The sequence below is a fragment of the Gigantopelta aegis genome, chromosome 12, assembly GCF_016097555.1.
Source record: "Gigantopelta aegis isolate Gae_Host chromosome 12, Gae_host_genome, whole genome shotgun sequence".
Classification (NCBI taxonomy): Eukaryota; Metazoa; Mollusca; class Gastropoda; order Neomphalida; family Peltospiridae; genus Gigantopelta; species Gigantopelta aegis.
The window spans coordinates 12586616-12658704 of record NC_054710.1 but is presented as its reverse complement, the minus strand read 5'-3'; the positions used below and the strand labels follow the sequence as shown (position 1 = coordinate 12658704).

At 38.2% G+C, this 72089-nt stretch overlaps 3 protein-coding genes across 5 annotated transcripts in view; 1 reads left to right on the top strand and 2 right to left on the bottom strand.

The window, feature by feature from the left end:
- LOC121385832 (proteoglycan 4-like) overlaps positions 1–5573 on the top strand; it is a 94484-nt gene extending 88911 nt beyond the window's left edge. The window contains exon 46 of the mRNA XM_041516620.1: positions 2374–5573. Coding sequence (XP_041372554.1) covers positions 2374–3493 — 1120 coding nt within the window. The 3' untranslated portion in view covers positions 3494–5573. The remainder of the gene's footprint in view (positions 1–2373) is intronic.
- Positions 5574–16858: 11285 nt separating this feature from the next.
- LOC121385746 (B-cell receptor CD22-like) lies at positions 16859–61275 on the bottom strand. Of its 2 annotated transcripts, XM_041516515.1 has the most exons (15): positions 61113–61275; positions 57759–57948; positions 56363–56668; positions 54231–54524; positions 50546–50866; positions 46401–46697; positions 44072–44176; positions 39877–39945; positions 33755–33817; positions 29719–29781; positions 29092–29148; positions 23243–23305; positions 20821–20880; positions 18401–18431; positions 16859–17379 (listed from the first exon to the last, which is right to left on the bottom strand). In XM_041516515.1, exons 2-14 carry the CDS (start codon positions 57838–57840, stop codon positions 18421–18423), a joined length of 1791 nt encoding a protein of 596 aa, XP_041372449.1. In that variant the 5' UTR covers positions 57841–57948; positions 61113–61275; the 3' UTR covers positions 16859–17379; positions 18401–18420. The 2 variants fall into 2 exon arrangements, with proteins under 2 accessions (XP_041372449.1, XP_041372450.1); XM_041516516.1 differs by lacking the exon at positions 33755–33817.
- A 4000-nt stretch (positions 61276–65275) lies between these two features.
- Positions 65276–72089, bottom strand: part of LOC121386907 — a 12824-nt gene continuing 6010 nt past the window's right edge. For both annotated transcript variants that reach the window (XR_005959731.1, XM_041517949.1), the window contains exons 4-5: positions 69805–69912; positions 65276–66365 (exon numbers count right to left, since the gene is read on the bottom strand). Coding sequence is in view for 1 of the 2 variants with exons in the window: in XM_041517949.1 (XP_041373883.1) it covers positions 69894–69912 (19 nt within the window). In the remaining variant the exon portion in view is untranslated. The remainder of the gene's footprint in view (positions 66366–69804; positions 69913–72089) is intronic.

Below are 72089 nucleotides of genomic sequence, written 5' to 3'. Positions count from 1 at the left end.
AACCGTTTAACTGTAGTCAGGGTACATGGTGTCAACCGTTTAACTGTAGTCAGGGTACGTAGTGCCAGGGTACATTGGTGTTAACAGTTTAACTGTAGTCACTGTACGTAGTGCCAGGGTACATTGGTGTCAACAGTTTAACTGTAGCTAGGGTACATTGGTGTCAACAGTTTAACTGTAGCCAGGGTACATTGGTGTCAACAGTTTAACTGTAGTCAGGTTACAGGGTGTCAACAGTTTAACTGTAGTCAGGGATATGTGGTGTTAACAGGTTAACTGTAGCCAGGGTACGTGGTGTCAACAGTTTAACTGTAGCCAGGATACATGTTGTCAACAGTTTAACTGTAGCCAGGGTATGTGGTGTCAACAGTTTAACTGTAGCCAGGGTATGTGGTGTCAACAGTTTAACTGTAGTCAGGATATGTGGTCTCAACCTTTTAACTGTAGTCAGGGTACATGGTGTCATCAGTTTAACTGTAGTCAGGATACGTGGTGTCATCAGTTTAACTATAGTCAGGATACGTGGTGTCAACAGTTTAACTGTAGTCGGGGTACGTGGTTTCATCAGTTTAACTGTAGTCAGGATACGTGGTGTCAACAGTTTAACTGTAGTCGAAGTACGTGGTGTCATCAGTTTAACTGTAGTCAGGGTACATGGTGTCATCAGTTTAACTGTAGCCAGGATACGTGGTGTCATCAGTTTAACTGTAGCCAGGGTGCGTGGTGTCATCAGTTTAACTGTAGTCAGGATACGTGGTGTCATCAGTTTAACTGTAGTCAGGGTACGTGGTGTCATCAGTTTAACTACATCCAGGGTACAGGGTGTCAACAGTTTAACTGTAGTCAGGGTACATGGTGTCATCAGTTTAACTGTAGCCAGGATACGTGGTGTCATCAGTTTAACTGTAGCCAGGGTGCGTGGTGTCATCAGTTTAACTGTAGTCAGGATACGTGGTGTCATCAGTTTAACTGTAGTCAGGGTACGTGGTGTCATCAGTTTAACTACATCCAGGGTACAGGGTGTCAACAGTTTAACTGTAGTCAGGGTACATGGTGTCATCAGTTTAACTGTAGCCAGGATACGTGGTGTCATCAGTTTAACTGTAGCCAGGGTGCGTGGTGTCATCAGTTTAACTGTAGTCAGGATACGTGGTGTCATCAGTTTAACTGTAGTCAGGGTACGTGGTGTCATCAGTTTAACTACATCCAGGGTACAGGGTGTCAACAGTTTAACTGTAGTCGGGGTACGTGGTGTCAACAGTTTAACTGTAGTCGGGGTATGTGGTGTCATCAGTTTAACTACAGCCAGGGTACAGGGTGTCAACAGTTTAACTGTAGTCGGGGTACGTGGTGTCATCAGTTTAACTACAACCAGGTTACAGGGTGTCAACAGTTTAACTGTAGTCGGGGTACGTGGTGTCATCAGTTTAACTACAGCCAGGATACGTGGTGTCATCAGTTTAACTGTAGCCAGGGTACATGGTGTCAACAGTTTAACTGTAGCCAGGGTACATGTACGTGGTGTCAACAGTTTAACTGTAGCCAGGGTATGTTTGTGTCAACAGTTTAACTGTAGACAGGGTACGTGGTGTCAACAGTTTAGCTGTAGACAGGGTACGTGGTGTCAACAGTTTAACTGTAGCCAGGGTACGTGGTGTCAACAGTTTAACTGTAGCCAGGGTACGTTTGTGTCAACAGTTTAACTGTAGCCAGGGTACATGTACGTGGTGTCAACAGTTTAACTGTAGCCAGGGTACATGTACGTGGTGTCAACAGTTTAACTGTAGCCAGGGTACATGTACATTTGTGTCAACAGTTTAACTGTAGCCAGGGTACGTGGTGTCGACAGTTTAACTGTAGCCAGGGTACGTGGTGTCAGCAGTTTAGTCATTCACACCAGTCCATATTTTTCATTATTACCATTTGTTATCAAAAAAACAAAACACCCTGACTTGACTTCATTTTCATTCATTCATTTATTTATTTAGCTGCTGGTTTGTTTGTTTCTTGTTTTGTTTTTTCTTATTATTATTTGGGTCAGTAGGGTTTTTTAAATTACAAAATTTAATTTTGAGAAGTTTCAATATAAACTTGGCCATATACATGTACATCCATAATCATTCTCTGGTAGTAATATGTTAACACAATGAATGAATCATGCACTTTGGGGGGGGGGGGGGGGGGGGGGGGGGTGTGTGTTGGCGAGAAATACATTTTTAGCTACCAGAAATACCAAAATGTTAAAATTCATAATTTACCAAAGTTGTTTTACATAATGTTTTTTTTCTAAAGCTGTAATAGGCAGAAATATATTCTACATTACATTGTGTTTATTAATTCTGATGTTTCTTGTTTTCATTGACATTCGTCTAGAGATCATTCTAAGGCGCCTACACCTAAGACTTTGGAGCCAAGTTCACAGCCAGATTTAGAACATTCTCGTATTCCTATGGCTAAAGTGTTGGAGCCACCTTCACAACAGTCTTTAAAACATTCTAATGTGCCTTTGCCAAAGGCTTCAGATCCAAGTTCCCAGCATGTTGTACCTACACCTAGTTCAAAGCAATCTTTAAAACAAGTGCCTACTTCTAAATATCTTCACCCAAGTTCCGCGAAATCTTTAAAACAAGTGCCTACTTCGCAATCTTTAAAACAAGTGCCTACTTCTAAAACTTTGGAGCCAAGTTCAGAGAAGTCTTTAAAACAAGTGCCTACTTCTAAAACTTTGGAGCCAAGTTCGGAGCAATCTTTAAAACAAGTGCCTACTTCTAAAACTTTGGAGCCAAGTTCAGAGAAGTCTTTAAAACAAGTGCCTACTTCTAAAACTTTGGAGCCAAGTTCGGAGCAATCTTTAAAACAAGTGCCTACTTCTAAAACTTTGGAGCCAAGATCAGAGCAATCTTTAAAACAAGTGCCTACTTCTAAAACTTTGGAGCCAAGATCAGAGCAATCTTTAAAACAAGTGCCTACTTCTAAAACTTTGAACCCAAGTTCAGAGCAATCTTTAAAAAAAGTGCCTACTTCTAAAACTTTGGAGCCAAGTTCAGAGAAGTCTTTAAAACAAGTGCCTACTTCTAAAACTTTGGAGCCAAGTTCGGAGCAGTCTTTAAAACAAGTGCCTACTTCTGAAACTTTGGACCCAAGTTCAGAGCAATCTTTAAAACAAGTGCCTACTTCTAAAACTTTGGACCCAAGTTCAGAGCAATCTTTAAAACAAGTGCCTACTTCTAAAACTTTGGACCCAAGTTCAAAGCAATCTTTAAAACAAGTGCCTACTTCTAAAACTTTGGACCCAAGTTCAGAGCAATCTTTAAAACAAGTGCCTACTTCTAAAACTTTGGACCCAAGTTCAGAGCAATCTTTGGTGCCAAGATCAGAGCACTCTTTAAGACATGTGCTTACTTCTAAATCTTTGGAGCTAACTTCAGAGCAGTCTTTGGAGTTGAGTTCAGAGCAATCTTTAAAACAAGTGCCTACTCCTAAAACTTCCTAGCAGTCTTGACAACATTTTAATATGCCTACTCCTAAAACTTTGGAGCCTAGTTCCTAGCAGTCTTTACAACATTCTAATATGCCTACTCCAAAAACTTTGTAGCCAAGTTGAGCCTCAGTCATTAAAACATCCTAATGTATCTATGCCTAAGACTTTGGACCCAAATTTGCAAGAATCTTTTGAACATACTAATGTGCCTACGCCTGAAACTTTGGGAGTCAAGTTCGCAGCAATCTTCAAGGTCAAGCTAGCAATACACACACAAACACACACACACACATCTATACACATACACACACACAACTATACACATACACACACACACAACTGTACACATAAACACACACACACACACACACACACACATACTGTAGTGAATTTTGAGAGATGTTGGATTTCCCCAACAAAGCCAGTGTGATAAGCGATGCAGACACTTATCCAAGGGGTTTCTGAAACTTTGGAGTCAAGTTCACAGCAATATTAAAGGTCGAGCTAGTAATACACACACACACACAGACACACACACACACAGACACAACTACACACACACACACAGACACACACACAACAATGCAGACATTTATCTGAGGGGACAGACTGCTCGTAGTTGAACATCAAAGTTCTCTGAAACTCCAGTGATTAAAGGATGAATACAATGGATTTATTTCTTTGAGTGAAGGAGATGTATTATTTAGGACGTGAAGAGTGTTTCTGGAGGAAGAGTGCCGAATATTGTCTACAGACAGAAGTAGGAATCAATGTTGCTTGACATCCAACATGTGCATGCAGGATGTATCATCCTGGGAGTGACAATCCTATAGAGAAAACACTGACAGTCATTCATGGGCATTGTCATGACTTGAAAAATATCATTTTGACTGGAGAAACAAGTATGTGATTTGGATTAAGATTTGGTCTAATTGGTAGCAGGCATGTGTAAGAGATTCGAGTAAGTGACAAACAGCTGCAAATTATTTCTGCAAAAGATACTACATCAGGAATTGTTGGATAACCAAGGTTTGCCTGACATTTGAATGATGCCGATCTTCAGAAACATGCATTCCTATGATCATCTTCAGAAACATCCACTCCTATGAACATCTTCAGGAACATCCACTCCTGTGATCATCTTCAGAAACATCCACTCCTATGATCATCTTCTGAAACATGCATTCCTATGATCATCTTAAGAAACATCCACTCCTATGATCAGCTTCAGAAACATGCATTCCTATGATCAGCTTCAAAAAGATGCACTCCTATGATCATCTTCAGAAACATGCACTCCTATTGTCATCTTCAGAAACACGCACTCCTGTGATCATCTTCTGGAACATCCACTCCTATGATCATCTTCAGAAACATGCACTCCTATGATCATCTTCAGGAACATCCACTCCTATGATCATCTTTAGAAACATGCACTCCTATGATCGACTCAAGTTCTTTGTCTGTGATGTCCACAAGGTTGCCAGACGTTTGTAATAGTATGCTATATTTATGTTATATTCATTTGCAGTCAGCACCAGCTTATCATGTCTGTTGACATAATTGTTTTCTAACTACTGTAGCAGTGTTTTCAGATCATTATAGATGAGTGTGCAGCAATCACATCATCAGTAACTGTCTTATCATCAGTAACTCCGGTAACATTTGGAGTGAAGGTTCCGTGACACCAGTTCAGCAACCTGGGCCCCGTTCCACAAAGTAATCATAGCCCTAAGATCACCTTAAGTGCATAGCTACCTTATGCACTAAGGTGATCTTAGTGCTAAGATCGCTTCGTGGAACGGGGCCCCGACCTGTAGTTGGCTGGGGATTATTAACAAATGTGGCAAGTGGTTCATCATCACTATCCCTAAAACCATCTTCAGATTGCTTCTTGCCACGGTCCTCATTGGGGTCAGAGTCATCAGCACAGATGTTACTCGTTCTGGAGATGTGATGTCGTCATCACACGATTCACGTGAACAAATCATTTACTGTCGTGTATCCTTTTATTTATTGTTGGCTTGTTCAGTGGGTGTGGGGAAAAAGAAGTTTAATTTATGTTTTAATTAAATAAAGAATACATGTAAAAGTTAGTTGTTCACCGTGTCATATATATTTAGATAGGCATCAGAAGATCCCTGGCAGCTACTGTAAGGGTGGAGCTATATTTTGAGTTGCCCTTCAAGTGGGATGGATGAATGCAGTTGGGTTTCTTTGGATGGGGAGGTGGAGGATAAGGCGCAAAGTATAGCACCTTTTTCTTTTTCACATATACATGTATTAAATTGAGCTGTACAACAAACACCAATCGAATTAAAATTAGCTCCACTGGTTAATTACTATTACCTGTGGATCTAACAGCACCCTGTTGGAACTAGTGTCCAGTTGACCTTTCATTCGAACAATCAAAACTTTACTTGCAAAATCATGCCAGTGATTTGAAAACATTCGCTATTATGCCGAGAGTATACGAATGATTCGGGTGAATTTCGAAGTGCCGGAAACTAATTCCAATATAAAATTTTATATAAAATTTGTTTCAAGACGTGATGGTATAGCCAAAAAATCTAGTTATACTAGTATACAATCCAGAGTTTATTACTGCACTTTTCCCCTAGTTTTTTAATGTTGAAATAGACCAACAAGTTCGCCTATTGCATAAATAGTATGAATTTGTATGCTCCCGAATAACGCTATAAAAGGCGAAGTGTAATTGGTCGATATTTAAATTGTTATTTATAGATGAAATGTCACCTGGACATGGGAGTCCACACAATGCTATTAGATCTACTGGTAGACTAGTAGAGCTAATTTTAATCAGATTGATTTATTGTATGTAACATTCCATATTTCGAACAGCATGAACACAATGACAGTTTTGTTTTTGTTCAGACCGAAAAGAAAATATTAATACTTTAAGACTGATGGCGATGGGAGTCCACACAATGCTATTAGATCTACTGGTAGACCAGTAGAGCTAATTTTAATCAGATTGATTTTATTGTATGTAACATTCCACATTTCGAACAGCATCAACACAATGACAGTTTTGTTTTTGTTCAGACCGAAAAGAAAATGTTAATACTTTAAGACTGATGGCGTAACGAGTGTGTCTTTATATGAAATATTTCTTTTCTTCTTTGTTTGTCTCTTTCATAAATAATAATAGTAATAATAATAAAACAGACAAAACCCACTCGAATGTGATGCTCTGCATAACGTAGGCTACAAATTACTCTAATACATGACTAGAGAAAAGCAGTCTGGTCTTTAGATGAACCCCTGAAGGAGAAACTATTTGGCCCCTTGGAGAACCTACGGAATACAGCAGCTTTTGTTCGAGCCAGTGGGGTCCCTGTGAGCGTATGACGACGACGAAGAAGAAGGCCTAGTAAAGTTAAGGAGCAGCAAACCACTAAAACAATAGGGAAGGCTCATTAAGCTATTTTGTGCCCCACCACTGATAGACTACAAATGGTTAAATAAATAATTTATTCTTTCTTTCAAAGGGAGGTTTCTACACCCCGAGTTTTAGGGGGGGGGGGGGGGGGGCTCCCTCCCTCCGAGAATTCACTTTTTTCTCTCTCTCTCTCTCTCTTTTGTGTTTTACTCCAGAAAATAGCATACACATCTCGGGGTTTCATTTGTATAGTGTTTCATTTGTTTATAAAAAGTAGTCCCCTTTCCCCCCCCCCCCCCCCCCCCCCACACTAGGGTTTTGATCAGGGTATGGCCCTGCTATCTCGATGTAGCCATATGCATGGTGATAGTGGATTGTGTTACAACTTAAACATTATAAGGTTAATGTACATTTGATCATCACGCTCCTCCCTTCGTGTACAGACATGCATCGATATTTCATGCTGAAGAGCACGTTGGATAGAATTGGGAGCTTGGATTCCATATATTGCACACCATTAACTAAATTTAATTTTGAGACATTCAATTAATATCGTCACAGCCAGTGCACCATGACTGGTATATCAAAGGCCGTGGTATGTGTTATCCTGTCTGTGGGATGGTGCATATAAAAGATCCCTTGCTACTAATGGAAATATTTAGCGGATTTCCTCTATGACTGTCAAAAATGACCATATGTTTGACATCCAATAGCCGATGATTAATAAATCAATGTGCTCTAGTGGTGTCGTTAAACAAAACAAACAAACTTCAAGAAATAAGTAATTTAACGACGCACTCAACACATTTTATTTACGGTTATATGGTTAAGGACCACACAGATATTGAGAGAGGAAACCTGCTGTCGCCACTTCATGGGCTACTTTTTTCGATTAGCAGTAAGGGATCTTATATGCACCATCCCACACAGGATAGTACATACCACGGCCTTCTGTTGCACCAGTTGTGGAGCACTGGCTGGCTCGTGAAATAGGCCCACCGACGAGGATCGATCGCGCATTAAGCAAGCGCTGTACCACTAAGCTACGTCCCGCCCTTGTATTTCGTAGTACACACATTTCTTTATTTTTGTAACACAATGGAGGGTGTACACTGTCGGCGAATCCCACCCTTCACCCCCACCCCTTGTATACTCTTACATTATGCCCAAACCCCACTTCCCTCCGGGCGTACATAATTTATGGATGACCCATTAGAAATCTTCCTACGCATGGTCAAAATTAAGCTGTATCCTAACCGGACGCGTGCGACGCAAGCGACGCGACAATATTTCTATCCTAACCAGACCCGACCATAAGGACAGTCTTCTTTTTAAAATTGTTATCAACAGTTGAAACCGGCAAGTATTAGTTGTTTGATTATAATAATAAAAAAAAAAAAGAGTAGTGTCGGAAATGTACATCAATTAGAGCTCAAACAAGTAAATGCTAAATTAGGTAGTCATGGGCGTCGATCGGCGCGTCCCCCTCACTTTTCAACGCCGGGGGACAATCTATATAGGTGTCTCTCCCCCCCCCCCCCCCCCCCCCACACACACACACACACTTTTTCGTTTAGCAAAAGCAATAATAACACCACCACCAACAAACAACAGCAACAACAAAAACCAAACAAATATTAAAAATTTAACCACTAATGTGTAGCTTTATGATTTTCATTGACATTCTTTTATCACACGCGCGCGCACACACAAACACTAACACGTCGTGTCTCCCCACCCCCAGACAGACACACTTTTAAATCCGGATTGACGCCCATGAGTAGAGTATCATTAAAAAGATACTTACAAAATATTTACCAGTCAGTTTAATATGAAAGAAATAATCAACGAAAATCAATTTTATTCTATTTCCGACACTACTTTAGTTAATATAATGTTTGTCGTTCGTGTCGCGTGACAAAAAATAGAAACAATTCCTATCGATATTGTGTCGCGCGCTCGACTACATGAATCTATCGCGTCGCACGCATGCGTTTAGGATGCCAGCCTGGCAGGGCCGTACCTTCCGGGGGGGGGGGGGGGGGGGGGGCAGCTGCCAGTAATAGCATAGAAATGTTTAATCTTTATAGTATGTTAAAAATTATTTATAAAATTTAGTGCCCCCCCATGGATTTTGGTCAGGGTACGGCCCTGGATGCGGCAATTGAAATCAATTATTTCTAAAATAATCGCTCGCGGCCGGTTAGGATACAGCTTTAAACGTGCCTCTTTTTCTTTCTTTTTTTTTCTTTCTTTTTTTCTTTTTTTAATTTTTTTTTATAAAATCGTAGATCAGCCCATGGATTGAATACGACAACGATTCCAAAGTGAGAGACTGTCCCAAAATGCAATGTCTTACCTCTATTTCCTGTGGTCGATGCTTTGAAATATACATGCGTGGACCCATGGGCGTACGACCTGGGGGGGGGGGGGGGGGGGGAAGAGACAATTGCCCCCCCCCCCCCAAATTCGGGCAAAACAGTGGGAAAAATTCGGGCATTTTTTATCTGGGTAAAATTTCTGGCAAATCAACCCCTCCAGCCCCCCTAAATCAAAGAGTCTCCATACGCCCATGCGTGGACCCTTCCCCGCTCAGGAATAAAGCAAATTAACTTTAAAACGACCACCTTATTCTAAAGTGTGAGATTGTATCCTATAGTGGAATGAGGTATTTTCCGTTAGCAGCTCTGCTTAGGAATACGACAAATTAGTTTGGAAATAAACACAACTGCAAAGGAATACGACAAATTAGGTTGGAAATAAACACAACTGCAAAGGAATACGACAAATTAGGTTGGAAATAAACAACTGCAAAGGAATACGACAAATTAGGTTGGAAATAAACAACTGCAAAGCTGGACACGGAGTCTCGTAGCGGACAATAGTTGAAAACGTTTCCCCGATAAGGAATAAAGCAACTTAGTTTGAACATATACTATTCCAAGTGGGCAACAGTCCCATACTCGAATTAGGGTCTCCACGAGTCCAAATTATTGGACTCGAGTACTCAAGGGTCAATTTTGACTCGGACCCGAGTACCCGAGTACCCTACACTTACACTAGATGATAATGAGACTAAGGAATACAGTAAAATAGCATTATGTGTCTTAATTCCAGCGCTGAACATGGATGCCAAATCATGCTATTGATAATACATGTACTGTATTCCACGCATTCAACTTTTGTTTCCCTTCATGTCTCATAGACCTATAATATAACCGGCGACAAGCATGATAAAATTACATTTAAAAAATATGATTAAATGAAAGTTCTCTTCCTTGCACGGGTACTCGAGTCCTGTGAACTGACTCTTAGTCTTGCTAGACTCGCCTGTATTCGAGTACCCGTGAAGACCCCAACTGGAATGTTATATTACCTGTGGACAATGTCTGCAAATATACTCATTTTGATCCTTCCAGGTTTAGGAATGTAGCATATTAGGTTAAAAACGGCCATGATTCTTAAGTGGCACAGGGCATCCCGTTATGCAATAATTTATTTCCTGTGGACAATGTTCACAAATAAATGTTTACACACCTTGACTGTTCCCTTTTCGCAAATTTGGTTGAAAAAAAAATCCACGATTACAAAGTGTAACACAGAATTAAATATTTTCTGTGTCAAATATTATATTCAAATAAAAGACTGAGTCTTCTCCGTTTAAAATTTGAAAATTTGTTTGTATGTTTTTAACACCACATTAATTAATTAATCATCGACTATTGGAAGTCAAACATTTGGTAATTCTGACACGTAGTCATCAGAGGAAACCTGCTAGTTTTTCTAATGCAGCAAGGGATCTTTTATATGCACTTTCCCACAGACAGGCAAGCACATACCACGGCCATTGACCAGTTGTGGTGTGCTGGTTGGAATGAGAGAAAAAACCCAATAAGTTGAATGGATCTACCGAGGTGGTTCAATCTCGCGACGCATGCACCTCAAACAAGCAAAAAGTAAAGTTTGTTTGTTTTATTTAACGACGCCACTAGAGCACATTGATTTTTTTATCTTATCATCGGCTATTGGACGTCAAACATATGGTCATTTTGACACTGTTTTGAAGAGGAAACCCGCTGTCGCCACATAGGCTACTCTTTTTTCGACAGGCAGCAAGGGATCTTTTATTTGCGCTTCCCACAGGCAGGATAGCACAAACCATGGCCTTTGTTGAACCAGTTATGGATCACTGGTCGGTGCAAGTGGTTTAAAACCTACCCATTAAGCCTTGCGGAGCACTCACTCAGGGTTTGGAGTCGGTATCTGGATTAAAAATCCCATGCCTCGACTGGGATCCGAACCCAGTACCTACCAGCCTGTAGTCCGATGGCTTAACCACTGCGCCACCGAGGCCGGTCTCAAACAAGCAATCAACAGAGCTAAAGCCTGCCCCCATCTCCGTTTGAGAGTAAAGCAAATTAGCTTTATTCTAAAGTGGGACAGTGTGTGTCATAGTCTATAGAATGAGCTACGTTTTGTGGGTATGTTTAAGAACACGGTAAATTAATTTAGGTTGAAAACGACCATGATTTCAAAGTGAAACATCTAGTCACGTAAGGAAATGAGTTATTTCATGCAGACAGTTTACAAACATACTCACTTTAATCCTTCTTATTTTAGGAATAAAACAAATGTTGAAAACTATCACGATTCCAAAATGGGACACTGACCCACAGTAGAATGAGAAAGAATGAAATGTTTTATTTAATGACGCACTCAACGCATTTTATTTACGGTCATATGGCGTCAGATACATGGTGAAGGACCACACAGATTTTGAGAGGAAACCCGCTGTCGCCACTACATGAGCTAATCTTTCGGATTAGCAGCAAGGGATCTTTTATTTGCGCTTCCCACAGGCAGGATAGCACAAACCATGGCCTTTGTTGAACCAGTTATGGATCACTGGTCGGTGCAAGTGGTTTACACCTACCCACTGAGCCTTGCGGAGCATTCACTCAGGTTTTGGAGTCGGTATCTGGATTAAAAATCCCATGCCTCGACTGGAATCCGAACCCAGTACCTACTAGCCTGTAGACCGATGACCTACCACGACGCCACCGAGGCCGGTACACGGGAGGGAGCACACACAAATCTAGACTCGCGGTGTATACATGACGAGACTGACCCACGGACGATACACGATGGAACTCCCACATACACACGAGAGGGAGCACACACATACATCTAAACCTGTGGTGTATACACGACGAGACTGACCCACGGACGATACACAGTGGACTCCCACATACACACGGGAGGGAGCACACACATCTAGACCCGCGGTGTATACACGACTACACTGACCCACGGACGATACACGATGGGACACACACACACACACACACACATCTAGATCCGCGGTGTATACACGACGAGACTGACCCACGGACGATACATGATGGAACTTCCATATAGACACGAGAGGGAGCACACATCTAAACCAGTGGTGTATACACGACGAAATTCGTCCACAGACGATGTTAGATGAGACCCCATCGGATACGAGCCGAAACAAATCGGAGAAAACTGTTCAGTATAGCTACTAGTTTGTAATACACATTGTTTAATAAACCACTATGCGATCCACATGACTTAGTACTACAGTGAAACCCCTCAAAACCGCACAGCCATGGGACCAAGAAAAAGTCCGTTATTGAGGGATATCCGGTTTACAGAGGTTTCAGTATTGAGGTAAACCATTGGTTGGTTGGTTGGTGTTCTCTACTGATATAGTAACTAATAAAACTGCAATAAATAAATAATAAAATTTGTACATTTATTTTTAAATGTAGATGGGTAAAAAATTATATATCAACCCCCTCCCCCTCCCCTACCCACAGCTATTATTCACAATGTTTCACTTTGAAATCGTGGTTGCTTAACCTATGTTGTTTTATATTTAAACGGGTAACGATGAAAGTGTGTATATTTTCAACTATTGTCCACAAAATGTATCTCATTTCACTTTCAAATTATAATAATTTTCAACATAGTTTGCTTTATTCCTAAACGGGAAAGGGTCAGAGTGGGTATATTTGCATACATTTCTAATGTGACCGGCCTCGGTGGCGTCGTGGCAGGCCATCGGTCTACAGGCCGGTAGGTACTGGGTTCGGATCCCAGTCGAGGCATGGGATTTTTAATCCAGATACCGACTCCAAACCCTGAGCGAGTGCTCCGCAAGGCTCAATGGGTAGGTGTAAAATTTATAACTAAAGAAGCAACTGTATGTAGCTCGATGCCACCAGACCTAGACTGAAAGGGATGTCATAACGTTTCAACCTTCAGGTTTTGAGCACTCAGTAAGATCACGTTTTTGCCACAAAACACAGAATCGTATCCATAAATACATGTATGAGAAAATTGTATATTGGACTGTTAAAATTAAAATAAACTGAAAGCGTACAATTGCCATGATGTTAAACAAATTAAATAAAGTTATGTCAACAACATTCCACGATTTCAATTTTCTTGCAAATTGCAAATTAGTTTAAAACAACCATTATTTCAAACTGGGAGATTGTGTCTCATCGAGTCTCCTTTGGGCAAACTCAAAGGCCGTGGTATGTGCTATTCTGTCTGTGGGATGGTGCATATAAAAGATCGATTAGTAGCCCATGACGCGGGGACAGCAGGTTTTCTCTCTCAATATCTGTGTGGTCCTTAACCATATGTCCGATGCCATATAACCGTGCGTCGTTAAATAAAACATTTCCTTTGGGCAAACATACACATTCTGACCCTTCCCCCATAGAAATAAAGCAAATTAGGTCAAATATGACCATTCAGTGGTCAGTGTGTCCCGTAACAGAATGAGATATTTGACGAGGATAATGTTTGCAAATAAATACACTTTTACTCTCCCATGTTTGAGAATAATGTAAACTAGGTTAAAAATGACCACAATTCCAAAGAGGGATGCTTTGTCCATAGTTGAATATATTTCCTGTGGGCAATGTTTGAAAATTTCACACCCAACAGTAAAATGGGATTTATGGCCATCTCATGCAGTGTAAATAACTCTCTTCACTACGGTACAGAAGTCTCCATCCCACTTTGAAGTTGCTGTCATTTTCAACTCTATTTGCTTCATTCCTAAATGGCGAAGCATCCAAATTTGAATTTTCGTGCAGAGGTGTCATTAAACATTCATTCATTCATTCAAAATTTGTGAACATTGTTCACAGGAAATATCTCATTCCATTACAGGACACAGTGTCCCATTTGGGAACCATGGTTGTTTCCAACCTAAATTACTTTATTTCTAAATGGGGAATACAGTAGTTATACATATGAAAATTTTTAAATACTGTCCACAGGAAACCTCTCATTCCATTACGGGAAACGGTGTCCCACTTTGGAATCGAGGTCGTTCTCAACCTAATTTGCTTTATTCCCATAGGAGAAGGGTCTAAGAATGTATATTTACAACATTGTGCACAGAAAGTATGTCACTCCATTATGGAAAGTCTCCCACTTTGGAATTGTCTTAGTTTCCAACCTAATTTGCTTTAATCTTATCCCCCCCCCCCCCCCCCCTCCATAAAATAAAACTTTCAAAAAGTATCAATTTACCCCCGCCCACTCCACTTGAAAGCTAAGCAATTTAAAAATAAATCTCCTCCCTCACAATTTCTGATCATGCAGGCATCTTATGATTCCTATGCAAATAGCATCTTCTGATGCCTATGTAAATATTATGTCAATGAACAACTCAAGTTTACATGCATGGTTTATTCAATTAAAACATAATTAAACTGCCTTATCACTGTACAATCCAATAACAAGGACAGCAATATGTCATAGTTGACGTCAGTTATTCACCTCAGTGAGATGTCACCTAAGTCAGTTCGTGTGAATCGTGTGATGATGATGACACATCTCTGGAGAGTGACGACTCTGCTGGTGACTGTTCCCAGTGAGGAAGACGACAACGAGCAATATGTCATAGTTGACGTCAGTTGTTCACCTCAGTGAGATGTCACCTAAGTCAGTTCGTGTGAATCTTGTGATGATGACGACACATCTCTGGAGAGTGATGACTGCTGGTGACTGTTCCCAGTGAGGAAGACGACAACGAGCAATATGTCATAGTTGACGTCAGTTGTTCACCTCAGTGAGATGTCACCTAAGTCAGTTCGTGTGAATCGTGTGATGATGACGACACATCTCTGGAGAGTGATGACTCTGCTGGTGACTGTTCCCAGTGAGGAAGACGACAACGAGCAATATGTCATAGTTGACGTCAGTTGTTCACCTCAGTGAGATGTCACCTAAGTCAGTTCGTGTGAATCGTGTGATGACGATGACACATCTCTGGAGAGTGATGACTCTGCTGGTGACTGTTCCCAGTGAGGAAGACGACAACGAGCAATATGAGGATGAATTCAGTGATAGCAATGATGGTGATGAACAACTTGACAAAATCTGTCAATATAGAAATAATCTCGGACAACCTACAGGACAGGCCGCTTAACTGGCTTGACAGAACCTTGTGACTCCAAATGTTACCCAAGTCATTGATGTTAGCAATTCTGCATCTTCGACTAACAAGCTACAAACAATACTAGTTTTTGTTGTTTAGTTGTTTTTAATAGTATCAACAGACATGATTGTCAACATAGTAGATTGTAGATGATCATAGGAATGCATATTTCTGAAGATGATCATAGGAGTGCATGTTTCTGAAGATGATCATAGGAGTGCATGTTTCTGAAGATGATAAGAATGCATGTTTCTGAAGATGATCATAGGAATGCATGTTTCTGAAGATGATCATAGGAGTGCATGTTTCTGAAGATGATAAGAATGCATGTTTCTGAAGATGATCATAGGAATGCATGTTTCTGAAGATGATCATAGGAGTGCATGTTTCTGAACATGATCATAGGAGTGCATGTTTCTGAAGATGATGATAAGAATGCATGTTTCTGAAGATGATCATAGGAATGCATGTTTCTGAAGATGATCATAAGAATGCATGTTTCTGAAGATGATAAGAATGCATGTTTCTGAAGATGATCATAGGAAACATTTGTTTTGTTTAACGACACCACTGGAGCACATTGATTAATTTATCATCGGTTATTGGATGTCAAACATTTGGTAATTCTGACTCATAGTCATCAGAGGAAACCCGATACATTTTTCTTAAGGCAGCAAGGGATCTTTTATATACACTTTCCTACTGACAGGAAAGCACATACCACGGCCTTTGACCAGTTGTGGTGCACTGGTTGAAACGAGAGAAAAAAATGAATCATTTGAATGGATCCACTGAGGTGATTTGATCCTCTGACGCAAGCACCTCAGGTGAGTACTCAACCGACTGAGCTAAATTCTGTCCCTTGATCATAGGAATGCATGTTTCTGAAGATCGGCATCATTCAAAAGTCAGGCAAACCTTGGCTATCAACAATTCCCGATGTAGTATCCATTGCAGAAATCGTTTGCAGCTGCTAGTCTCTTACTCGAATCTCTTCAACATGCCTGCTACCAATGAAACAAAATCTTAATCCAAATCACATAATTGTTTCTGCAGTCAAGAGTATATTTGTCAAGTCATGACAACTCCCATGAATGACTGTCAGTATATTGTCCATAGGACTGCTACTCCGAGGATGATACATCCTGTATGTACATCAATTCCAGGATTTCAGGTAATATCCTACTTCTGTCTGTAGAATATATACGACAATCTTCCCTGTTGGATTTCAAGTAACATCGATTCCAGGATTTCACGTAATATCCTACTTCTGTCTGTAGAATATATACGACAATCTTCCCTGTTGGATTTCAAGTAACATCGCCCCTGCGTGTGCTGTAACCTCACCGTGGTGCAGGGGTGTAACATTCTCTTTGAGAATGGCCAATACAGCACAAATTGAAGTTTTAAAGTCAGTATCTATCTGTGATATTTGTATTTTTATTTTTGCAGTTCTTTACACTGTTTTTATTTATATCTTGAATTTTTGTGTTGATGTTGATCATCACCTTACTTGTTTCCATTACCATAGTTTGACACCCAATAGCCGATGTATATTTCGTGCTGGGGTGTCGTTAAACATTCATTCATTCATTCATTCAAGTAACATCGATTCCAGGATTTCACGTAATATCCTACTTCTGTCTGTAGAATATATACGACAATCTTCCCTGTTGGATTTCAAGTAACATCGATTCCAGGATTTCACGTAATATCCTACTTCTGTCTGTAGAATATATACGACAATCTTCCTCCAGAAATACTTTGGATGTCCTAGATATTACATCTCCTTGATTTGAAGAAATAAATCCATTGTATTCATCTGTTGGTCACAGGAGATTCAGGGCACTTTGAGGTTCAGAATGGAGCTGCATGTACCTTCAGAAACCCCTTTAGATCAGTGTCTGTATCCCGTAACACCAGGTTTCTTGGGCAAATTCAAAGTCTGGGAGTGGGTGAGATTTGTGAGCTCGAAATTTGAAGACTGTTGAGGATTTGGCTTAATTTCTAGAAGAATGTCAATAAAAAACAACGAGAGAGAAAACAAATATCAGAATTATAACACAAACAAATTGAAGGCACTGAACCAAGTTATTAAGAAATGTAAAACACTCCTGGCCATTACTTGTTTTTTCTATCAAATTATATAAAACATTTGTAAAATATGATTTTTTTTTTTTTTTTTTTTTTTAAATGTTAAAAACAATTCCTGGGACATGTTGACCACCTGCCCTTGTTTCCCCTGGATGGGGGTAGGCACAGTGTAACAGGGAATCGTGTGTGTGTTATTAATAAATTTGTTTTTTTAAAATGATGAATTCTGACAAATCAGATGTGTTTCCTGTCATCCTGGCGTTTATAATATACATGTACATGTGGTTCAAAATGCATTTCTTGCCAAACAGGGCGAGGCGTAGCCCAGTGGTACAGCGCTTGCTTGATGCACGGTCGGTTTGGGATCAATCCCCGTCAGTGGGCCCATTGCGCTATTTCTCGCTCCAGCCAGTGCACCACGACCGATTTATCAAAGGTCGTGTTATGTACTACCTTGTCTGTGGGATGGTGCATATAAAAGATCCCTTGCTGCTAATCGAAAAAAAGAGTAGCCCATGAAGTGGCGACAGCAGGTTTCCTCTCTCAATATCTCTGTGGTCCGTAACCATACGTCAGATGCCATATAACCGTAAATAGAATGTGTCGAGTGCATCGTTAAATAAAACATTTCTTTCTTTGTATTGAATGAAGTTTCAATGATTGTGGACTTATAGTTTGTTAGTAAGGGAGCTAGGTACATGTACATAAACACAGAACTTCAATGTTGAGCTAAACACAAAAGTTGATTCTGTCGCCACCGGAAAACCCCTCCATCTAGCCTTTTTACCATGTAAAAGTTGAACAATAATACAGTACTTTTAACCAAGAGAATGTCCACGAGAGGCATGCTTGAATATCTCTCTTAAAAATTGCTTACACTCACACAGTAACTGAAATTGCACAAATATTATCAAGAAACATTGAACACACTTACACATCTTTATTTTACTTTTTTTACTTTTTTTCTGAAAAATAGAAAAGAAAAAGTATATAATTTTAATTTAATTGAGTGAGTGAGTGAGTGAGTGAGTGAGTGAGTGAGTGAGTGAGTGAGTGAGTGAGTGAGTGAGTGAGTGAGTGTGTGTGTGTGTGTGTGTAGAGGGTGTGTGTGTGTGTGTGTGTGTGTAGAGGGTGTGTGTGTGTGTAGAGGGTGTGTGTGTGTGTGTAGAGGGTGTGTGTGTGTGTAGAGGGGTGTGTGTGTGTGTGGAGGGTGTGTGTGTGTGTGTGGTGTGTGTGTGTAGAGGGTGTGTGTGTGTGTGTAGAGGGTGTGTGTGTGTGTAGAGGGTGTGTGTGTGTGTGTGTGTGAGGGTGTGTGTGTGTGTGTGTAGAGGGTGTGTGTGTGTGTGTGTGTAGAGGGGGTGTGTGTAGAGGGTGTGTGTGTGTGTGTGTGTGTGTGTGTGTAGAGGGTGTGTGTGTGTGTGTAGAGGGTGTGTGTGTGTGTGTGTGTAGAGGGTGTGTGTGTGTGTGTGTGTAGAGGGTGTGTGTGTGTGTAGAGGGTGTGTGTGGAGGGTGTGTGTGTGTGTGGAGGGTGTGTGTGTGGAGGGTGTGTGTGTGTGTGTGGAGGGTGTGTGTGTGTGTGGAGGGTGTGTGTGTAGAGGGTGTGTGTGTGTGTGGAGGGTGTGTGTGTAGAGGGTGTGTGTGTGTGTGTGTGTGTGGAGGGTGTGTGTGTGTGTGGTGGATTTGAGGACAAAATACCTCATAAACTTTGAACATGTAAGAACACAAAACATGTACCGGTAACGTGTCCTAATTCACATATTAATGAAATTCGGAATTTCAGGAAAATCCTCAGGATTTCCATGCATCTCTGAGCTACCATTAATTAATTTATTTGGAACAAACAGTCAATAACTTGTAGTTAATTGGTTATACTGTGCAGACCCTGTTAACTTATGTGAAGTAACCGATGATGTAGGTTCAGGAGACTTTTCACAATATTTAGCTAAAAAAATAAAGACACGCATTGAATTGCTTTAACCGTCTGACTACCGGCCTCTGTGGCGTCCTGGTTAGGCCATCGGTCTACAGGCTGGTAGGTACTGGGTTCGGATCCCAGTCGAGGCATGGGATTTTTAATCCAGATACCGACTCCAAACCCTGAGTGAGTGCTCCGCAAGGCTCAATGGGTAGGTGTAAACCACTTGCACCGACCAGTGATCCATAACTGGTTCAACAAAGGCCATGGTTTGTGCTATCCTGCCTGTGGGAAGCGCAAATAAAAGATCCCTTGCTGCCTGTCGTAAAAAGAGTAGCCTATGTGGCGACAGCGGGTTTCCTCTAAAAAGAGTGTCAGAATGACCATATGTTTGACGTCCAATAGCCGATGATAAGATTAAAAATCAATGTGCTCTAGTGGCGTCGTTAAACAAAACAAACTTTACTTTACTTTTTAACCTTCTGACTATATATATTTAAGGGGCGGGATAATGTGCAGTCGGTCTGGGATTGATAATCCCCATACACCACGACTGGCATATCAAAAGCAGTGGTGTACACTACCTGGTCTGTGGGATGGTGCACATAAAAATCCTTGGCTGCTAATTGAAGAAGTGGACGACAGTGGGGGTTTTCTCTCAATATCTGTGAGATAGTATTGCAAACTTCACTCAATCGATGAGATATAAATCATATTTGACCAAAACCATGAAATATGCTCTATGTATTCTGCATTCAGTACATGTACTCATCCATATTTCCTGCAATTCTGCACACATGTACAGCACTGATTGGAAATAATAATAGAACAACACTGATCAACACTAATCATGATAATTAATGGCCACTTTAGTGTTTTATTTTTTGCGTAAAAAAGACCAAGGAATATTTAGTTGAAATGTGGCGAGTATTTTCGCTTGACAACAATGGCAGAGCATGACGGTCATTTTCAAGAATTGATAGCTGATTGTGACAGCTAGTTTGAAAAGTAATTTGACCATTTTACAAACAACGAAAATCGAGAAATATTGGGATATGAATCGAGAAATATTGAGATATGAATCGTAGATTGTTTCCAAAAAATATTCCTGGTCAGTAAAACAGTTACTGGTAATAATGGCCATAAATACTGCGCCACATCTGTTCACAAATTAATGTGCGTAAGTAAACGCGACTTTATACAGGATAGGACAGGATAGCACAGACAGGATAGCACATACCACAGCCTTTGATGTACCAGTCATGGTGCACTGGACGGAGCGAGAAATAGCCCAATGGGCTCACTGATGGAAATCGATCCCAGACCGACCGCACATCAAGCAAGTGCTTTACCACTAGGCTACATCCCGCCCCCATACTTATTTGGAAGTCAGTAACTTATTGCTCATTGGTTACACTGTGAAGATCCCGTTAACTTACCTGAAACAAGCTCTTGGCTTTCGTCTGACGACAAAGGTAGAAAAGACCTTTCAGAATTAACTGAAAAACAAAAACAAGACACACATTCAACTGCTTTAAACAAGTTTTTTTTAAAGAAACATAAGCTAGCCCTACTGAAAAAGAAAAAGGAAATCCAGACCGGGCTTCTAGAAATTTTATAAAATCCACTAGCCATGGGATCAGTGATTACATTTATTTACCAGCCATGATTAAAAATTCACTAGCCTTACTTTAAGTAAATACAAATTTACTAATACACATGTAGTAAGAATAGGTTATGTCACCTAAAGATGGACATAGAGCTTAAAAGCCCTTAGATATTGGGTGGGGGGAAGCAGGATATTCATATTTACAAAATGGACTTAAATGCATTTGACAACTTGTTTTTTTTTTCACTAGCCATCGTGCATGGAGATAGTAGTTATTTACTAGCCCAACAATGAATATGACTAGCCATGGGAGTGGGGATACCATAATCTAGAAGCCCTGAAGTCCACTGCATTTTCAACTGAAGTGTGCATGAATACGTGGATGGCAATCATGCATGCACACTTTTATACCCATGGTGAGAACGCATCGCACGGGCACAACATACAGAATTCCAGACATGGGTGCGTTGAGACAACCCATTTGTTGGGGTGATAGTAGGTACACGTGTTTGCATAACTTTTACCATTCTGTTGTGGCCTATAACCGGAAGTACCATTACTCATATTGAAATCCAAATGCTACTTAGGAAACCTCACTCTGGGGTTAATCCATGAAGGCCATACATTCCTTCTTTCATAATTAGTGTGTTGGACGGGCATCGTTACCATGTGTAGTACTAACAATATGAGTGACCCTTCAATAGAGACGCTGAGTATATATATCCTATAGAACAAACATTCTGAGTACTGCTAAAGCAACCTCTGCAGTTGCCCATGGCAACCAGCAATGCCGTGGAGTTTTTAATTCTCTATGGCACGTTTTTGTCTTGGACTATATTCAGGCTTTTTGTCCATGACATGTCTTTCTGCCATGGACATTTTCTTAAAGGCACTGTCCTGAGTTTGCAGCCATTGTAAGACGTTTGCGATAACACAGCCTTGTTGGCGACAACTATTTCATACTAAATACATTTTCTTGTTTAGAATACCAGTGTCTGTATATCGAATGTGTTTGCGGTCGTGTACTAATGTTTGTAGCACTCAGTTTTTACTTCAATTTGTGATATATATTTTTTCGTACGTACAAAATTATTGGGAGGTGAAATCCGGTCTGGGCTACTACAAGCATTAGGACAACAACAAACACCTTGTGAATACAGACACTGATATTTTAAATGAGAAAATGTATTTAAGTTGTATGTTACGCCATCGAAAAGGCTGCATTGCTCTGAATCATTTTACAATGGTAGTACACTCAGGACTGTCCCTTTAATTGCTGTGGCTGAAAAACAACATAAGCATGTTCCCTACCAGGCCCAAACAATTTCATATCTCCACAGTTCAAGGATCATAACTTACACAAATCTAACAAAATGCATTTCATCGTACAAACACCAGGATGACCAGAAACACTATTTGTTTTACACACCTGTTGGTTTGAACACCATGCATTATTTTTGATAACACATGGGTTGTTTACACATGTACGTGTGTTAACAATTTCAAGACATACTACTGGCTGCTCCCTGGTGATGACCAGGTCACCAATGTCATACATCCAATAAAAAAACTAGCACGGTGGAAATCGATTACACTGTGACGTCTAGTTAACCTGACAATCATGGGTCTGTGACGCATAAGTTAGCTACAAGTGCAATGGCTATAAATAACTTTTAGTCGAAAAAGATGTTAAAATTTGCTTAAAACATGATTTTTTTTAGGATATGCAAGAAATAGAATAATACATTTGTGTCCGTTAGATACCATTTATCTCACAACTCGTTTAAAAAATGTACCAAACTCGCTTTCGCTCATTAAGATACATTTTAAAACAACTCGCGAGATAAATGGTATCTAACGGCCACTTATGTATTATTCCCTATGGATGTATGGATATGGATAATCTAAGCATAAAAAATGGCTCTAATAGAGAAAAAATAGTCTGACTTTAACACCCTTAATAAAACTTGGTTTGGGTTTCTTATTGGGAGTTTTGCATTCATAAATGAAAACAACATTGAGCTAGAAAATAAAACATCTGAGAAACTTTGTAACAGCTTGAAAACTATGACGATACTACATCAAAGGACTATACAGCTGGCATGGCTTCAGAGTAACTCAAATATAATTCAAAAAATAAAAAAATAAAAAAAATAAAAAAATAAAGAGGACTTTTCATCTGGGAGCATTAATTCATGTATTTCGTCAGTATATAACTTAGTTATTCTGTAAATGTCTTGTTAGTAGCTCACCTATAGTAAATGTTTGGCTTTCTCCTGATGATGTAAAATCACAAGACCTCTTGGAACAAGTACCTAAAAAGAAGACACACTATGAATTGTTTAAGAAAACAAAAACGCCAGTCTTAAAAAAGAAAAAAAGAAAAGAAAAAAATAAGGTAACAAATATAAACCCTTTCAACATGAAATGTGTCCACATATTAATGAACTAAATGTCTTTATTAATACCCATGACAAATTATGGTTATATAATTTTGTGTCCAACACTCAGTTATTTTTTTTTTTCTTGTTTTTTTGTTATGTGTGTGTGTGAGAGAGAGAGAGAGAGAGAGAGAGAGAAATAGAAAAACCTAGTGCCTTGAAGATGATATATCATATGAGCTACATACCACCCCAAGCCTCTGAAAATATAAACACTGACAATTGTTTTGTTCGCACTTTAATCATGCAAGTCTTGTTTTGCATAATCTTGCTGTAAAGACCCTATTTACTTACGCAAAGTAATAAGTTTCTTTCAAGGATCGACTTCCATAATATTAAACTAAAATGAACACCTTGAAATGCTTTATAAACAACTCCACATTTAAAGAAAAGGAGTAAACCCTTTCAACCAGTAGCAACATGATTAATAAACATGTCTGCAAGGATTAACAATTCCAACCCTCAAATGAACTTGCTTCTTTTAGAAAGCAATATAGCTGCTTGAGAAACTGATCATCAGAAAATATATATTATACATTTTAAGCGGCATTTGCTGCCTACAGTCTTTCAATTTTGAATTTTGAGCCTTGATCATCAGAACATGTTGATCACTGATCATCAATTATAGGATGTCAAACATTTGGTAATTCTGAAACATATTGGATGTCAAATATTTGGTAATTCTGAAACATACTGGATGTCAAACATTTGGTAATTCTGAAACATATTGGATGTCAAACATTTGGTAATTCTGAAACATATTGGATGTCAAATATTTGGTAATTCTGAAACATATTGGATGTCAAACATTTAGTAATTCTGAAACATATTCAAATATTTGGTAATTCTGAAACATACTGGATGTCAAACATTTGGTAATTCTGAAACATATTGGATGTCAAACATTTGGTAATTCTGAAACATACTGGATGTCAAACATTTGGTAATTTTGACACATATTTTGGGTGTCAAACATTTGGTCATTCTGTCACATATTGGATGCCAAACATTTGGTAATTCTGACATGCACAGGATGTCAAACACTTGGTAATTCAAACACTTATTGGATGTCAAGCAATTGGGTAATTCTCACAAGTCAAACATTTGGTAATTCTGTCACATATTGAATATCAAACATTTGGTCATTCTGTCACATATTGGATATCAAACATTTGGTAATTCTGGCACATATTGGATATCAAACATTTGGTCATTCTGGCACATATTGAATGTCAAACATTTGGTAATTCTGTCACATATTGGATGTCAAACATTTGGTAATTCTGAAACATACTGGATGTCAAACATTTGGTAATTCTGAAACATATTGGATGTCAAACATTTGGAAATTCTAAAACATATTGGATGTCAAACATTTGGTAATTCTGACATGTATTGGATGTCAAACATTTGGTAATTCTGAAACATATTGGATGTCAAACATTTGGTAATTCTGTCACGTATTGGATGTCAAACATTTGGTCATTCTGTCACGTATTGGATGTCAAACATTTGGTAATTCTGACATGCACAGGATGTCAAACACTTGGTAATTCAAACACTTATTGGATGTCAAGCAACTGGATAATTTTCACAAGTCAAACATTTGGTAATTCTGTCACATACTGAATATCAAACATTTGGTAATTCTGTCACATATTGGATATCAAACATTTGGTAATTCTGGCACATATTGGATATCAAACATTTGGTAATTCTGTCACATATTGAATGTCAAACATTTGGTAATTCTGGCACATATTGGATATCAAACATTTGGTAATTCTGGCACATATTGGATATCAAACATTTGGTAATTCTGTCACATATTGAATGTCAAACATTTGGTAATTCTGGCACATACTGGATGTCAAACATTTGGTCATTCGAGCTTTGATACACCAGTCATGGTGCACTGGCTGGAATAAGAAATAACCCAATGGGCCCACCGATGGGAATTGATCCTAGATCGATCACACATCAGGTGAGCGCTGTACCACTGATCTACGTCCCGCCCTGCACCATGTGATACCCCAGCAAAGAAATTTCAATATTTATTTGGAGACGAGTAATATTGTTTATGTTTATCATCAGACGAAGTGCTCTGAATTGACAAACATTTTCACATTTCTTACAGTTACAGTCAAACTTGTCCTAGCGGTCACCTGTAAACAGCAGTCACCTGCCTTAAGCGGACACTTTTTTTTCCTCCCAAATGATTCATAATGTAAATGTACCTGTAATAAGCGATCACCTGTCTAACATGGCCAGCAGCCAGCTAAATCTGATCCCAAATCAATAAAATACCTGTATTAAGCGGCCACAGTAAATGTTATATAAAAGGGATAGTTTAACAACAGCGATAAGGTGCAGCAAATAACCAATCTTCACACCTTCAGGAACCCTAGTAGTACTCATTCAGTCCCGACATCTCGACTGTGTGTCAATTAGGAAATTATGACTCTGGAATGCATGTAACTGCCTCTGGGCCGGCAACGCTTGATATATGTAGATTCACTTACATGTACTATGACAATACACCACATGAAGTAGCAACTAAATAGTTAAATGGAAAAAAGAAAACAAAATTGGTGAGAACGGTTAACTTGATACATTCCAGTTGCATTTTGTCTGTCAAAAGTTGATTTATAGTCAACTGTGAAACACACATCCGTTAATTAGCAGTACAGATGGTAAAACAAGAAGAAAAAAAATGTTTTAAAGACTGTGTGTGACAACCTGTAATCAGCGGCCACCTGTCTTAAGCGGCCACTTTTATCTACTCCCTTGTGTGGTCACTTAAAGACGTGTTTGACTGTAATTATAAATTCAAATCATCAAAATGTTTTATGCGCACCAGACAGTCGAGTCAATAAACTGTCACATAAGCTTCTACAGGTAGTATTAAACCAAATAACTTCCGGCTGGGTCAAGTCCTGTGATTGGTCATAAATGTGAGTGTGTTGGTTGTAAAATATAATAGTTTCATCTGGGTAAAAAAATATGCAATTTTATTTCATCTAGTACCAATGTGTCAAGTAGCCTTGTGCTTGAAACATGTATGGGGTACCTGTAAAAAAAAGTACTCAAATTTTGTGCGGAACTAGGATAGTCATATAGACGCTACCCATTATCTCAGAAACGAGCAGCTTGACCCCCAATTTTTTCTGATTCACTTTAAGTGTGAGGGCTGGTAGTATTTATATCCGTGGCGTTTGTCGATTGATACGCTGCAGGTAGGAGTTTTAGCCACATATGTTACTATTGTCGTCTATGGGATTTCATTTGGTATAGTATACACCCTATACAGACATTTGGACAACCAAACAAGCACATATTTTTAGTCAAGAGACAGTGAATGTCAATTCCTACTAAACAAGTATTTTGAGAGTATTTCTCAAGCAATACATGTCTTCTACCTGGCGTTATTTTTTTTTAGTATATCCTAAGTGCAACGGCCATGACTGAATTTTTTTTATAAATTGACATGAAAGTCAAACTTGATATGTAGCAGTATCTGATAAACCTATACACAAAATTTCAGCTTAGTATCTTGAGCAGTTGTGGGAAAAAAAGTCTGGAAAACAATGTTTCATATCTTTTTAAGTTAAAGGGCCATAATTTTGTTAAAATGGGTAAATCGCACGAAAATCAAACTTGATCTGTAACAATTTTTGGAAAATATTTAAACGACCAGCCTGATTTTTTATATAAAAAAAGACTATGTTTGTTTGTTTTACAATGTTGCTGGTTTGGAGGAAATACTTATTTTAGCTTTCTTCCTTCCCTTTCTCTCCTTGCTCCATGGCATATTCTGTGTATAATTGCTATGTACGGTAACCCTGACATTATCTATTGTTTTTCTGTTTTCCAGCTCGCCGGAGGGCGTATTCACTGGAATGGAACAAAATGGCTGTGCCCGTTATATCTAATAGCCATCACATTTAACCATTTTATTAATTAAATATAATAATATACTTGTTGATATTAAGCAATAATGTGCATTATATATTATTGAATATGCATACCAATCCAACAGCCTTGCTTACACATTCCTTTAACAATTGGTTTTTTTCAGCGTGACTGTGCATGTGCATAACCTAGTTCAATGGGTTTTCTGTATTGATCATGTTAACTTATGTAAAGTAACTGTCTCACTTTCTTCAGACAACGTAGGGTCAGGAGACTTCCTGGAATATTTTACTAAAATGAATAAGACACACTTTTAATTGCTTTAGAAACAACACCACATTTAAAGAAAAGGAATGAAATAAAGAAAGAAATGTTTTTTTATTTAACGACACATTCAACATATTTTATTTATGGCTATATGGCGTCAGACATATGGTTAAGGACCACACAGATTTGGAGAGGAAACCCGCTGTCGCCACTACATGGGCTATTCTTTCCGATTAGCAGCAAGGGATCTTTTATTTGCGCTTCCCACAGGCAGGATAGCACAAACCATGACCTTTGTTGAACCAGTTATGGATCACTGGTCGGTGCAAGTGGTTTACACCTATCCATTGAGCCTTGCGGAGCACTCACTCAAGGTTTGGAGTCGGTATTTGGATTAAAAATCCCATGCCTTGATTGGGATCCGAACCCAGTACCTACCAGCCTGTAGACCGATGGCCTAACCATGACGCCACCGAGGCTGGTTTAAAGAAAAGGAATGAACATACACTCCGGAAGCCAACATCGAATATCACCAGGCAGGCTCTGACATGGAACCCACTATAGGCAGAAGAAAAAGAGGCTGCCCAAGGAACACATGGCGAAGGGACCTTCATGTGGACACCGAGAAGACAGGATACACCTGGCCCCGTGCTTATGAACCTTAAAGTCTATACTTCAATAAAGTCCAGACTTTAACGTCATGGCAATGCCATTCAAATAGCATTACGTTAAAGTCTGGACTTTATTAAAGTCAAGACTTTAAGTTTTATAAGCATGGGCCCTGGAGGCAGCTTGACAGGACAGACAACTCTGGAAAACTGTAATCAATGGCCTACATGTATGCCCCAGAAGGGATGACGGGCATAAGTAAGTAATGAACATTTAAACAAGTAGCAGTAGCATGAATCTCTCTCTCACTCACGATTAACAATTCCAACACTTAAATGTAACTGAGGAAGGCAAGGTCTCTCCCAATGAGTTACCTCCCCTTCCAGCTTCTGAAACTGAATTTAATAATTAGGACATAACCATATGGAGTTTTTAGATTTGCGGGTGTTATTGTCTATTTGATCCCTCAAATGTCATTTTTGACCGAAGGCGAATGAAATATATGCGGGCATCAAATAGACAATAATACCTGCAAATCTAAATACTCAATATGGTTATGTCCATTATAAACTGTATCGTTTTTCTACGCAACTAACTGTATATTTGGTATTTCTTGAAAAAAATGCCTGGCTAAAATCTAACTGTAGACTCTTGAATCGTCAACTTTGCCTGTTCCAATTGCTAATGACATCACTTTCTAATGACGTCATTAGCTTTCTGGGTGTTATTTTCATTTGATCCTGGAAAAAGAATGTAATTAACCAATCACAATACAGAACACACTCACCATCAGTTTACAATTGCTTATTTCACACTTAGATTGCATGTGCATATGCATAATGTTTTTTTCGCTAAAGACCATGTTAACTTACGTATAGTGAATGTCTCACTTTCTTCTGATAACAGAGGTTGAGTCTTCTGGGATTTAACTAAAATAGATAAGACACACTTTGAATTGCTTTATAAACAACACCACATTTAAAGAAGAAAAACTATGTCTCTAAGATTAACAATTCCAACTCTTCAAAGCACAGACCCCAATTTCAGCACAGTAAAATGGACACTATATATAAGCTTGGTTAATATATACAAACCTGAAACATATATCTGGCTAAAGTTATAATAAGACAAAAACTAAAGTCTGTAATGTTTAAATGGGAAAATATATCATCTAAAAATTGACGAGTTTGGCTTGTTATCTGTTAATTGTTAGGGGTACATGTATTTTTAGAATTATGAAAAATTATTTTGGGACATTACAAAAAAAAAAAAAAGGATGACCAAAAACACTTCGGATGTACAAAAATGGATATTCTAAACAATAAAATGATTACAACTTGTAATTTAAATTGTCAAAAATGGCTCTAAGAACTATATACATCCTTCCGCTGCCCTCTGAAAATTATGTAAACAACTGTTTTGTTTGCGCTTTGACCAAGCAGATCTTGTCTTTAATTATACCTGGCTCAAAGGTTTTTCTGCAAGCAACGTCAACTTACGTGGAATGACTGTCTGAGCTTCTTCTGATGACAAAGGTTCAGGTGGCTTCTCAGAATAGTTCACTAAAATGAGCAAGACACAACATCGCAACATAATTAATGGAACGAATATCCATCAGGATTGGATAAGTCTCCCATGGGCTGTCCTGCCACGATCTTAACAGATCAGGCCCTGGGACAAACTAGGGAAGGAAGGAAATTGTTTATTTAACAACGCACTCAACACATTTTATTTTCGGTTATATGGCGTCGGACATATGGTTAAGGACCACACAGATATCGAGCGAGGGAACCTGCTGTCGCCACTGCATAAGCTACTCTTTTCAGTTAGCAGCAAGGGATCTTTTATATGCACCATCGCATAGATAGGATAGTACATATCACGGTTTTTGTTGTACTAGTCATGGTGCACTGGCTGGAGCGAGTAATAGCCCAATGGGCCCACTGACGGGGATCAATTCCAAACTGACTGTGCATCAAGCAATGGGTTTACCACTGGGCTACATCTCGCCCCCTCGGGACAACCTAGGGAGACAAACAATAACGAGCTACTCTCGATATACTAAAATTTAAAAATTATACGTCGCTCCCTTTTATCTTTCGGCAGACCGTTCAAACGATCAAATTACTTCATGGCCGAAACTGCACATGCAACCTTTCTTTTTTGGCTTTATCCTACGGAACTTTTGAATATTACCATAGTACCAAAACCACCCACCGCCTGCTACTGACCCCGGTTCGACTGCTGGTGCTCTCTTGCGCCTGCCAGTATGGGTGGTCCCTTCTCCCATCCACCCCAACTCTTTCCTGTCCTGGACAGAGGAGCCAGCCAAGACCGACACCTGTGCCCATGACAGGCGGGTGCTACAATAGCTTGCTCTGAATGTGCATCTAAACCCCTATGACATGACATGACATGACATGACATGACATCGGGATTAACCATTCCATCTCACCCGGCCTCGGTGGTGTTGTGGTTAAGCCGTTAAGCCATTGGACATAAGGCTGGTAGGTACTTAACCCAGGGTTCGCAGCCCGGTACCGGCTCCCACCCGAAGCGGGTTTTAACAACTCAATTAAGGTGCAAGACCATGTTACACCGACTTCCATCTTACTAACCACTAAACCATGGGGCCCAATTTCACAATCCTTTAAATCTACTATAGTCTGTGGTATCTAAACATGTATCCTGCCTGTGGGAAGCGCAAATAAAAGAACCCTTGCTGCTAACCGGAAAGAGTAGCCCATGTAGTGGCGACAGCGGGTTTCCTCTCAAAATCTGTGTGGTCCGTAACCATATGTCTGACGCCATATAACCGTAAATAAAATGTGTTGAGTGCGTCGTTAAATAAAACATTTCTTTCTTTTCTTTTTCTAAACATGTATCCGCATGTAAATTGTAGGGAGAGGTCTTAATATAGGCTAAGCCTGTTATGTTGACCAATCCCAGTATGTTGTTTTGGCAAATAAAATATTGTTTAAACCAATTTCACAAAACATTGTTAGCCTAGTTTTGCACATAAACATAAATCTACGACTAAACCACAATTCTTATTACTACAATAGTGCAACAAATAAAGCTTGAAATACACATACATTTATTTCATTTTCTTTTATCTTTAAAATGCTCCATCTTCTATAATGATGTAATTTTCTGTGTGAAATAGATGCCAAACACGTCTAGACGCAATTATGGTTGGTTCGCGTACTGTAGATGCCAAACACGCGTACACGTATAACCGGTATAACTGCTAAGGTCGACGACAGTCACTTTTCGCACCCTTGTTTTGGCTTTGTACACAGTAAATAAAACATATCCGAAGGTAATTTTTTGATATGATATATTTGACAAAAGGTACTTTTTATTTCTTTCATCTTTTGAAACTTAAAATTAATATTTTGTCCAGAATTATGAAAAATAACAAAATACCAACCTGTAAACAACGTTGTCCGCTTGTTATAGAAATATGACAGGAGTCAAGGTTAGTAGACCAGTTTTTATTTTAATGTGGCGAAGCATTGTAATAATATAGCTAATTTTAAATTTGAATGACGTCAGTATTCCAATGACGTCACTTTGAATCGCCTTACAATAACCATACACTGGGTACATGATGTTTCCGTTTTAAGAATGCTGGAAAAATTCCAATGCAAACTTGCTATTGAAATATTTGTTTGAACATTACTAATGCATCTGAATGTGTTTGAAGAAAATCTTGTGATTAACAAATTGTACCTTTTACAAAATATGGATTTCAAGTGAAATTACGGTAAGATATGCTATATTTATTGTGTACGAACCCAAAACAAGGGTGCGAAAAGTGACTGTCGTTGACCTTTAATAGTAGCAAACGTAAACTTACTATGTTTAGTGAAATAGGCCCCTGTCCTGGACAGACAGCTCATGTAGCTGAGGTGTGTGTGCCCAGGACAGCGTGCTTGAACTTTAATTGGATATAAGCATGAATATAAGTTGAAATGAAGGAATGAATTCCATTCCTTCAATGTATTTGTTACTCTTACAACACTGGGCTAAAACCTAGATAAAATTTGTTATGCAAGGCCTGTAAAGAATTTACTGCATGGGCCCAACGATTTTTTTCATATCTCCTAAATTCAAGGGCCATAACTGTGAAAAATGAGTAAATCACCATCAAAGTTAAACTTGATCTGTAACAGAAAATGATAATGCTATACACACCATTTCAGCTCAGTATCTTGAGGCAGGCATTACAAAATAAAGTCAAGAAAAAAAAAATTCATATCAATGTCCTAAGTTCAAGGGCCAAAACTATGTCACAAATGGGTAAATTGCCATGAAAATCAAACTTGATCTGTAACAGTATATGGTAAAGATATACACCAAATTTTAGCTAACAATTTCAAAGGAAAGAAAGACATATTTTATTTAACGACGCACTCAACACATTTTATTTATGGTTATATAGCGTCAGACATATGGTTACGGACCACACAGATATTGAGAAAGGAAACCTGCTGTCGCCACTTCATGGGCTACTCTTTCTGATTAGCAGCAAGGGATCTTTTATATGCACCATCCCACAGACAGGGTAGCACATACATGTACCACGGCCTTTGATATACCAGTCGTGGTGCACTGGCTGGAACGAGAAATAGCCTAATGGGCCCACCGACAGGGATCGATCTCACAACGACCGCACATCGAGCGAGCACTGTACCACTGGGATACGTCCCGCCACCAATTTCAAAGGCTTCTGAAAAAAGCATCCGGGAAAACTATATGGGACAGACGGACAGACAGATAAAGATCAAACCTATAGTCCCCTCTACTTGGACCGGTAATGGACTTGTAACAGCAACTTACAGTTCAAAAGTTATTCTTTAAAGATCCGGTTAACTTATGTGAATTACTTGGTTGGATTTCTTAAGATTGTCGTCTCTGAGGTAGCATTATTTAATATATTATATTAATATCTTATGAGTAAATTACGAGGAATTACGGATTATCTGTCCCAAGTGAAATTAATGTCACAAGGGACTGATAATCCGTAATTCCGAGTATTGAGTGGGTTATTGTATTTATTACCCATAGTGTAAATAGTTTAGAAACTTAAACTTTAAACTTCTTACAGGACACAAACTATATAGTATACAAGACGTGAAAGTCTGAGGAAACTGATGATGTCGTGAATGAAAAGCAATGACGTCAAAAGCTATCTTTAGGTACACAAATCAAATGTAAGCAAGAGAGGTCACATTCGTAATTAACTGACGTTTCTAGTGGGAAGTGAATGAACTAAAAATTTTTTAGTTTAGAGCATGTTTAATTGCTTAAACGATTTCAACAAAAACTGAACACTGGTGGAGCTAAATGTTTTGTAAAATCTCATCAACGAGAGACGACAGTCGATGAAACCGATGACGTCACCAAACTAACGTCATGGCGTCAGTGGGGAAAGATAGAAAATATATTCACCCACATTTCACTGCCCATATGGGTAATAAATTAATATAACTCAATAGTTTTCTTGTAAAAACCCTGTTATTAACTTACATGAAGTACTTGGTTGGACTTTTTCTTGTAGTGTAGGCTTTTGAGACGAGTCAGTATATCTAACTAAAGAGAACAAAACACAATTAATTTTTTTTAAACAATAAAGAAAGAAATGTTTTATTTAACGACGCACTCAACACATTTTATTTACAGTTATATGGTGTCAGACATATGGTTACGGACCACACATATTTTGAGAGGAAAACCGCTGTCGCCACTTCATGGGTTACTCTTTCCGATTAGCAGCAAGGGATCTTTTATTTGCGCTTCCCACAGGCAGGATAGCACAAACCATGGCCTTTGTTGAACCAGTTATGGATCACTGGTCGGTGCAAGTGGTTTACACCTACCCACTGAGCCTTGCAGAGCACTCACTCAGGGTTTGGAGTCAGTATCTGGATTAAACATCCCATGCCTCGACTGAGATCCGAACCCATTACCTACCAGCCTGTTGACCGATGGCCTAACCATGACGCCATGCAGCGAGGCCGGTTTTAAACAATAAAGAATTTAGATAAGAATTCTATGGAATTAAACGTTTTTTTGGTACACTGTGATGAACGTCTGTAGATTCAGCTACAAACCAAGTTTCATTGACCTGGGTTTTTTGTTTTTTGTTTAACAACACCACTAGAGCACATTAATTAATCATCAGCTATTGGATGTCAAACATCTGATAATTCATCAGAGGAAACCCGCTACATTTACAATACATACACCAAGGGATCTTTTATATATAAAAATATACTAGAACTCGAATCAGTAAACCGCTACTTAATTCTCAGACCCACATGTGTTTTTAAAAATATGAAAAATGTAGTTTTTTTGCTATTAGAAACACCAGGATGACCAGAAACACTGCGGTTCTACGGAAATGGATAATCTGAAGAATAAAATATAAGTAATGTTTTATTTCAGTGATCTTAAATATAATAGTGAAAAATGTGCTGTAGTGTTTAACAACTAGGGTCTGTCCCTTTAAAGCTGCACGCTCTAGTTCCATCCAGCGAAAATAAATTATAATTTGGTTAATCTACAAACCTGTAACACACTTAGATCACGTTTTTATCAAATGGAGTGAAAAAGCAGGTTTTATATCGATAAATACCATGGGAATCCCCATGTCCCAATTGCTTGAAATAATTTTGAAAGTTTGTATTCTGATGTCACCGGTAGATGTCGCTCGAAGCACAACAATGCTTACGTCACGACAAATTTCACAGACTTGGGGTGCGTTCTTTTCACCTCTCCTGGACATGTTCCAACTGTTCTGTCCTGGTTGTATCCCCTCTCCAGATATCGTAGGACTTAGCAAAATTATTGGTTTTAAGGGTTTGTAACGTTTTGTATTGAGACACTTACTTGTCTGAACTTTATTGTTACTGAAAATCTCACAAATCAACAACAACAAATCGGATGTTGATTGCGCGAACCGTGCACGAGAAAACAAACTGAACCAAAATGATAACGGTCACGTGGTATACCAACGTCTGTGACATTGAAATGGAAATATCCCGTCTAAAAATAATTAGACTTTTTGTCTGCTCAACAGTTTTTTCTCAAACGTGTGTCCGTTACAAACACCAGGATTACCAAAAAACACTTCAGGTGAATGGAAATGTATATTCTAAATAATAAACGGTAAGTAAAGTGCAATTTTATTTGTGAAAAAATGGGTTTAATAGCGAAAAACAACGCCGTAATGGTTAACAACTAGCCGTAACTAGGGTGTGTCCCTTTAAGGGTTGGAATCATTAATTACGAAGGACGTACGTGAGCATTCCGTTTATTGTGTTATTGCATGTTAAAACACTTTATTAATATTGTTTTGTCTCTCTTCCTCCGGCCATACATCAGTGCATCCATTCAACTGATTCGGTTTCTTCTCTCGTTTCAACCAGTGCACTACAACTGATCAAAGGCCGTGGTATGTGCTTTCCTGTCTGTAGGAAAGTGCATATGAAAGATCCCTTGCTGGATTAGCTTTATTTACTGAATGGATGAGAGAAAAAGACTCCATCATATGCGGTTTTGTTTTGTCTCTCTTCCTCCAGCCATATCAGTGCATCCATTCAACTGATTCGGGTTTCTTCTCTTGTTTCAACCAGTGCACTACAACTGATCAAAGGCCGTGGTATGTGCTTTCCTGTCTGTAGGAAAGTGCATATGAAAGATCCCTTGCTGGATTAGCTTTATTTACTGAATGGATGAGAGAAAAAGACTCCATCATATGCGGTTTTGTTTTGTCTCTCTTCCTCCAGCCATATCAGTGCATCCATTCAACTGATTCGGGTTTCTTCTCTTGTTTCAACCAGTGCACTACAACTGATCAAAGGCCGTGGTATGTGCTTTCCTGTCTGTAGGAAAGTGCATATGAAAGATCCCTTGCTGGATTAGCTTTATTTACTGAATGGATGAGAGAAAAAGACTCCATCATATGCGGTTTTGTTTTGTCTCTCTTCCTCCAGCCATATCAGTGCATCCATTCAACTGATTCGGGTTTCTTCTCTTGTTTCAACCAGTGCACCACAACTGATCAAAGGCCGTGGTATGTGCTTTCCTGTCTGTAGAAAAGTGCATATGAAAGATCCCTTGCTGGATTAGCTTTATTTACTGAATGGATGAGAGAAAAAGACTCCATCATATGCGGACAAGTGGGATAGAAGAAGTAAACCCTCGGTTGTGTAAAGTTCTACCACCTCGAGTGTACTTTTTCTACCTCACATGACAGCATATGATGGGAGTCTTATATTCTTACATGTACGAAGTAAAAAATACGAGATATAGGTATTACGTTTTTGATGGCGGTGGTGTCAGTTTTAAAATGGACACTAAGTTTAGTTAATTTACAAACCTTAACTCATTTGCATATAGTTACAACAGAGTGAAAGAAGAGACTATGACGTTAAAACAGGAAAAAGTCTCTTCTTTCACTCTGCCAGAGGGTAAAACGGGTATGGCACCACCAGGGATGTGAGTGACCAAATGTCAAAAAAACTCTGAAAATTGTTCGGTGGCCGACAGGCCCCGACTAGGGTCCAGGGGCAACGCCCCGGTGGGGGGGATCAGGGGGGAGGTACTTAACAACAAATTTATGAAGTGTGTTAAATCACTGTGTTAAGACTTTATGATTCATATTTACCTACAAAAAGTGAACTTGTTCAATACCTACTTACCATGGTGTCTTGCATCCATTTCAAATCTTTCATTTCTTATAGATAAAACAGTAATGTCACAACTTATGTACAGTGCATTTAGTAATTAGTATGCACTATTTACAATGACAGTACACAATAATGTCAAATACTGCAATAGGCTTTCCCACTTGCCGACAGTTTCTCAAAAACGCTTTCTAACTGAACACCGTCCACCTGTTTCTCTAGCCATTCCCATCGCCAGGGATTTTTTTATGTTTACGTCAAGTTTTAATTTATCTGATTTCTTCACGATATCTTTGCGTCGGGTTGCCATTGCCGCTTCACAAAAGGCGGGCTAATTGTCTAACGCTATGCACGGTTGGCGAAAACGAACCAATGAAATGTCGCCTAACAACAGAAAACCTCGGCAAACCTCATTACTGTTCGGTGCGGGAAGGGAGATAAGTCGAATGACTTCCGTGTTGATTAAAAGACGGAAATACCGGTAAAAAGCTTAAAAGTTGGACAAAACCGTTAAATTTATATTTTTATTTATATAAAAATGCGGAATTTGGGTCATAAAAACGCGAAAACTCAGAAATCTCACATCACTGGCCACACCCAAATTGTTTTGCATATTTTACTTTTTTAAGTTAACGTTTTGACAAAATTAATGACTCTTATCATTACTGTATGATTTTCTTAACCCTAACCCTAACCGTAACCCATTTTCTTTCTATGGGAGGCCCCCCATATCCACTGTTCACTGTGGTTGCATTCAATTCCATAGTGCCATACCCACAAATCTCTTTCTGGTAGAAACACTGAGTATGTAAAGTGGTTTACATATAGGCTACACGTATGTGCATGTATATCGAAAATAAAGGCTTTTAGAACAAAATAGCTGTTGTAATAAATAGAATAACAAACTCGGTACCAGCTATTATCAAATTTATATCCCTCATGAAATAATTTTGATTTATCACTCGCTAAAGCTCGGGACAAGTAAACTTATTTCACTCGGGACATAAATTTGATAGTATCTGGTAACTCGTTTATTATCCTCTATATACGTTGCCTTTTTATAATTCGTAAAAATTAGACAAAAATCCGGCATCTAGTCCTGCTTTGCAAACAGGTTTTGAAATACGTGTCCCGCCCCCAGTGGTGTGGTTAAATCACTGAACTTAAGGTTGGTAAGACTTCAGGGCTTCGAGAATTTTTATAAAATCCACTAGCCATGGGATCAGTGATTTAAAACATTTACTAGTCATGATTAAAAATTAACTAGTCCAACTTTTCTTTAAGTTAATACAATTTTACTCAATATAAGAAATAATCAGATATATGTCACCTAAAGAGGGAGATAGAGCTTAAATACACTAACATTAGGGGGTTGGGGTGGGGGGCAGGATATTCATATTTACAAAATAGCCCTACTGAAAAAGGAAAAGAAAATCCAGGCCGGGCTTGTAGAATTTTTTTATAAAATCCACTAGCAACGGGATCAGTGATTTAAAAAATTTATCAACCACGATTAAAAATTCACTAGCCCTACTTTAAGTAAATACAAGTTTACTAATAGTAAGAATAGGTTATGTCATTTATAAAGATGGGCATAGAGCTTAAACATCCTTAGATATTGGGGGGGGGGGGGGGGGGGGGGGGGGAAGCAGGATATTCATATTTACAAAATAGACAACTGCAACATTTGACTTTTTTTTTTTTTTTCACTAGCCATCGGGCATGGCAATATTAGTTATTTACTAGCCCAACACTGAATATCACTAGCCATGGGAGTGGGGCTACCATAATTACCTACAAGCCCTGGTTAAGTACTGGGTTCACATCTTGATACGTATACCGAGTCTAGTAGGTGGTATATATACCAAACGTTTCTCTCCCCAACCACTAACAATGTACCATTAATCACTGTCTGGGCAGTAGTAATGTGCTCGCTCGATGCGCGGTCCGTTTGGGATCGGTCTCCGTCGGTGGGACCATTGGGCTATTTCTCGTTCCAGCCAGTGCACAACGACTGGCATATCAAAGACTGTGGTACATTGTATGTACTACCCTGTCTGTGGGATGGTGCATATAAAAGATTCCTTGCTGCTAATCGAAAAGAGTAGTCCATGAAGTGGCGACAACGGGTTTCCTCTCTCAATATATGTGTGGTTCTTAACCATATATCTGTCGCCATATAATCGTAAAATAAAATGTGTTGAGTGTGTTGTTAAATAAAACATTTCCGTCCTTCCGTCCACCGTTTGGGATATAGACAACTAGCCAGGTTTTCTGCCAGAGAGTAAAACGGGTATGGCGCCATACCCAAATGTGTTTGCGAATTTTATTTTTTTAAGTTGACCTTTTGACAAAATCAATTACTCTTTTCTTTTCTCTCTGGGAGAGCCCCCCCCCCCCCCCCCCACACCACACACACATAACACCCTGCAATGACAGTGAATGCAAGATGTACCGTTTTCCACCTGTTACCAAAATTAACGAAAAGCGAAAGCAGTGGTATATTAAAAAAAAAAAACTTAAGTTAGGTACTTGAGTACATAGACCTACATGTACATGTCACGTTAAACATAGGCTAGTACTTGTGTACTTACATGTAACAGGCTCACACATGCATAAATCAAACAATTTAAAAAAAAAAAGAAAAAGTTTTTTCTATTGTTATGTATAATGCGCACTCCCATTTTTAACCTGTATTTTTGGAAAAACAGTGTGCATAATACATGGGAAAATACGGTAACCTCTCATATAGTGTTAGTTTTTTCTGCAAAGGATTTACCCAAGTGAAAAACACATCGGGATCCTGGTCGGATTTACTGGGATCCTTACTTTCTGGGATTCTTACTCACTGGGATCCTTACTCTCTGGGATCTTTACTCTCTGGGATCCTTACTGGGATCCTTACTCACTGGGATCCTTACTCTCTGGGATCCTTACTCTCTGGGACAGTTCTATATTTACCTGGTTGTTGATGAGCCGAGGTGTCTTGTTCAGGCTGTTTGCTTTGACAACCATCCTTGACGGATTTCACTGAAGTGAACACAAACACATACATGTAATTATTAGAACACAATACATACATGTATGTACATGGAATACTACACATGTACTTCAATAAAATAAAAAAATAATAATTAATAGTGATATACAAGTTTATCTCTGGGTGAGCAGAACATTTTGCCAAATCATCTATTTAAACTTTAAAAATTGCAAAAATTAACACAGGTATTTTCTAATAAAATTTAAATTACTAGCAGAAATTTATTCGGCAACTTAAAAGTAAAATAAATTTCGACAATTGTTTTTAGAATTCGCAATTGGCGAAACTGGCAAGTGCCAGAGCTAGCCACGACTGGTGCAACAGAAGGCCATGGTATGTACTATCCTGTCTGTGGGATGGTGCATATAAGATCCCTTACTGCTAATCGAAAAGAGTAGCCTACGAAGTGGCGACAGTGGGTTTCCTCTCTCAATATCTGTGTGGTCCTTAACCATATGTCCGACGCCATATAACCGTACATAAAATGTGTTGAGTGCGTCGTTAAATAAAACATTTCCTTCCTTCTTCTTCTCGTCTGGTTTCATATGCTCACTAGACCCTAAGATGTGCTACATCAGTGAACTGGATCGTCAGTTGGAGCTCACCAGGGCTGCCCCATAGCTTTTCTTTGATGCTCTTTTCTTCTGGCCAGATGTTTTGCCTTATGTTTTGGAGGAGAGAGCAGCTTTGAAGAATGTGTTCTGGTGTCTGAGATCCACTGTTGCAGGGACATTGATATTCTTCTGTATATGTTCGAGCCTTAGGCGATGGAGGCGAGCCTTTAGTCTACAATATCCAGTCCTGAGTCTGAAAACTTGGACTTGCTGTTTTCTTTCCAGGTGCCACATTGGTTCCGATGGGTATGTACTACCTGTTCTGGATTTCCAAATGTTTTCATATCGTCTTTTGATGAGTTTTTTAGTTTCATCATAGGACATCTAATGTATAGATACTGTGGCGTTTGACTGCCTTCTTTTGCTACTTGGTCAGCTTTCTCATTTCCAATAATGCCACAGTGAGCAGGAATCCATTGTAGTGTGGTCTTATTGGTGTTCAGGCTGTTAAACATGTCTTGCATTTCCCTTTCGGCATTTCTGTGTGGCTCTTCTTGGAGAACTTGCAAGACTGATTTGCAGTACAAAGGAAGACAATATTTCTGTTGTATATATTTCTATCCACCAAAACGTTTCCAGCTTTTAAGATGGCACACTGTTCAGCCCTGAAATTTGTTGAGAGTTCTCCAGTGGGGGCGATCGAGTGCCAGAGCTAGCTAGCCCTGGATATAAGTTCCAATAATCAATTATAATTGATCCGTTTGACTCCACTGATATGATACATGTAGCCCAGTGGTAAAGCGCTCGCTTGATGCGCAGTCGGTTTAGGATCGATCTCCGTCGGTGGCCCCATTGGGCTATTTCTCGTTCCAGCCAGTGCTCCACAACTGGTGTAACAAAGGCCGTGGTATGTACTATCTTGTCTGTGGGATAAAAGATCCCTTGCTGCTAATCGAAAAGAGTAGCCCATGAAGTGGCGACAGCGGGTTTTCTCTCTCTATATCTGTGTGGTTCTTAACAATATGTTTGACGCCATATAACCATAAATAAAATATGTTGAGCGCGTCGTTAAATAAAACATTTCCTTCCTTCCTTCCACTGATATGATGATTCATTATAAAAACCCATTTATAATCGACTGTGTGGCAAAATGATAACTGTAACTGTTACTCCAATTCAGTACATGCATGATGCAGTGGTGAATTTCGAACCCTGTCTTTAGTTAATTAATAATTATTTAATAATACTGCTGTGAAAACATATACGACAAACTGATCATCCCAAAACAACAAACAAAACATGAATCGAAGTTTAACTTTAAAGTCAACGACAGGACATATTTTGATAGGCACCATTATTTACGTTTTTCCCCTGAATCAGATGCAAACTAAAAAGCGACGAAGTAACACTGACCTCAATAAGCAGGGGCCTAATTCACAAAGCTCTCTTAGGCTCTGCTAGACAACAAAGCATCCTCTTTGCAAGCCTTTTAGCATTGCACTGCGAGATCGCAAAGTTGTTAGAGTTTAGTGACTTAGGCCCCAGATCACAATAATTTACAAGGCAGATATTTAAAGCATGAACTTATTCACAAAAATATAAATATTATTTCTATATTTTCACTGTAACTATAAAATACAGTGAAAATATGACTTTTCCTGTGAAAATACAACTTTTAACTGAATATATCGAATGTATAGTTTCTGATGAGCTATATATTTCATTATCCCACAATCACTGTATACAATGGCAAGACATGGTGACTAGATAAATCTCTATATTTTCTCTCACTGACCAAAAATACAGGTCATGTGACGTAAGCCCGACTCAACTCGAGTACCGGTATTTCAGACTAGATTTTCAATCAACATATTCTTTAAATCATTTGTTTTAGTACAGTAAATACAAATAACTTTTAGTTTTGTGATAGCTATACAAAACTTGGATATTTATTTTAGAATTTAGAAATGCTTTTTGAATGGACAGAATGTAGCTAGCATTTTACAAAGAATGATGTCATGTACATGTATGTATCTTATATGACCTTCTACTTCAAAAACGGCCTCGGTGACGTTGTGGTTAGGCCATTGGTCTACAGGCTGGTAGGTACTGGGTTCGGATCCCAGTCGAGGCATGGGATTTTTAATCCAGATACCGACTCCAAACCCTGAGTGAGTGCTCCGCAAGGCTCAATGGGTAGGTGTAAACCACTTGCTCTGACCAGTGATCCATAACTGGTTCAACAAAGGCCATGGTTTGTGCTATCCTGCCTGTGGGAAGTGCAAATAAAAGATCCCTCGCTGCTAATCGGAAAGAGTAGCCCATGTAGTGGCGACAGCGGGTTTCCTCTCAAAATCTGTGTGGTCCTTAACCATATGTCTGATGCCATATAACCATAAATAAAATGTGTTGAGTGCGTCGTTAAATAAAAACATTTCTTTCTTTCATTATCCCGCAATCTACATAGGCTAGATATGGTGACTAGATAAATCTCTATATTTTGCTCACTGACCAAAAATACAGGTAACGTAACATAAGCCCAACTCAACTCAAGTATTTCAGACTAGATTTTCAATAAACACACTCTATAAATCATTTGTTGAAGTACAGTAAATACAAATAACTTTTAGTTTTGTGATAGCTATACAAAACTTTGATATTTAATTTAGAATTTAGAACCTTTTTTGAATGCACAGAATGCAGCTAGCAACTTACAAAGAATGATGTCACGTATCTATCTGATATGACCTTGTACTTCAAAAGTCTTCCTGGTAGTACTAAACCAAATAACTTCCGGCTGGGTCAAAGTTCGAGGTGCACCCAACTTTTGATAGAGAAGTGAACATCACAAGTCCTGTGATTGGTTATAAATGTGAGTGTGTTGGTTGTAAAAAATAATAGTTTTATATGGGTAAAAAAAATATGCAATTTTATTTCATCTAGTACCAATGTGTCAAGTTGCCTTGTGCTTGAAACATGTATGGGATACCTGTGAAAAAAGGTACTCGAATTTTGTGCGGAACTAGGGTAGTCATAGACGCTACCCGTTATCTCAGAAACGAGCAGCTTGACCCCCATTTTTTTGAGTGTGAGGGGTGGTAGTATTTATATCCGTGGCGTTTATGTCGGTTGATACGTTGCAGGTAGGAGTTTTAGCCACATATGTTACTATTGTCGTGTATGGGATTTGATTTGGTACTATACACCCTCCTAGGTTGACAATGCTCAATTTGTGTACACAAAAATGGAATAAATAATGATTTAATTTCCAACTATTCCTGTAGAATTGCAGGATAAAAAAAAATAACCGATTAGGCCTACTGCCTTAAGATATCGGCTTTATCCTGCTCAGCCATATAACCATAATTAAAATGTGTTGAGTGCATCGTTAAATAACACATTTCTTTCTTTTTTGTTATCGAATATGGCAGATGTTGCTAGGCAGAGCCTCGTAGCATTCGCCATTCTAACCTTTGCAGGATAATTAAAGCCGATATCTTAAGGCAGTAACCAGTTATTCTCTATTTATGTAATACAATACAGTACTTTACATGGCACTAACCTCTCTTAACAAGGCACACAGCAAACACACAGATACTGAAGAAGGAAACGGGTGCAACGGCTGCTAGCACTAGCTTTATGTCGAAACCAAATTGTTTAGTCCAGTCTGAAAAACAACGCTTATTTTGATGACAATCTTTTCAAAGACTGGGGGGGGGGGGGGGGGGGGGAGGGGAGTAGAGGGAATGGGGATGAGATGCTGGCCCATGGTAAAACACTAGCCGTGGGGGTTGGGGGGTTGGGGAGTTGGGTGGAGTTATATGTTGCCAAGTGGTAAAAGAAAAGTACTCGCCTGATGTGTGAACAGTCTAGGATCGATCCCCATCGGGGGTGGAGGAATGCGAGCACGCCCATCAGGCTATTTCTAGTTTCAGCCAGTTATTGCACCATAATTGGTATATATCAAAAATCATGGTATGTGTGCTATATCCTGTCTGTGGGATGGTGCATATAAAAGATCCCTTGCTACTAATGGAAACTAATGGAAAAATGTAGTGGGTCATGGCCAATGGTTAAAAAAATCACTGTGCTCTAGTAATGTACATAGATCGATCGTCAAACAAAACAGTTTACTTTAACTTTAAACACTAGACTATAGAGCCCGGGGTGTGATGGGTGACAGGATCAATTCCATTTGATGGACTACTGGATATTAATGTGCCTATATCCAATTAAGGTTCAAGCACGTCTCACCCAGGCACAATCTCTGATTTCGCCAGTGACTGAGGGTCTGGGACAGAACTGGGGGGGGGGGGGGGGGGGGGGGGGGGGGTAGAGTTGGAAATGGGCAGAATTTTTTTAATATAGCAATTTGAAAAAACGTTAATAGAATTTTTTTAAATATAATAAAAATAAAAAGAATTGACTGCTCGGCCAAATATTTATATAATTTGGAGCATTTTAGAAGGACAGTCCAAAAATAAATAAGAGAAAGAAGAGAGGATCAGACTGTTTAATAATGTTAAAAAAAGAAAGTAATTTCGACATAACATTTTGAAATATGGTCTAAAAGTTTAAAGTCCGATCTATATGTCAATGGACTATATATATATTCCTTTCCAGCAATGAATGTTGTTTTCTTACATGGATGGTGCATATAAAAGATCCCTTCTTACTAATGAAAACAACATGTAGCAGGTTTCCTCTCTAAGACTATATGTCAAAATTACCAAACGTTTGACATCCAATAGCTGATGATTAATAAATTAATGTGCTCTAGTGGTGTCGTAAAACAAAACAATCTTCACTTTACTTTACTGTTCATATACATGGTCAATTCTAATATATGTATTACACTAAAATTGGCATCTTTTGGACACATTACACACTGGATTTAGGCTGGGCACCAACATTTATTAGCAAATTTGGTTAGAACATCTGTAAATAGTCAAATTAAAGTTTCAAAAATTAGCCAGACAGCGAAAATGGCGGTACTTTAAGGCCTACAGATTACAAACGACATGCAACATATTTTCAAATTACCTTTTTAATGAATTAATAAAAAGAAATTCATAGTCACCAAATTAAACTTTTAATTGACCTTTTTTTGCAATTTGACGAACCCCAGCTTAAACCCCGACAGAGAAATCTACTGCATATCCATCTGCAGGGCCCGTGCTTATAAAACCTAAAGTCTAGACTTTAATAAAGTCCAGACTTTAACGTAATGCTATTTGAATGGTGTTGCCATGACGTTAAAGTCTGGACTTTATTAAAGTCTAGACTTTAAGGTTTATAAGCACAGGGCCAGTTCTGATATATACTCTTCAAAAAAAGTAGGGGAACCTGAAATATTAATGTTAATATCAACTATTAGACCGAACATATGTTTTGACCATAGACATCCTAGTAAAGAACGTTCAGGTCTGTTTACCAACACACCGAAACACATTCCATAGTTTGCACGTGCATCACGCAGTTGCCCCGTACACGTGTGTGTGGTGTCATTCTCGATTTTGACAATTTCCAGGAAGGTCTATTAATCTATTAAGGTCTATTATTTCTGTCAATATTTTTCATTCTATTGATCATACAGTTGTTATTGTTTTGTTTTTAGTCATTTTTATTGTTTGAATTTGCAATTTACTGAAAAAGCCCACGTCAACTTTCAAATTTCACTTCTGACCCCAATCGTCCTTCAAGATCTTTGGTGGTCATAAAACCTACTGTAATACTGAACTACCGGTTGTAATGTCTGCCCAATTAATTAACTATTATAATATAACCATTCCCCACAGCTAATATGCCTTACAAGTTTGGCAATTGTAAATTCTTATTAGAGTTCCCCTACTTTTTTTTCAAGAGTATATTATTATTACACTGAAACTCACCTGTATCTGTAATTGTTTTTGGTGTTACAGAATTTGCATCTGCCTCTGTCTCTCTCAGCGTAAACTCTATGAGCAATGATGAGCCAATGGGGTTTGTAGCTATGCACGTGTAGACACCAAACGAGGAGTTTGATATGTTGACATTCAGTGTCGTCCCCGTTTCTGGTAACAACGTATTTCCATACTTCCAGGTGACCATGGTTACGGCGGGGTTAGCTGTTACAGAACACGTCAGAGTGACAGCATCTCCCACCGTGGCCGTTATCAAGGACGTCACATTGTCAGGTTTAGGAGGATCTACACAGACGAAAAACAGACAAATTAAACATGTTGAACAAGAACATCTCCCACCGCGGCCATTATCAAGGACGTCACATTGTCGGGTTTAGGAGGACCTACACAGACGAAAAACAGACAAATTAAACATGTTGAACAAGTAGCATCTCCCACCGCGGCCGTTATCAAGGACATCACATTGTCGGGTTTAGGAGGATCTACACAGACGAAAAACAGAGAAATTAAACATGTTGAACAAGTAGCATTTCCCACCGCGGCCGTTATCAAGGACGTCACATTATCGGGTTTAGGAGGATCTACACAGACGAAAAACAGACAAATTAAACATGTTGAACAAGAACATCTCCCACCGCGGCCGTTATCAAGGACGTCACATTGTCGGGTTTAGGAGGATCTACACAGACGAAAAACAGACAAATTAAACATGTTGAACAAGTAGCATCTCCCACCGCGGCCGTTATCAAGGACGTCACATTATCGGATTTAGGAGGATCTACACAGACGAAAAACAGACAAATTAAACATGTTGAACAAGTAGCATCTCCCACTGCGGCCGTTATCAAGGACGTCACATTGTCGGATTTAGGAGGATCTACACAGACGAAAAACAGAGAAATTAAACATGTTGAACAAGAACATCTCCCACCGCGGCCGTTATCAAGGACATCACATTGTCGGGTTTAGGAGGATCTACACAGACGAAAAACAGAGAAATTAAACATGTTGAACAAGAACATCTCCCACCGCGGCCGTTATCAAGGACGTCACATTGTCGGGTTTAGGAGGATCTACACAGACGAAAAACAGACAAATTAAACATGTTGAACAAGAACATCTCCCACCGCGGCCGTTATCAAGGACGTCACATTGTCGGGTTTAGGAGGATCTACACAGACGAAAAACAGAGAAATTAAACATGTTGAACAAGTAGCATCTCCCACCGCGGCCGTTATCAAGGACATCACATTGTCGGGTTTAGGAGGATCTACACAGACGAAAAACAGAGAAATTAAACATGTTGAACAAGTAGCATTTCCCACCGCGGCCGTTATCAAGGACGTCACATTGTCGGGTTTAGGAGGATCTACACAGACGAAAAACAGACAAATTAAACATGTTGAACAAGAACATCTCCCACCGCGGCCGTTATCAAGGACGTCACATTGTCGGGTTTAGGAGGATCTACACAGACGAAAAACAGACAAATTAAACATGTTGAACAAGTAGCATCTCCCACCGCGGCCGTTATCAAGGACGTCACATTATCGGATTTAGGAGGATCTACACAGACGAAAAACAGACAAATTAAACATGTTGAACAAGTAGCATCTCCCACCGCGGCCGTTATCAAGGACGTCACATTATCGGATTTAGGAGGATCTACACAGACGAAAAACAGACAAATTAAACATGTTGAACAAGTAGCATCTCCCACTGTGGCCGTTATCAAGGACGTCACATTGTCGGGTTTAGGAGGATCTACACAGACGAAAAACAGAGAAATTAAACATGTTGAACAAGAACATCTCCCACCGCGGCCGTTATCAAGGACATCACATTGTCGGGTTTAGGAGGATCTACACAGACGAAAAACAGAGAAATTAAACATGTTGAACAAGAACATCTCCCACCGCGGCCGTTATCAAGGACGTCACATTGTCGGGTTTAGGAGGATCTACACAGACGAAAAACAGAGAAATTAAACATGTTGAACAAGTAGCATCTCCCACCGCGGCCGTTATCAAGGACATCACATTGTCGGGTTTAGGAGGATCTACACAGATGAAAAACAGAGAAATTAAACATGTTGAACAAGTAGCATTTCCCACCGCGGCCGTTATCAAGGACGTCACATTGTCGGGTTTAGGAGGATCTACACAGACGAAAAACAGACAAATTAAACATGTTGAACAAGAACATCTCCTACCGCGGCCGTTATCAAGGACGTCACATTGTCGGGTTTAGGAGGATCTACACAGACGAAAAACAGACAAATTAAACATGTTGAACAAGTAGCATCTCCCACCGCGGCCGTTATCAAGGACGTCACATTGTCGGATTTAGGAGGATCTACACAGATGAAAAACAGACAAATTAAACATGTTGAACAAGTAGCATCTCCCACTGCGGCCGTTATCAAGGACATCACATTGTCGGGTTTAGGAGGATCTACACAGACGAAAAACAGACAAATTAAACGTGTTGAACAAGAACATCTCCCACCGCGGCCGTTATCAAGGACGTCACATTGTCGGGTTTAGGAGGATCTACACAGACAAAAAACAGAGAAATTAAACATGTTGAACAAGTAGCATTTCCCACCGCGGCCGTTATCAAGGACGTCACATTGTCGGGTTTAGGAGGATCTACACAGACGAAAAACAGACAAATTAAACATGTTGAACAAGTAGCATCTCCCACCGCGGCCGTTATCAAGGACGTCACATTGTCGGGTTTAGGAGGATCTACACAGACGAAAAACAGACAAATTAAACATGTTGAACAAGTATCAATTAGCTGGATGAACAGATGAATCGATGAATGAATGAATGAATGAATGAATGAATAAATGAATTAGGAGATAACCATATGGAGTTTTTAGATTTGCGGGTGTTATTGTCCATTTGATCTTGCAAATGTCATTTTTGACCGAAGGCGTAAGCTCGAGGTAAAAAATGAAACATTTACAGGTATCAAATAGACAATAACACCCGCAAATCTAAAGACTCAATATGGTTATGTCCATTGTAAATTGGATAGTTTTTAAATGGAACTAACTGTATATTTGGTATTTCTTGAAAAAAATACCTGGCTACAATCTAACTGTAGTCCCTTGAATCGTCAACTTCGTCTGTTCCAATTGCTAATGACATCACTTTCTAATGACGTCATTAGCCTTCCGGATGTTATTGTCTATTTGATCCCGGAAAAAGAATATAATTAACCAATCACAATACAGAACACACTTCGCCATCAGTTTACAATGAATGAATTAATGGATGAATGGAAAAAAGTTTGTTTAGTTAACGATACCACTAGAGCACATTGATTAATTAATCATCGGCTATTGGATGTCAAACATTTGGTAATTCTGACTCGTAGTCATCAGAGGAAACCCATTACATTTTTCTTAATGCAGCCAGAGATCTTTTATATGCACTTTCCCACAGACAGCAAAGCACGTACCACGGCCTTTGATCAGTTGTGGTGCACTGGTTGGAACGAGAAGAATGAATACCGGTAAATGAATTATGAGTATGATGGAAATTGGCTAATGGGTGTCAAACAAAGATATAGGATTGAATGAAAGTTGACACATTATTAATTGTGTAAAGTACATGTATATACATATAGCAGGATGAAAAAGTAAATATTTTAGGCCTCGAGTAGAAGTGGAACATGTCACTCCCCCACATTCCCCACCCCCAGTTCCAATGGGACTCAGCCTGTGTAGTTTTTTTCATCTCTGAGAATGATTTGAGGTATTCACAAACAAACAAATTTTAAAAAAGAAAAGAAAATCTAATGTTGGTGTTACGTAATTGTCGAATGGTCCTAAATTTATTTATAGACTTACATGTCACATCTACTGTAATAATTTTCATCCCTGTGAATGATTTGAAGTATTCACAATCATAAGAAAAGAAAAGAAAAACATGGTGTTACGCAATTGTCGAATGGTCCTAAATGTTTATTGCAGACTTACGTATCACATCAACTGTGATATTTTTCATCCCTGTGAATGATTTGAGGTATTCACAATCATAAAAAGGAAAAAAAAGAAAACAAAAATGTAACATGGTGTTACGCAATTGATGAATGGTCCTAAATGTTTATTAGAGACTCACATATCACATCCACTGTGATATTTTGACTTGTTGCTGTTCCTTTATCGTTGCTAGCTGAGCAGACGTACATTCCACTGTCGTCTGTCATCACATTCCGTATGGTTAGGGAGGCGTGAGATGAATTTCCAATGCTGTATCGATCAGAACCACCTTCTTCGATGATGACGTTGTCTTTAGTCAACTCTACGACACTGATGTTGGCGTTGTCTTTAGTCCACCATACAACACTGATCGGTTCAGCCCGGACGTAACACTCCAGACTCGCGGTGCTGCCTTCTTTGATGGAATAGTTTGACGTAGGCACAGTGACGATGGGAGAAACTGCAGTAACAAGTGTGGAACCATGACTAAACTGTACGTTAATTACCTCACTCAACAATAAGGTCAACTATATATATATATAGCGACCTGAACTGAGCTCTCTCTATATATATATATTGACTTTCTGGCCTTAAATCAATGCCATATGATGTATCACCGTATAAATATAAATTTAAATAGTTTGACATAGGCACAGTGATGATGGGAGAAACTGCAGTAGTACGGAGTGTGGAACCATGATTAAACTGTACGTTACCCGAATCAACAACAAGGTGGACTAGCAACCTCAACTAGCTGAACTCTATTTATTCTCTGGGGAAACTTACTGCTCGGTCAAAATTAAAAGTCATATTACACCTTCAAATTTTCACATACAGTAGAATCTTGTTAGGTTGAACTCGAAAGGGTCGAACAAAAAACGAAGTCCCGAGTTACATTTACACGTTGTTGACAGAATGGTTAGGTCGAACTACCCGATAGTTCGAACACTTTCTCGAGCACTGATGGGGTTCGAGCCAATGGGATTCAACTGTACTATATATATATATATATATATATATATATACATGTATATATATATATATATACAGTGAAACTCCTCTATTAAGACCACCTGTGGGACTTATGAAAATTGGTCTTATAAGTGGGGTGGTCCTATTACCGAATTACTAACATTTAGAAGGTTTTTAAAATTTTAATTGTGTTGTGTATAAAGTGGCTTGTCGAAGTGACCTTCCATATTTACATACAAGGCTACAGTTATTCGATCTTTGGATTTTTTGCCACCTTTGCATATATATATCAGGGGTGGGGAAAAATAAAATTGTCAATCGGTCCCACTTGATGTCGTCACTACCGGGGTGGGTGGGTGGGTGGGTAGGAATTTAAAAAAAAAAGAACATATTAAAAATGATATTTGCCTAATAGTTTTTAAAAAAATCATAGTGATATTTGTATAGTTTTATCTTGATTCATGAACGTGAAACGATAAACATGAAAACGAAAAAAAATTAAAAATTAATCACATATGATCAGTGAAAACACCCACAAATTGTATATATTTTACATAATAGAATAAATAATATAAAAAAAGGAATAAAAGTTATGAATTTTAATTCCCATATATGTATAAAAAGTACGAGTATTCAGTACTGTATCCTGAAAATTAATAAAAGATGGCACCGTTGAAGCGTTTGACAGCCTGAGCTAGCACATGTTTAGACAAATAGAGTAATAACGTCATCACTGATTGGATAAATTTGACCTCTACTGGCTCTTGAGATAACAGTACATGTAGCTGTTCTGCTTACTCCCACTTGTTAAAAAAACAGGTGGAAACCTTTTGTTAATTTTAAAATCCTTTATAATTATTGGATACACTACATTGAACAGTTAACAATAAATACATTTATAGATTATTGCATTATATTTTATGCTATTTTAAGCAGTTTGTATTGCACAAAAGCCTCTTGCTTCAGACTAGGACACTCGACCTGACATAGCTCCGTACATAGGTGTTAACAGGTGTTGATTGTAACGAGTTGCAAATTCTGGGTCCTTTGTTTTAATTGGAGTGTAATACCTTGATGGCTCTCTAAACCAAGGATGGTGCTATCGTTAATGTCTGTGTATTCTATTGACCGACTCAGCGACTTTGACAAATGTCTAGCCTTGTAGCAGTTGACTGACACTACTGTAGGTCCGACTTCAGTGACTGGCGATATACTTAGGCAGACTTTAAAATCACAAACGTCTGAAACACCAGCCATATTGACCACTATTTATTTATTATTTTAAATCATGCACGAGATACCGATGTCTGGGCTGGCCGGTCCACTTGACCGATAGGAATTTGTTCCAATAATAGAAATGGACAGATGCTTCGGACCGACAAGAATGACAAAAGTGGGACTGGCAAACGCGCGTTTTTAAAAAATAATTTCGGTCTCAGAGATCGATAATCGGTCCCAGACCGGGAAAAAAGGGCTTTTCCCCACCCCTGATATATATATATATATATATATATATACCTGTATATCCTTACATTACGGGAATGTCCCCCCAGGGTATGACAATTTGTTTGAACGGTCACTAGCCACAGAGATAGTGGGTTATAATTTGTAAATTCCACTAGCCCACAAAATGAAGCACTTATATAGTCCAAATTTCTCATCAGTTAAAACAAACTTTAATTATAACGCTGAAAAACTATGTTTCCAGGAACTCAAACCCTATAGTACTTAAAAAAATAAACAAATTTAAGTTTGTTTTAGTATTATCATTAATGTGTACATGTAGGTGAACATTTATTTCGACCTGTAGAGGTGAATGAAGTTTTAAAAATATATATATAGATATATATATATATATCAGGGCTTGTTCTGGGTGAGCAGAATCTTTCGCCAAACTGTCGATTAAACTTCAAAAATTGCAGAAATCACCAAATTTTGCCAAATTAAAAAAAACAATTTCTGAATTGACCTACCCTACGTAATTTTCTTTTCATCCTAATTTTGTCAAGTTTGATCCTAAGCCATTGTCCTGTTTTCACTTTTTCCCTCTCCCCACCCCTTAGCCGGGGTGGGTTAGTAATTTAACAAACTCATCTCTCACAACATCTGATAAGTATATGGATAACTGATTTATACTGTTCATATATAAAAATGAAAAAAGGAATTGAATTAAATAGTGGCTTCTGTAGCCTATATGTACACAAATGAACTTGTTATGGAAATCAGTGAAGTCGGTAAAATTGTCTCGATTAGTTCACAACTGTTAGCTTACAAAACGTGTAGCTTATTACTTTCTTTAAACAAGAAATGAACTTTAGACAAAGACAATTAAAAAGTAGACGGAATAATAAAAAGAAATGATAATAGGTACATGTATGTAGGAATAGGCCTAGGTCTCGTTTACAAACAAGTATTTTTCTACGTCTATTATTTTTCTTTTTTTATCTTTAAAAAATATTAAATAAAACTTCATTAAAATATTTGTATTTCAGCCAGAAGTTACTGAATGTGCATCTGTTATTTATATATGTATATGTACAAAATATAGTAATTAACAGTAATCAATTATCATAGCTGACTATTTAATTTTTGTTTGTTTCAATACGTTTGTTAGAACGTCACAGACTATGTGCCGATGTGACTGGAACATGATGCACAGTACTCTGTGGCATACTGACCAATCAGAGCTATCGGGGTCAGATTTTTGTTTTGATTTGGCTTTTTTTTTTTAGAATGGCAGGGGCACTGAAATTGACTTTTTATAGCTACATAATTTCCATCAAAGGTTAATGCTGCATTTATGATTTTGTGTAAAAATTATGAACCGACTAGCTGACAAGGTATATACTTACATTTTACAGTCAATCTCTTTGAGACGTGTCTCTGGTAATTTCTACCATGAACGAGCTCACACTTCAGGACTTTCCCACTGTGCTCCGGGGTGAGATCCAACTCTAACGTGTTCTCTATACCTCTAGTCCCGTCTGCATTCATTTTCGTTTTTGCAGACGAGTTCATCTTTGTGGATTCCAAGTACCAGGTCAGACTAAATGGTCCAGACCCGTCTGTAACAGAGCATGTTGTGTTTATACTCATCCCTGCTTCCAGCGCATCCGGAATAGTGACATTTGGTCCAAACGGTCTCACTATGAACAACATAAAAAGAAAAAGAAAAAATCTGGTCAACGAAATCTCAGCACATTTTTTAACTACAGCTGTATTCAAGGTTTAGGCTGAAGCCCATAAAATAAAAGCAACTCACTAAATTCGTTAAGCAAATCTGTCGTCAAATTCAAGTTTCATTTAAACAAAACCAGCAAAAATGGCGGTATATCTATAAATGACAGACAATTTTCTAATTACGTTTTTTGGCAAATTAGTATATAATGAAATATATTCACCAAATTAATTCAACTTTAATTTGCATTTGGTCATTTGGCTTTTTGGAAATTTAGTATTGAAATATATTCGCCAAATTAATTCAACTTTAATCTGCATTTGGTCATTTGGCGAGTGACAGGTTAAATGAAACTAAATGACTATTTGATGTCATGACCATATGTGACTGCATCTGAAAAACATAGTACAGAAGACATCAAATTAAAACATTGTTTTCTGGCATTATTTTGATAGCCAGTGGTAATAAAAGTATGATTTCAAATATTTTGGCTCAAAGATATGTGACAAATGGAATATGAAATATAACAAGCATTCTGAGAGTACTGTTAAAACCATAAATGTCCCCTATACCACGTCCAAACTTGATCTGTAACAGTACATGATAAAGCTACACAAAATTTCAGCTCAATATCTCAAGGCATTGCGAAAAAAACTAATTTTCATAACTCCTAAAATCAAGAGGCACAAGTGTGTGAAAAATGGTTAATTTACCATGGAAGTCAAACTTGATGTGTAACAGTACATGATAAAGCTATATACAAAAAAATTCAACTCAATATCTCAAAGCATTGCGAAAAGAACTAATTTTCATAACTCCTAAAATTAAGGGCCTTAACTCTGTGAAGAATGGGTAGTTTGCCACAAAAGTCAAACTTGATATGTAACAGTACATGATAAGGCAATACACAAAATTTCAGCTCAATATCTCAAGGCATTGCGGAAAAAAAAACCTAATTTTCATAACTCCTAAAATCAAGGGGCACAACTGTGTGAAAAATTTATAATTTGACATGAAAATCAAACTTGATCTGTAACAGTACATGATAAAGCTATATACACAAAATTTGTTATTCAATTTTCAGCTGATTGCAAAGGGCATTAATTAAAAAAAAATATGAAAACAAAATATGTTCCTGTTACATACGAGTACAAAGAAAGTCTGTTTTGTTTAATGACACCACTAGAGCACATTGATTAATTAATCATTAACTACTGGATGTCAAACATTTGGTAATTCTGACTCATAGTCATCAGAGGAAACCCGCTTCATTTTTCCATTATATAGCAGCAAGGGATCTTTTATATGCACTTTCCCACAGACAGGATAACATACCACCTTTGACCAGTTGTGGTGCACTGGTTGGAACAAGAAAACCCCAATCAGTTGAAAGGATCCACCGCGGTGGTTTGATCCTGTGACACAATTAAGCATCTCTGGCGAGCTCTCAACCAACTGAGCTAAATCTCACGCCCTACGCGTACAAAAGAAAGGAAGGAAATGTTTTATTTAACGACGCACTCAACACATTGTATTTACAGTTATATGGCGTCAGACATATGGTTAAGGACCACACAGATACTGAGAGAGGAAACCCATTGTCGCCACTTCATGGGCTACTCTTTTCGATTAGCAGCAAGGGATCTTTTATAAGCACCATCCCATAGACAGGACAGCACATACCGCAGCATTTGATGTACCAGCCGTGGTGCACTGGCTGGAGCGACAAATAGCCCAATGGGCCCACCCTAGGCGTACAATGCATATACACATGTAGCCTACAAACTAAACATTAACTTCTTTTACCTTCAACAATGATATCTAGTTTGGAAAAGAAGCCCTTCCTGTTTCGGACACTGCAGCTGAACTGTGACTGGGGTACCGTGTTCATCCTCCGGTTTGGCACGAAGCTGTATTTTATGTAGTACTGCCAGCAGTCTGGTTCAGCCTCTGTGAAACCGGATTCGCTGACCTCCAGCAGCTCCTCCGATGTCAGATTGGGCTGTAGCAAGCTCATCGTCAGTGACGTCGCCGTTCCGTTTGATATGAAACAGGAGATGGAGCTGGCCTCGCCCTCAACGAATGTAATGCGTTCAATGTCTGGCATGAGAGCTGAATGAAGGAAGATTGTATCAACGAATGAATGAACAAATATTTAACGACACCCCAGCACAAAAAAACAATGATAGCTGAATGAAGGAAGATTGAATCAACGGATGAATGAACAAATATTTAACGACACCCCAGCACAAAAAAACAATGATAGCTGAATGAAGGAAGATTGAATCAACGAATAAATAACAAATATTTAACGACATGCACCCACATCACAAAAAAACAATGATAGCTGAATGAAGGAAGATTGAATCAACGAATAAATAACAAATATTTAACGACATGCACCCCGGCACAAAAAAACAATGATAGCTGAATGAAGGACGATTGAATCAACGAATGAATGAACAAATATTTAATGACATGCACCACATCACAAAAAAACAATGATAGCTGAATGAAGGACAATTGAATCAATGAATGAATGAATAAATATTTAACGACATGCACCACATGACAAAAAAACAATGATAGCTGAATGAAGGAAGATTGAATCAACGAATAAATAACAAATATTTAACGACATGCACCCCAGCACAAAAAAACAATGATAGCTGAATGAAGGACGATTGAATCAACGAATGAATCAACAAATATTTAACGACATGCACCACATGACAAAAAAACCCACACACTGTCTGTTTGAAATGAATGAATGTGACCCCAGCATGAAAAACACATTGGTTGTTGCAGGTATCAAATAATGATCAAATGCCTTGCAATTAAGAAACTGTCCACAGCAAAAAAAAAATGCCATTGAAAAAAAAACCGGAATATAGTTCAAGGCAAAAAGGCACTTACGACTGCCACGCACAATTGCAGGAGTTGATAATAGTACAAAAATAGGTTTTCATCGGAAAAGGCATTTAAATTTATTTTAAATCTGCTTTCGCTCATTAAGATACAATATAAGATAAATGGTATCTAACAGCCACTCATGTACATGTAGTACGTATTCTCTATATACTAGTTTAGTCTACTGGTGTAAATAATTTGATTTTCCATTTATTACATAATTTGGACATTGTAAATACCCATTGTACAATAAAATGCTGTCGCTTACTCAGAGTTATAAAAATATACTTACTTTCCTCACAAGATTCAGCACAAAGCCATGCGCTCACCAAAACAATGGTGCATATGAATTTTGCAGCAGTAAAAGAACACATGACATTGTTCAGATTATTTTCCAGCTACGTAGTACACCGTTGAAGTGTTGTTAAATGTAATCACACACAAACAGATAGATGGAGGAGATTCTTTGTCGCCTTTTCTTTCTGTAACAGATAACACATTATGGCTATATATATACTCTTCAAAAAACAGTAGGGGAACTCAAATAAGAATTTACAATTGCCAAAATTGTAAGGTATATTAGCTGTGGGGAATGGTTTTATGATAACAGTGAATTAATTGGGCAAACATTATAACCCGTAGTTCAGTATTACAGTAGGTTTTATGACCACCAAAGATCCTGAAGGACGATTGGGGTCAGAAGTGAAATTTGAAAGTTAAAGTTTTTTTATCAGTAAATCGCAAATTCAAACAATAAAAATTACTAAAACAAAACAATAACTATATGATCAACAGAATGAAACAGATTGACAGAAAGAATGTTCCAGTGATTAATGGACCTTCCTGGAAATTGTCAAAATCGAGAATGACACCCCACATACATGTATGGGGCAACTGCGTGATGCAGACCTGAATGTTCTTTACTAGGATGTCTGTGGTCAAAACGTATGTTTGGTCTAATAGTTGATATTAACATTAATATTTCAGGTTCCCCTACTTTTTTTTGAAGAGTATATATATATATATATATATATATATATATATATATATATATATATATATATATATATATATATATATATATATATATATATATATATATGGAATAACTGGTTACTGTCTTAAGATATCGGCTTTATCCTGCGATGGTTAGAATGGCGAATGCAGCGAGGCTCTGTCGAGCTGCATTCGTCATTCAACCTGAGCAGGATAAAGCCGATATCTTAAGACAGTAACCAGTTATTTCTTTTATCCTGCAATCCCACAGGAATATTCGGAAACTAATTATTTATTCCAGTTTTGTGTACGCAAATCGAGCACTGTCAACCTAGCAAGGCTTTTGCCGCATGACGTCATACAAGATGCATGACGTCATTATTTGCAAGACAATATAATTCTGTCACATTAAAAAAGAGTTTCTAAACTCTAATTCATAAATAAATCTACAAGTTTTGTATTGTTATCGCAAAACTAGAAGTTATTTGTATTTACTGCACTTCAACAAATGATTTAACAAGTATGTTTATTGAAAATCTGGCTTATGTCACGTGACCTATATTTTTGGTCAGTGACTGAAAATATAGACATTTATCTAGTCATCATATCTTGCCAATGTATACAGTGATTGCTGGATAAATATATATATACATACTATTGTCCGAACCAAATTGTTAACAACTACAAAAAATTACTCTGCTACCTTTAATTGCAGTTAAATTTCCTCCAAAGTTTGTTCAGACACAAATCTTGAAAAAACCATTACAATGACACAGATTCCACATACCAGATGATAACCATGTCACCTATATCGAGTGCATAGGGAAAAAAGCATGTAATTTTGTATCAGCTGCCATTTTGACTTTTTATGGAATATTCTTCAAGAGGGGTGAAAGGATAGGACTTAATCTAACAACGTCATAACATGTTATGATATAAAAGCAAACGTGATGACGTCATATTATTATTTTTTTAAATTATTATTACTATTATTATTATTTTAATAGAGATCATCGATTTCATAGTAATTGTGTCACATACTTTGGAGGCTTTCACCCCTCTTGAAGAGTATTCCATAAACAAGCAACATGGCAGACAGCAGAAATCTGCATGTATTTTTCCCTATGCAATCTCAGCAAAGACAATATCGGAGACATCGTTGCAGTCTCGTGTGTGGAATCTGTATATTTGTAGTGGGTTTTTTGCAATTTGTGTCTGGACAAACTTTGGAGGAAATCTAACGGCAATTAAAGGTAGGAGAGTAATTTTTTGTAGTTGTTAACAATTTGGTTCGGACAATAGTAGTCTATTTGCAGCCTCAGTGGTGTCGTGGTTAAGCCACTGGACATACAAGGCTGGTAGGTACTGGGTTCGCAGCCCGGTACCGGCACACACAGAGCGAGTTTTAACAACCCAATGGGTAGGTGTAAGACCACTACACCCTCTTCTCGCTCACTAACCACTAACCAACTGTCCTGGACAGACAACCCAGATAGCTGAGGTGTGTGCCCAGGACAGCGTGCTTGAACCTTAATTGGATATAAGTACGAAGATTAAAGTTCAAATGAAATGAAATGCAGCAAAAGGGAATTGAAGACCTGCCATGTAACTCATTAACGGTCTTTGATATACCAGTCGGGGTGCATGCACTGGCTGGAATAAGAAACAGACCAATATGGATCCACCGCATCCTAGACCGACAGCGCATCAGGCAAGCACTTGACCACTGGGCTATACATCACCCCCCCCCCCTACACACACACACACACACACACACACCTCCATAATCTGGGTTCACACTGGAAAGAACATCATTTGAGTCAATTTTCACACATGTACATGCAGGCCTATAGCTCTGGGTGAACAAAACATTTCACCAAATCATCTAAAATTTCAATAAAATACAAAAATTTTATTACATGAATTTTGTTCGCTAAATCAAAATCAAATTTGCCAGTTGTTCCTAAAATTAGCATTTATTCAAAGTTATTCAAAAGTTAAAGTTTGTTTTCTTAACAACACCACTAGATCACATTGATTTAACACATGCTTATTTCGGACACTGTTTAATGCATACCCATCAGCTATTGGATGTAAAACATTATCTTAGAGAGAAAACCTGCTATATTTTTCCATTAGTAGCAAGGGATCTTTTATATGCACCATCCCACAGACAAGATAGCACATACCATGGCCGTTGATACACGTTGTGGTGCACTGGTTTGGAGTGAAATATAGCCCAATTGGCCCACCAACATGCACCGACCGACCATGCATGAGGCAAGCGTTTTACCACTTGGTTATATGTCCTGCACCCCTTATAGTTAAAAATTGTGTTATAAAAAGTATGAACATAATTATAACATTGCTTGAATTCATTCTTTAAAAATGGGGGCCGGAACGTAGCCCAGCTCACTTGATGTGCGGTGCGTCCTGGATCGATCCCCGTCGGTGAGCCCATTTCTCGTTCCAGTCAGTGCACCACGTCTGGTATATCAAAAGCTGTACGTGGTATGTATTACCCTGTCTGTGGGATGGTGCATATAAAAGATACCTTGCCGCTAATTTAATAGAGTAGAGTAGCCCATGAAGTGGCTACAGCGGGTTTTCTCTATCATTATCTGACGTTATTGTTCGAGGATAGGCCTACCTGTGGCCCCACACCCCCTCAACACCAGTGTTTAAAGATCGAAACGAATTGCGGAGTCGACAATATAGATACTAAATTAATATATCCAATAAAATTCTCATTTGCTTGGCAACTTATTAAATAGGCCCTATTGTGAACAGTTTTCACATTTCTTCAGCTTTTACATCTTGTTGATCTCATGTCAGGTCAAAGAATGTCTTTCCAAAACGTCATATCCCGTTTGCGTACGTCATATCCGTTTGCATTTGGCGGTAATGTGTGGGGCGCTAATGTGATTATATAGTCTTATAGATAGTCCGTCCCATCCTTCTACACAAATGTTTTGTTAATAATTTCAGTTTGGTATGACATAAGAAGAAAAGTAAAAGTGTTTTGGAAATAACAAACAAATACTATCTGTGTGTGCAATTTACAAAACAATCGTCTCAGAAAAAAAGGCTTTCCCTGTGGGACGGACTAAATCCAGGGCTGAGTTCAGCCAAACCAAGCAGAAAAACGTCCGCTAGACTGGTTTATGCGCTTCACGGTAAATCAAATGGCCACGTCAGGAACCAGTAAAATAGTTCGCGAAAAGTTTGCTGACTAAACTTGCAGTAGTAGTTAATCGGCGACAGCTAGAGCTAACGGTAAATGTTCGATCCCGATGTTCCCGATGTGGTCATTTGGTGTGAAGCACATAAACCAACGCTCGCGATTGTGCACTAGACAGTGGACACGGTTAAGTTTGTTTTTGGGGGTTTTCGGGATGGGGTGCGCTTAATATTAAATGAATGGGGTATTTGATGGAACACGTTGGCGAACATCCCTTTAAACAGGCGAACATCCCTTTAAACAGACACAGGCGGGTTCCACCTACAATGTTTCACGAGGTCAAAGATCATCTTCAGCAGGTATTGGTGATTGCATGTATAGGCATTCCACTTGATTGGGAGAAATAACGTTATATAGTAATCATATTCAGATCTTGTAACAGCTTGGAGAACTTTAACTCTACTTTAAAAAAAAAAAAAAAAAAAAAGAGAAGAAAACTAATTGAATCCAACTGCCAGACTTTATTTATTTACAGTAACACACCAGCATTGCAGGCCAAATTCAGCAACATTCGTTAGATTAAGCGCTACGTCCATATTCTGAAAAACAAACCATTTATTTAATTTTTAGTAATGGCCTATGTGTTTTTGTGTGTATCTCTCTCTCTCTGTGTGTGTGTGTGTGGCCGGCACCTGTGCCCATGACAGGCGTGCGCTAAAACAGCTTGCTCTGAATGTGCACGTTAAGCGCTATGACCCGACCTGACCTTGACATGACGTCAACAATGCTTTGACGTTTTAATTAATATGGTTATTGATGTCAAAGCGATACTACGTACATTCTTGTGAGTAGACCTTTTAGAGTTTTAACCTCAGAAACGTGTGAATAGAACCGCTATCTGACATTTATAAGCATATTTATTTTAAATGTGTATAAGTGTAAAAAACCCACACAAAAAAAACCATATGCATGAATCCAACCTAATGGCAACATCTGACCAGAGGCGGATCGGGGGATGCAACCCCCCCCCCCACACACACACCTAAATTTTGTGAGTTATAATTTTATTATATATTTTAATTTTTTTACGATCCCCTCCAAACCTCCCCCAAAGTTCCATTGGCATTCCGCCTCATGTCAATGCCCCCCACCCTAAATGGATTGCTGGATCCGCCACGGCTAACTACTGTGGCGTTCTGTTGTTCTGCAATATATCAATCAAGGTATTTGTTTGTTTAATTGCTCGTTTATCAGGTCCCGTATCAGAAGATGGGGGTGCATAGGCATAGATTATATACTACCCCCATCATATTTGGGGGAACTTTGAAAAAGCACAGTAAGTTATCATGTTAAGAACGTATAGCTAGGAATTTATAGTGTGTACATAATATTAAAGTTTGTATAATGCATGCTCGAGAGGTTACTTATATAATTAAATTAAATTGCTGGGGGGGGGGGGGGGGGGGGACTGCAAGTGTAGGTTAAAGAGGAGGGTGTTGAAGGTGCTCCCCAACCTCGAATTTTGAGGCGTTTCGAAAAGTCCAGTATTTAGGATATGTTTTCAATGGTCAACTTGATATTTCTGTGGAAGATTTAACAATATATAGAATACATGTTAGCGAAATTTGAATACAGTAGTTGCCCATTTAAAGTGTCGCATCCGTTGCTGCCAGTCTAACGAGAAAAAGCCAGCTGGACATGTTTTAAAACAAGTTTTATCTCCAAAAATCAGGTTGAAATCAAATTTGAAAGTCTTTTCCAATTAAAACTTTTTTACGAATTTAACTTATAAATTATCAAAAACGCAAGTATTCAGAAAATACTGCTAAAGCAATACACATCCCCTTCAAATGTACTAACTTTAAGGACCATAACTCTGTCAGACACGGGTATATGAAATTTTGACCAGATTAAGTTGGACTTTCATGGGTAAATCTCCAATAAATCTCCGTGGTATATACTATCCTGTCTGTGGGATGGTGCATATAAAAGATCCCTTGCTGCTAATCAAAAAGATTAGCCAATGAAGTGGCGACAGCGGGTTTCCTTTCTCAATATCTCTGTGGTCCTTAACCATATGTCTGATGCCATATAACCATAAATACAATGTGTTGAGTGCGTCGTTAAATAAAACATTTCCTTCCTTCCTTCCTTCCAATAGCCGATAATTAATAAATGTGCTCTAGTGGTGTAGTTACACAAAACAAAACTTTAACTTAGCATCTTCACTTCTGAAGTTTTCCAAGGAGCATGTCCGGGAAACCCTCCATAGATCTCACTCCCTTTTGGGGAACTCAGCAAATTTGTGAGACAAACTCAAATTGAACCTTTTAGAATTTTGTGCAGGAGGGAAAAGGGCACTGTATTCACCCCTGATACAAGCTTTGTATTTCAACTACAGAAGATAAATGTATTTGGAGGCAAAACAAAGTGAGATTGTTTTTAATAGCATCAAGTCACATCTTGATCAGATACATCCACAAACCAATAAATTCACATTAAATGACCATACAGACAAATATTGTACAATGCGTGGAAACACCCAATTATTATACAATGTATGGAAACACACAATTGTTGTACAATGCATGGAAACACACACTTGTTATACAATGCATGGAAACACACAATTGTATATACATGTAATATAAAGCCATAACATATCACAGAATAAAGTTGGATTTGTTCACACTGTTCATAAACCGTAAACACAGGCATACACACATTCATATTATATTCAATTACAATACAATTATTTTAACTTTAACTAAACGTTTTGAAATAGGTCATTATGTGCAAAAATTGCATTATCAATATATCATACATATCAGAAATAAGAGAGGAAATAGGAGACACCAGGGCCAGTGCTTATAAAACGGACTCGGTCTCTAATGACGTCAGGCGCATACAATTTGTATGGCGTTGTCATGACATTAGTGTCTCAGACTCTAAAAGTTTTATAAGCACTGCGTCAGGCCACAAATGAAGATTATGCACCCCTTCCAGGCATGTGAGCAAGAGGTTTTGGGGATCGAAACCCTTCCCTTGATTATACAGGCATGGCGGAAGCAAGTAAACATATAAACATTGGTGAGGGGAGGGGCTGCATGAGATCTAGTGTGCAAAGCAATGTTTCTAGGAGGGTTCGGGGGTATGTTCCCCCGTAGATATCCCGAAATGCAACTTCCTGCATTCTACAAGTAAAATTTATCTCTGCCTTAAGATTTACTACCAATAATATTTTTGATTCAGAATTACTGGCTAAAGCCCCAGCCCCCCAGCCTCCCCCTCTGCTACGCTGTGCCTGTGATAGGCCCATTGGAGATAACAATGTTCATACACAATTTGAAAAGCAAAATTCAACAACTTTTTAATAATTTTTCACTGTAAAATTACAGTTTTTAAGGGCTTTTGCATTCATTGTGTTCAACTTCATGCATTATTTTTGATAACACATGGGTTGTTAACACAACAGTTTCAAGACATACGACTGGCTGTTCCTAGGTGATGACCAGGTCACCAGTGCCATGCATCCAATGAAAAACAACACGGTAGAAATAGATTACACTGTGATGTATATTTAACCTGACAATCATGTGTCTGTGACGCGTAAGTTAGCTACAAGTGCAATGGCTGTAAATACCTTTAGTCAAAAAAGATGTTAAAATTTGCATTTTAAAACAACTCTTGAGATAAATGGTATCTAACGGCCACTCATGTATTTTTCTCTGTGTATATCATATTTACATGTATATTCATCGGTACCAGTCATTTATATTCAAGGCTGCAGAAAGTAATCGCCCGATCGCCAAATGTGACGGGTTAAAAAATGCAACTACCAGCCCAACTGGTGATCTGTCTTTTTCTGACTGACTAATTTAATTCGTTATATCCATATTTTGTTTTTGCATTCAATCCGCGGTGTGCTCTGAATAGATTGTTCTGTTAAACACTTCCTGGATGTCACTTGAATTTTGTAAATCTATATAAAAGAATGTGAAAAACTTAGTATTTACCGGAATATTAATTTTTTTTATTGATTTGTCAGTTAAGGTTTGGGTGTTGTTTCATTTTTTACATGATGTTGATCACTTACCAAGAAAAAAAAATATATATATACCATTTGAAGTTGAACAGTAATATATTCTATAGGCTGACGGACAAGTAGAAAGTCTGCTGGGCTAGTAAATTTTAGCTGGTTCTGGTCCAACAGGCTAGTGAAATATTTTCCATTTCTGCACCCCTGTATATTCATCAGTATTTGTAAGAACACATCCAAGAATATTTTATATTTGTGAAAATATTATACCGGCTAGTGAAAACTGTCAATAATACAAGCTGACAAATTTTGGGATTATGAGAAAATAAACTTGAGGAAGGTAAATTTTATATTTTTTCACAGGAAATATGCACTTTTCAAGAGGATTTCCCCAAATTCAAGCACTTTTCATGGGTTTTTCACAAATTCAAAGGTTTTTTCACTACGACCACTCAAATTCAAGCTCTTTTCAAATCTGTATGCACCATTCAGAACCAGGTTTGGTGTGGTGTTTGCCCTTCAAGCAAACTGTTCCCGAGAGTGACTTTTTCTCTGAACACGGAACTTTTTCCTAAGCTCGTTGTGGCATTTGACGAGACTGGTGTGACAGTTCACGTGATTACACGGATCATGGCTGTGGTTCGACTCCAGCAAGCACTGGTGCGGCTCAGTGACCCGGTGACCTGAAAAAAGAAAGGGAATGTTTGTGTGCAATGACACCTCAGTACATTTCAAACTACAGCTATATAGAAAGGAAAAGAATGTTTGTTCAATGACACCTCAGTACATTTCAAACTATGGCTATATAGAAAGGAAAGTTTGTTTAACGACACCTCAGCACATCTTGAACTACGGCTATATAGAAAGGAAAGGAATGTTTGTTTAACGACACCTCAGCACATTTCAAACTACGGCTATATAGAAAGGAAAGGAATGTTTATTTAACGACACCTCAGCACATTTCAAACTACGGTTATATAGAAAGGAAAGAAATGTTTGTTTAACGACACCTCAGCACATTTCAAACTATGGCTATATAGAAAGGAAAGGAATGTTTGTTTAACGACACCTCAGTACATTTTGAACTACAGCTATATAGAAAGGAAAGGAATGCTTGTTTAATGACACCTCAGCACATTTCAAACTGGCTACATAGAAAGGAAAGGAATGTGTTGAACAACACCTCAGCACATTTCAAACTATGGCTATATAGAAAGGAAAGGAATGTTTGTTTAACGACACATCAGCATATTTTAAACTAGAGCTATATAGAAAGGAAAGGAATGTTTGTTTAACGACACCTCAGTATATTTTAAACTACAGCTATATAGAAAGGAAAGGAATGTTTGTTTAACGACACCTCAGCACATTTCAAACTATGGCTATATAGAAAAGAAAGGAATGTTTGTTTAACAACACATGGGCACATTTCAAACTATGGCTATATAGAAAAGAAAGGACTGTTTAACGACACCTCAGCACATTTTAAACTAGAGCTATTGGGAAAGGAGAGGAATGTTTGTTGAATGACACCTCAGCACATTTTAAACTACCGTCGAGCTAATAGAACATGAGATACAGGGAGCAAGTCCTTGATTTTGTAAGGGGGATCGAGGGAGCATAAAATTCTAAAGGGGGCATGTTTGAGCTCCCCAAAAGGGAGTGAGATCTGTAGGGTGGTTCGAGGCCATGTTCCTTGGAATATATAGACACGTTTTCAGAGCACTTTAGTATTGTATATTGTGACACCCCTCTGGATCAGTCAATGAAAGGAATGTTTTAAATTTTAAACAACAGCTATTTGAAAAGGAAAGGAATGTTTGTTTTAACAACACCTGAGCATATTTTAAACTATAGATGGAAAGGAAAGGAATGTTTAACAACACCTGAGCACATTTTCAACTACAGCTATTTGGAAAGGAAAGGAATGTTTAACAACACCTGAGCACATTTTAATAAACAGCTATTTGAAAAGGAAAGAAATGTTTGTTTTAACAACACCTGAGCACATTTTAAACTATAGTTGGAAAGGAAAGGAATGTTTAACAACACCTAAGCACATTTTAATAAACAACTATTTGGAAAGGAAAGGAATGTTTAACAACACCTGAGCACATTTTAAACTACAGCTATTTGGAAAGGAAAGGAATGTTTAACAACACCTGAGCACATTTTAATAAAGAGCTATTTGGAAAGGAAAGGAATGTTTATTTAACAACACGGTCACCTCAGCACATTTTAAAGTACAGCTATTTGAAAAGGAAAGGAATGTTTAACAACACCTCAGCACATTTCAAACTACAGCTATTTGGAAAGGAAAGGAATGTTTGTTTAACGACACATCAGCACATTTCAAACTACAGCTATATAGAAAGGAAAGGAATGTTTGTTTAACGACACCTCAGCACATTTCAAACTACGGCTATATAGAAAGGAAAGGAATGTTTGTTTAACGACACCTCAGCACATTTCAAACTACAGCTATTTGGAAAGGAAAGGAATGTTTGTTTAACGACACATCAGCACATTTCAAACTACAGCTATATAGAAAGGAAAGGAATGTTTGTTTAACGACACCTCAGCACATTTCAAACTACGGCTATATAGAAAGGAAAGGAATGTTTGTTTAACGACACCTCAGCACATTTCAAACTATGGCTATATAGAAAGGAAAGGAATGTTTGTTTAACGACACATCAGCACATTTCAAACTACAGCTATATAGAAAGGAAAGGAATGTTTGTTTAACGACACCTCAGCACATTTCAAACTACAGCTATATAGAAAGGAAAGGAATGTTTGTTTAATGACACCTCAGCACATTTCAAACTGGCTACATAGAAAGGAAAGGAATGTTTGTTTAACGACACATCAGCATATTTTAAACTAGAGCTATATAGAAAGGAAAGGAATGTTTGTTTAACGACACCTCAGTATATTTTAAACTACAGCTATATAGAAAGGAAAGGAATGTTTGATTAACGACACCTCAGCACATTTCAAACTACAGCTATATAGAAAGGAAAGAAATGTTTGTTTAACGACACCTCAGCACATTTCAAATTACAGCTATATAGAAAGGAAAGGAATGTTTGTTTAACGACACATCACCACATTTCAAACTATGGCTAATTAGAAAGGAAAGGAATGTTTGTTTTAACAACACCTCAGCAAATTTTTGACTACAGCTATTTGGAAAGGAAAGGAATGTTTAACAATATCTCAGCACATTTTAAATTACAGCTATTTGGAAAGATATAGTAAGAATAAATTAATGATTAGGCACCACATTTGAAACAGCTACATGTATTTTGAAAGGAAAGGAATGTTTATTTGACAACATGGTCACCTCAGCACATATTAAATTACAGCTATTGGAAAAAGTTTGTTTAATGACACCTTAAAACTACAACTCTATTGGGAAAGGAAATGAATGTCTGTTTAACAACACCTTCTCACATTTTAAACTATGGAATTTTAGAAAGGAAAGGAATGTTGGCACTAACAAACCACTAATGGGTGGCTAGTTACTATTTTTGTTGGTTTATGTACTGTTGCTACACATTTTTACCGGCCTCAGTGATGCAGTGGTTAAGCCATCGGACTACGGGCTGGTAGGTACAGGGTTTGCAGCCCGGTACCGGCTCCAACGCAGAGCAAGTTCTTAAGGGCTCAGTGGATAGATGTAAGGCCACTACACCCTCTTCTCTCTCACTAACCAACTAACAACTAACCCACAGCACTGGACAGACAGCCCAGATAGCTGAGATGTGTGCCCAGGACAGCGTGCTTGAACCTTAATTGGATATAAGCACGAAAATAAGCTGAAATGAAAATGAAATGCTACGAATTAAAGGGACAGACCCTAGTTTTTAAACACTAGGGTATATTTTTTTACGTAGACTCTGGTTTACAACAGAGTGAAACAAGAGTCTGTGACAATGACAAAAATACATTTTGTGGTATTAGAAACACCAGGATGACCAGAAACACTTCGGTTGTACGGAAATGGATAATCTAAACAATAAAATATAAGTAACGTTTGATTTCAGTGAAACGGCTCTAATAGTGAAAAATATGCCTTAGTGTTTAAAAACTAGGGTCCGTCCCTTTAATACTAACCTTCAAGTACTGTGAAGAAGCAGGCAAGGAAAAGAAGTATACCGAACAAGACACTCATCCCGATCACAACAAGATATTCAGGTTCTAGTTTACTTCGTGACTTTACACCTTTAAAAGAAAAGATAAAAAAGGAAAATCTGTTAATAACAACATTTTGTATCAAAGCATTTACTTGAAAGGAACATTCTCTTAGGTGCATAACAATCTAATTAAAATTAGCTCCACTGGTTAATTACTATTACCTGTGGATCTAACAGCACCCTGTTGGAGCTCATGTCCAGTTGACCTTTCAATCGACCAATCAAAACTTTACTTGCAAAATCACGCCAGTGATTTGATTTTTTTTTTTAAACATTCGGGATTATGCCGAGGGTATACGAAATGATTCGGGTGAATTACGAAGTATGCCGGAAACTAATTTCAATATAAAAATAATATATAAATTTTGTTTCAAGACGAAAAAAAACCCCAGTGATGGTATAGCCATAAAATCTGTTTACACTATTGAAATAGACCGACAAGTTCGCCTATTGCATAAATACATGTAGTCTCGCCTGATATTTTTAGAATTTGTATGCTCCCGAATAACACTACATGTATAAAAGGCGAGGTGTAATTGGTTGATATTTAAATTGTTATTTATAGATGAAATGTCACCTGGACATGGAAGTCCACGCAATGCTCAGTAGTGTTTTCCCTAGAAATTTGGCAAGGTATGGTAGACAAAACACTTTGGGGGAAATTTTAACAATTTTCAGGGCACTTTTTTGCATTAAAGATAAAAAGAATAATTGAAATAAACATAAATGTAATTAATGTTCTTGCTTTAATAAATGAATGGCAAAATATATAACAGTGATATTTTTATTAATTAATAATACATTTTTTTAGTGTTTTATCATGGCAATTTTATAATTAATTATTGAAAAAGGCTTTTTTAATCTCAGTGCAGCATGACACTGATTAAGGCAAGATGGTGCTAGACTAATGAGGCATGGTGCTGCACCATGCTAAAACAAGCTAGGAAAAACACTAGGCTGTTAGATCTACTGGTAGACCAGTAGAGCTAATTTTAATCAGATTGGGTGCATAATTACTAGAAATATTTATTAATTTTTCTAGTTTAATTAATGTAAAGATAATTATACCAACAAAAAATCGCATACAAAATAATTTCATTTACTGCTATTTATAAAATCATATTATTGCAAAATCCAATAAGAGTTAGTTTGTTTTGTTTAACGACACCACTAGAGCACACTGATTTATTAATCTTCGGCTATTGGAAGGAAGGAAATGTTTTATTTAACGACGCACTCAACACATTTTATTTACGGTTATATGGTGTCAGACATATGATTAAGGACCACACAGATATTGAGAGAGGAAACCCGCCAGTTCATGGGCTACTCTTTTTGATTAGCAGCAAGAGATCTTTTATATGCATCATCCCACAGACAGGATAGTACATACCATGGCCTTTGTTACACCAGTTGTGGAGCATTGGCTGGAATGAGAAATAGTCCAAGGGGTCCACCGACGGGGATCGATCCTAGACTGACCGTGCATCAAGCGAACGCTTTACCACTGGGCTACATCCCACTCCTTCGGCTATTGGATGTCAAACATTTGCTAACACTGACATAAAGTCTTAGAGAGGAAACCCACTACATTTTTCCATAATTAGTATCAAAGGATTTTTTATAACCACTTTCACATAGACAGCAAAGCACATACCATAGCTTTTGATATACCAGTCGTGGTGCATTGGATCGGACAGGAATAAAAAACAATCAGAGAATGTGTCCATTAAGGTGATTCTATCCTATGACCTCTGAGCTTGATCCCGCCCCGTTTATGACAAATGACAACACATTACACTTATTGAGTTTTTTTTATGCATGTGCAATTCAGGGTTGAAAATTAGCAGTTGCCCGATCTCCCGTGGTGACCTTTAAATGTATTGAAGTATATATCATGAAACATTTACAATACCACGTTTTGGTGCGCCAAAGATTTTCTTTAGTATTAAAGGGACGGACCCTAGTTTTTAAACACTACATCCTATTTTTCACTATTAATTATAGCCGTTTATGATCACTGAAATCAAACATTTCTTATATTTTATTCTTTAGATTATCCATTTTCGTAGAACCGAAGTGTTTCTGATCATTCTGGTGTTTGTAGTACCAAAAATTGTATTTTTCATACTTTTAAAAACGCATGTGCGTCTGAGAAGTAGCGGTTTATTGATTCGAGTTCTAGTTTATTTTTAAGGATATATC

Excerpts from the sequence above, each read along its gene's own strand:
- LOC121385746 (XM_041516515.1), bottom strand. The coding sequence starts at position 57,840 with ATGTGTTCTTTTACTGCTGCAAAATTCATATGCACCATTGTTTTGGTG. Across the intron at positions 33,818-39,876 it reads CTCGGCTCATCAACAACCAG|TTAGATATACTGACTCGTCT; the intron begins GTAAATATAGAA and ends TGTTCTCTTTAG. Across the intron at positions 23,306-29,091 it reads AAGTGAGACATTCACTATAC|GTACTTGTTCCAAGAGGTCT; the intron begins GTAAGTTAACAT and ends TCTTCTTTTTAG.